This window comes from Triticum urartu, chromosome 6 (assembly GCF_003073215.2).
Source record: "Triticum urartu cultivar G1812 chromosome 6, Tu2.1, whole genome shotgun sequence".
Lineage (NCBI taxonomy): Eukaryota > Viridiplantae > Streptophyta > Magnoliopsida > Poales > Poaceae > Triticum > Triticum urartu.
The window spans coordinates 244,624,478-244,696,566 of record NC_053027.1 but is presented as its reverse complement, the minus strand read 5'-3'; positions in this window follow the sequence as shown (position 1 = coordinate 244,696,566).

The window sequence follows — 72,089 nt, the reverse complement described above, 5'->3', positions numbered from 1 at the left end:
GATCCATGAAGAAGCAACCACCCACAAAGTGTCCACGAAGAAGCAACCTTGTCTATCCCACCATGGCCATCGCCCACACAGGACTTGCCTCACTAGCGGTAGATCTTCACGAAGTAGGCGATCTACTTGCCCTTACAAACTCCTTGGTTCAACTCCACAATCTTGTCGGAGGCTCCCAAGTGACACCTAGCCAATCTAGGAGACACCACTCTCCAAGAAGTAACAAATGGTGTGTAGGTAATGAACTCCTTGCTCTTGTGCTTCAAATGGTAGTCTCCCCAACACTCAACTCTCTCTCATAGGATTTGGATTTGGTGGAAAGAAGATTTGAGTGGAAAGCAACTTGGGAAGGCTAGAGATCAAGATTCATATGGTAGGAATGGAATGTCTTGGTCTCAACACATGAGTAGGTGGTTCTCTCTCAGAACATATGAGTTAGAATGGTGTATGTGTTCTGATGGCTCTCTCTCTTCGAATGAAGAGGGGGTGGAGGGGTATATATGGCCTCCACACAAAATCCAACCGTTACACAGTTTTCCAATCTCGGTGGGACCGATTCAACAAACTCGGTCGGACCGAAAATGTAAACCTAGTGGCCGTTAGAGATTTTCGGTGGGACTGACATGCGACTCGGTAGGACCGATATGGTTAGGGTTTGGGCATAACGTAATCTCGGTGAGACCGATTATACAAACTCGGTGAGACCGAATTTGGTATTTAGCTAACCAGAGAGTTGGTCAGGCAAACTCGGTGGGACCGATTTTCTCTTTCGGTGAGACCAAAAAGTTACAAAGGTGAAACACTGAATTTACATTGCAATCTCGGTGGGACCGATTCGCTCTTTCGGTGAGACCGAAAAGTTACGAAAGGGAAACAGAGAGTTTGCAATCCCATCTCGGTGAGACCGAGATCCCTATCGGTAGAACTGAATTGCTAGGGTTTGGCAGTGGCTAATGACAAGTGAAACTCGGTGGCGCCGGATAGGAAGAATCGGTAGGACCGAGTTTGGCTTAGGGTTTAGGTCAAATGTGGATATGGGAAAGTAGTTGAGGGTTTTTGGAGCATATCACTAAGCACATGAAGCAAGAGGCTCATTAAGCAACACCTCATCCCTCCTTGATAGTATTGGCTTTTCCTAAAGACTCAATGTGATCTTGGATCACTAAAATATAAAATGAAGAGTCTTGAGCTTTTGAGCTTGAGCCAATCCTTTTTCCTTAGCATTTTGAGGGTTCCACTTTCACATCCATGCCATGCCAATCATTGAGCTTTCCTGAAATAATCATCTTGCAATAGCATTAGCTCAATGAGCTATATGTTGTTATGAATTACCAAAACCACCTAGGGATAGTTGCACTTTCAAATGCTGCGATACCTACCACTTGCTATATTATGCCTCCCATATTGCCATGTCAAGCCTCTAACCCACCTTGTCCTAGCAAACCATTGTTTGGCTATGTTACCGCTTTGCTCAGCCCCTCTTATAGCGTTGCTAGTTGTAGGTGAAGATGAAGTTTGTTCCTTGTTGGAACATGTTTATTGTTGGGATATCACAATATCTCTTACTTAATTAATGCATCAATATACTTGGTAAAGGATGGAAGGCTCGGCCTTATGCCTGGTGTTTTGTTCCACTCTTGCCGCCCTAGTTTCAGTCATACCGGTGTTATGTTCCTTGATTTTGCGTTCCTTACGCGGTTGGGTGTTATGGGAACCCCTTAACAGTTCGCTTTGAATAAAACTCCTCCAGCAAGGCCCAACCATGGTTTTACCATTTCCCACCTAAGCCTTTTTCCCTTTGGTTCTGCAGACTCAAGGGTCATCTTTATTTTAAACCCCCCCAGGCCAGTGCTCCTCTGGGTGTTGGTCCAAACTAGAGCACCGTGCAGGGCCATCCCTTGGCAACTTGGGTTACGTCGGCTCCTCTATGCTTAGCTTATCCAGTGTGCCCTGAGAATGAGATATGTGCAGCTCCTATCAGGATTTGTCAGCACAACGGGTGGTCTTGCTGGTGTTGTTTTACCATTCTCGAGATGTCTTGTAACCGGGATTCCGAGTCTAATCGGGTCTTCCTCGAAGAAGGAATATCCTTCGTTGACCGTGAGAGCTTGTGATGGGCTAAGTTGGGACACCCCTGCAGGGTTTTGAACTTTCGAAAGTCGTGTTAGCGGTTATGGGCATATGGGAATTTGTTAATATCCGGTTGTAGAGAACTTGACACTTAGCTTAATTAAAATGCATCAACCGCGTGTGTAGCCATGATGGTCTCTTCTCGGCGGGGTCCGGGAAGTAAACACGGCTTTGGAGTTATGCTTGAACATAAGTAGTTTCAGGATCACTTCTTGATCACCTCTAGTTCACGACCTTGCTTTGCTTCTCTTCTCGCTCTTATTTGCGTATGTTAGCCACCATATATGCTTAGTGCTTGCTGCAGCTCCACTTCACTACCCTTTTCCTACCCATAAGCTTAAATAGTCTTGATCTCGTGGATGTGAGATTGCTGAGTCCTCGTGGCTCACAGATACTTCCAAACAGTTGCAGGTGCCGATGATGCACCTGATCTCAAGTGGGAGCCCGATGAAGATCGTGTTCGTTTTGTTGTTTCGTTTCTAGTTGATCAGTAGTGGAGCCCAGTCGGGGCGATCGGGGATCTATTGCATTAGGGGTTGTCTTTATTTTGGTTCCGTAGTCGGACCTTGATTGTATTCTGGATGATGTAATGCTATATTTATGTATTGTGTGAAATGGCGATTGTAAGCCAACTCTTTATCCCTTTCTTATTCAGTACATGGGATGTGTAAAGATTACCCCTCTTGCGACATGCCTACAATGCGGTTATGCCTCTAAGTCGTGCTCCGACACGTGGGAGATATAGCCGCATCATGGGTGTTACAAGTTGGTAATCAGAGCCTTCCCCGACTTAGGAGCCCCCTGCTTGATCGAATCGCTGATGTTGTTGAGTCTATAACAAAATGGTTTGAGTCTTATACGATTATATATATATATATATCGGAGAGTAGGATTCTTTTTACTCCTCTGTCCCTTCGTCTCTCTGATGAGGCCTCCTGACGTAGAGTTTTGACTCTTCTCTTTTTTTATGATCACGCGGGTATCTTGGAATCGTTCTGATGGTTTTGTGATGAGAACATTGTTCTTGGTGCCTCCTGACATTTAGGGGTTGTGGCAGTGTCCCGGGGAGTTGAGCTCCAAGGTGTTGTCGTCACAATTTTATCGTTGCAGTTCTGGAATACCTGAGTTTCGCCGACATAAAAAATCTCTTTTATGCAGTTGTTGGTGAGATAACCTCGACGCCACCCAGTACTAGGGCGGGAGTTCGGGAGTATTGCCATAACTCGTATAACAGATGCTTTTCGAAGGTTGAGGTAAATGATTTCCAAAGATTTGTTGGTCATGTGTTGAAGGATGGATACAGCTGGATGTAGGATTTGCTAGTTTTGGGTGAGATATTATGCTTCCCCTGTATCCCCAACACCTGATTGCATAACCAGAAAGTTTCGAGAGTTTATAAGTGGCAATTCAAGTATATCGTAGGATATCTTTCCAACAGACACATGATATGATATGGGATCTATCATATGTTTGTTTCCGGCTTATTTTGCAAGACAATCCTTTTTTTTGTTTTCAGTTGTGGTATTCGAGTTGCTTCGAAGTCAAATGTTGATTCCATAACTTTCCTAAGCGGTGTTCTCATACTTCTATGTGAATACTAATCCTTCATGATAATCGAGATTGTCATGTCAATCCTTTTTCAACTGGTGTGTTTCTCTTCAAGCGAATCCGATCATTTCAACATCCGCAAAGATCAACTCAAAGTTTTCTCAATGTTATTTGTTTCATCCGTCCCCAAGTTGTATTTGTTTTTCCCACCCTCCGACCCTTTTTCTTCAAGGACTCAGATTTCTTATTAAATTATCCTTTTATTGATGGGAAGTCACTCCATTCTTTTCTGTCAATGTTCTTACCTGGTGGATCTCATGAAGATGCTCTACTAGTTCATCATTCTTCGTTCTCTTTCTTCTCCGGTGGTTTCAATTCAAGCTTTCGGTGTTTGATCACATTCTTTTCCTTGTTTCAAATGTTTTCTTGTGCTGGTGCACCTCTTAATCATCCACTTCTCGCTAGTCAATTGTTCCGGAGTGCTCAAGATATCTCGAAGATTCGTGTTTCCACTCTGCTTTCATTCAAGCTATTTTGAGGTCTTATCTTATTCAAGCCTTTTAATTCAACAGGTGCATTATCTCTTTTAAATCGTCAATGTTGTTTCTTCTGAGCGGGCCCTAACCCACATGTCTTTTTCCAGGATCTTACCTGACTCTTCTAATCTTCCCGGAGTTACTCTCAAATTCATTTCAAGGTTTGACGTAAGGATGAATTTTCATCAGTCAATTGCCGTCTCCAACATCGCTTTCAAATTCTTTTCATCGTTGGCTCAACCTTTCTATTCATCATCCCGGAGTATCTCAATAATTCATGGTGGTGTTTCTCATCGTCATTCTCAGATTTCGAAGACCAAAGAAGAGTTTTCCTCTAAAATCTTATCCGTTCTCTCAATGATTCATGATTCTAGCTTGTTGCCATCCTTTCATAATTTTTTTCGATTGTGAGAATTCTTTTCACCCATCCGGAGCAATTCAGGAGTCTTTTCAGTTTGATTCTCTAGAGCCCATCATTTCAGAAGACTTTTCATTCTCAGCTTTCAGCTATCATTCTCCAAATCTAACCGGTGCATCGCTCAAGTATTCTCTAGTTAGTTCATGATCTCTTTGTTTCACTTGTATCAAATTCCCTCAAGTATCTTCATTCGTTCTCTAATTTTTACCGGTGATTTATCCCTTTACTTTGTTCATTTCCAATTCTTACAGTGGTTCGTTTAAGTTTTCTCTTCCTTCGTTATCGTATCAATTCATTCGTTCTTTCTAATCCTACCGGTGGTTCGTTGAAGACCTTTCTCAAGTTTGTGCTATATCTATCTTAATCCTTTCTACGAGAATAAGTAGTATGCCAAATCCGTTGCTTGTCATCAATCTAAATTGGTGAAGGATATGCATAACTTAATTCTTAGTCTTGTTTCATCCAAGTGATTAATTCCTGCTTTCCAGAGTGGTTCATCATATCACATTCTCAGTTCAAGATGCTTTATCTTTTCTGTTCCAAGAGTTCCAAGCTCTTGCAATTATATCACCACGGAGATAAATCTAAATCATTACAAGGCTTCACCTTGTGTTTTCAACTTCTGTTTCCTTCGTTTGATCATTCTTTTATTACCGGAGTTCTTCATGGAGGCTCTACATGATGGTTCATAAAAGATTTAATTCCTTCTCGAAGTGTTCATCGAGATTCTTTTCAGAGGAGCTCAAGCATTCTTCATCTTGCATTCCGAAGTACAATTCTTTCTAACTTATCTTTTGAGATGGTGTTATGTCTTTCTTGAAAATTTTCCCTTCATGTTTCATGATTCAAAAGTTGTCAGGAATGAGGTATTTAAACCCATATTTTTCTTCCATGGAGTTATCTTGGTATAAATTTCACCTAAAGCATTCCATTGGTAATGTTGCTCTTTCTGGTGATTATCTATGATCCAAGTTTTATCCTTATCACCTTGGCGGAAGAAGATTTCTATCTTTTATAGCTCCCAATCAAATCTTTTTCGTGAGTGGCAAGTTGTCACCTCATAATTTTGAGATGTCTTCTATAAGTCCATATCAAGCTTATCCTTTTCGTTGTTGGTTTTCCAACAACACCGTTATAACCTTCTTGGAAGGGTGCTTTCCAAACTCATTTGTGGCTGAAGTTGGGATTTTCTTCTCCATTCTTTCCTTCCAATGATCTATCTTCTATTCTTTCTTCCGGAGGCTTCGTGATGTTGCTCTCCTCACTCATTATCTCGAGGACCATGTTCTTTTCGTGCTTTTCCATTTTACCGGAGTGTCGTGCCCTCTTTTCAAGTTCTCTCATCTTATCAAGTTTTGCCTGCCTTCACAACCGGAGTGCTGTCTGAAATATTTCTTAAACCTTGTGCCATTCTTCCAATAGTTCCGGAGGCAGTGTGTTTTGATCTCATCAAGTATCCTCTCATCTTTTTTTAAGTTCTTGTTCTATTCCTTCCATTTTTAACCGAAGTGCTGCCCGAATTCTTCCTTTCTCATCTCGTTTTAATCGGAGTGGCTTCAAAATCTATCTTGTCTTTCAACCTACAAGGCTCTAGTAAGGCTCATTGTTTCTATTTTTCTAACGGAGTGTTTTCAACTTCGTTCATCTTCATTGTATTCTTTCATCCAATTTGTTCAACATCTCAAGGTTCTTTGGTTTCACTCGTTTGTACAAAGAAGCAACTTAGTTTTACCTCTTCTCTTCCTCTTCTTTTCCCTCCGGTGCCATCCTTGATCTCGGGACGAGATCCTCTTGTAGTGGTGGAGTGTTGTAACACCCCATATGTAACTCTTCCCAATTTGGCAATATATCCATCTTGTTCGTCATCAATTCCTAGTGGTTTCATCTTTTCGGTTTCCTATTTGGGTTTTGTTTTGTTTCTCATTGCATTGTTTTATCTTGTCTTGTCATTAATTGTTGCATCATGGCCTCCTCACATGTTGCATTATGCTTGGTGTGATTTCATACATGTTGTGTTGTTGCATGCTTCATGCCTTTGATCTTGCATCATCACCTCCATCTTCTATCCATTCCTTGCTTTCATTTTTGAAAGATCATATATCCTCACCCCATTAATGCCCATCTATTCCTCATAAATCTTTCTACCTGTCCTAAACCCCCACTGCCAATTCCATCAAATTTTAAGTTGTTTTGGTTAGGTTTTAAAATAGCTCAAGTTTGATCTTTATTCACACTTGACTTATTTTCTTACCTCTAAAAATATCCAAGACAATTTATTCAAATAGATGACTATCTAAGGTTCATGAGAATATTTTTATTTTTATTGTTCCCCTTTACTTTGACCCTGGCCTTTTTAGTTTATTTTCCATTTGAAGAAAATATCAAAGAAAAGAAAAGGGCTCACCTCTGCTTACCTAGGCCGGCCTCCCAGCGCGCAAGCCACCGCAGCCCAGCAGCAGCATACCGCACCCCCAGCCACATGGGCCTCCTTCCTCATGGACCGGCCCAGCTGCGTTCCAGCAGGCCCAGCCAGCGCGCCCCTAACCCTCGATCCGCATCTCTCCTTCCTCTTCCTCTCATCCTCCCTCCAGCGCCGCCAGTGAGAAGCAGAGCGCACGCGCTGCCCGATCCAGTTCTCTCCCTCTCCATCGATCATGCCGCCACCCGAAGGAAGGACAGGAGTGAGACCCCTCAAGACAGCCACCCCGTGACCCCGTGAGTTTGCCTTCCCACACGGCCATGGCATTACCGCCCTCTACCCGTTCCCTTCACCGGAGCCCTTCCTCCGCCTCTCCTCCGGCCTCCTACGACAGCCGTGCCAGGACCTCCTCGCCGCCTCCTCGTCTACCCGGATCCACCGCCTCGTCAGCTCCGTCGCCAGGGGAGGAGCCCCTCGACCCGTCCCCTTCGGCCTCGACTCCCGCAAGCGCCGCACTGCCAACTATCCTCCGCATGAAGCCTCCCCTCTGCTTCCTCGTTCCTTTGCCTGCGCACCGTGCATCTTTGGTTCAGCCATGGATGGCCAGCTCTGCCAAGCTCCCCGCTGCCACATCGTGGCCTTGCCCTCCTCCTGTGCTCGACGCCGCGGGCGCACACGACGGCACCTCCCATGCTGCTTCATCCGCCGTGCCCACTGCTGCTTCATCCGCCGTGCCCTGCCAACGATGCATCGCCATGGACGCTTTCTGCTGCGCCTTCTTACCTCCTCGTGCGCGAGCTACTTCACACCGCACCACCAAGACCGCCACTCACCGCCATGACGAGGCCTCCTGTGGTCTTCTCTGTTGGGGTTTTGCTCTCGAGCTCCACCTTCAAACCCTGTTGTTTGCCTCTGTCGAAGGCTGCCAAGGCCCTTTGTTTGGCCCCGATGACCTTTGACTCCGATGCTTCCTCCATGAATGGTTTCGCCAAGTGCCTTTCGGCGTGGCCAAGACCGCGAGCACCACGGATCCTCCAAGTACCTCGACGCCCGATGCCTAAAACGACCACCGAACAGGGAATAACGCCAAGTACTAGATCAACGAGGACCGCCAAGTTCGTCGTCCGCCGTCTCCGAAATCGCCAAGTACCACGACTGAGGGAGTCCTGGATTAGGGGGTGTTCGGATAGCCGGACTATACCTTCAGCCGGACTCCTGGACTATGAAGATACAAGATTGAAGACTCCGTCCCGTGTCCGGAAGGGACTTTCCTTGGCGTGGAAGGCAAGCTTGGCGATACGGATATGAAGATCTCCTACCATTGTAACCGACTTTGTGTAACCCTAACCCTCTCTGGTGTCTATATAAACCTGAGGGTTTTAGTCCGTAGGACAACGTACACATCAACGATCATACCATAGGCTAGCTTCTAGGGTTTAGCCTCTTCGATCTCGTGGTAGATCTACTCTTGTACTACCCATAACATCAATATTAATCAAGCAGGATGTAGAGTTTTACCTCCATCGAGAGGGCCCAAACCTGGGTAAAACTTCATGTCCCTTGCCTCCTGTTACCATCCGGCCTAGACGCACAGTTCGGGACCCCCTACCCGAGATCCCCCGGTTTTGACACCAACAACGACGATACGAGAACAACTACCGTCGACGTGCATTCTGCCAAGTACCACTACCGTCGACCCTTGAAGACTCCGTGGACGCCAAGTTTCTCGCCGTGCCCCTGAACATCTACGTAAACTTGTGAGACTAAGAACGTGAACGACTACCGTCGCCACGAGAACGACTACTTCCCACAACGAACCGTGAACATCTACTTCATCTACATTGCACCGAACCCGAACCATCCCGATTACACGCTTCGAAGGTATAACCGCCGAGACGATGACCCGTGGAACGAATGCATGTTGTGTGATGTATGAGTTGCACCCTATGTTTTCACCGTGTCCAAGTTGTCACTTGCTCGGTCCTCCTCGTTTGCCGCTAACCCGTGGGAACCCGGTTACCGGGATCACCCCACCATCTTTTGCACGCTCCCACCACACTTTCTTTTGCATCGACGTCTCAATGAGTTGTCAGAACCGGAACGTTGCCGTGGCACCATTTCGTTATCGTCATCGTGGCACCCCTTTTGTTTCTGCCACGATGACAAATGCCTCATATCTTATCATGTCAACATTTTCATGAAATTCCTTAAAACTTGCACATGTCATCCGCATCATGATAACAACATCAAGAATGTTTAAATTAATGTTTGCTTTAAACTTCTAAATGCATATGGTGATTTACCGGAATTGTGTTTGATGTTTCCGTCCCCATTTAAATTGTTTAGATAGTATAGTTTTGTTATGCCTCACCTCTTGCCATGTTAATCAACATTTAATATTGTTGGGTACATAAACGAGAGAAAACTAAATAATTGATGTGGCGTTTTGTCAACAAGCAACTCGTTGCATATTGAGCTCCACTTAATTTGTAGTATTGTTTGTTGCACTTTGCCATGCCATGCATAATTAAACCGGACATGCATCATACTTGGTTGTGCATCATGCCATGTTTATGTGATGGTTGTTTATTATGTTGCTTGCTTCTTTCCGGTTTGCCTATCTCGTTAGCTTCGGTTTTGTTCTGGAGTTGTGAGGATTCGTTCGACTATGTTGGTTTGTCTTCTTCATGTACTCTTTCTTCTTCCTTGCGGGATTTCAGGCAAGATGACCATACCCTCGAAATCACTTCTATCTTTGCTTGCTAGTTGCTCGCTCTATTGCTATGCTGCGAAACCTACCACTTGCTATATCATGCCTCACATATTGCCATGTCAAGCCTCTAACCCACCTTGTCCTAGCAAACCGTTGTTTGGCTATGTTACCGCTTTGCTCAGCCCCTCTTATAGCGTCGCTAGTTGCAGGTGAAGATGAAGTTTGTTCCTTGTTGGAACATGTTTATTGTTGGGATATCACAATATCTCTTACTTAATTAATGCATCTATATAGTTGGTAAAGGGTGGAAGGCTCGGCCTTATGCCTGGTGTTTTGTTCCACTCTTGCCGCCCTGGTTTCTGTCATACCGGTGTTATGTTCCTTGATTTTGTGTTCCTTACGCGGTTGGGTGTTATGGGAAACCCTTGACAGTTCGCTTTGAATAAAACTCCTCCAGCAAGGCCCAACGTTGGTTTTACCATTTGCCACCTAAGCCTTTTTCCCTTGGGTTCTGCAGACTCAAGGGTCATGTTTATTTTAAACCCCCCCCGAGCCAGTGCTCCTCTGAGTGTTGGTCCAAACTAGAGCACCGTGCAGGGCCATCCCTTAGCAAGTTGGGTTACGTCGGCTCCTGTACGCTTAGCTTTTCCGTTGTGCCGTGAGAACGAGATATCTGCAGCTCCTATCGGGATTTGTCGGCACAGCGGGTGGTCTTGCTGGTCTTGTTTTAACATTGTCGAGATGTCTTGTAACCGGGATTCCAAGTCTGATCGGTTCTTCCTGGGAGAAGGAATATCCTTCGTTGACCGTGAGAGCATGAGATGGGCTAAGTTGGGACACACCTGCAGGGTTTTGAACTTTCGAAAGCCGTGCCCGCGGTTATGGGCAGATGGGAATTTGTTAGTTGTAGAGAACTTGACACTTAACTTAATTAAAATGCATCAACCGCGTGTGTAGCCGTGATGGTCTCTTCTCGGCGGGGTCCGGGAAGTGAACACGGCTTTGGAGTTATGGTTGAATGTAAGTAGTTTCAGGATCACTTCTTGATCACCTCTAGTTCACGACCGTGCTTTGCTTCTCTTCTCGCTCTTATTTGCGTATGTTAGCCACCATATATGCTTAGTGCTTGCTGCAGCTCCACTTCACTACCCTTTTCCTACTCATAAGCTTAAATAGTCTTGATCTCGCGGGTGTGAGATTGCTGAGTCCTCGTGGCTCACAGATACTTCCAAACAGTTGCAGGTGCCGATGATACCAGTGCCGATGATGCACCCGAGCTCAAGTGGGAGCCCGATGAAGATCGTGTTCGTTGTGTTGTTTCGTTTCCAGTTGATCAGTAGTGTAGCCCAGTCGGGGCGATCGGGGATCTATTGCATTATGGGTTGTCTTTATTTTGGTTCCGTAGTCGGACCTTAATTGTATTCTGGATGATGTAATGCTATATTTATGTATTGTGTGAAGTGCTGATTGTAATCCAACTCTTTATCCCTTTCTTATTCAGTACATGGGATGTGTAAAGATTACCCATCTTGTGACATGCCTACAATGCGGTTATGCCTCTTAGTCGTGCTCCGACACGTGGGAGATATAGCAGCATCATGGGTGTTACACAGAGCCTCTCGAGGCTCAGGGTCTCGGCGGCTCATGATAAGCGACTTCTTCGCTACGTGACTTCAGCTACCCCAACACTCCTTTGGTAACCAAACCAGGTGACATTTTTCCAAGTTCATTCAGCTGGGAGCGCCCCTGGGCTGCATCATCCCCAGGCCGCGTGGGTCCGTCCCTGTGGCATGTATCCGCTTGCATATTTAGTTCACTCTACTGGGAGCGCCCCTCGGGCTGCATTAACCCCAGGCCGCTCGGGTCCAACCCAGTGGCACGTATCATTCTTGCATTTACCTAAGCTAATTGCTTTTCATGCGTAATCTATCTATGGATATCACTTTCCTGATTGTCACCCACCATGGGAGTCGCGCGCCGATTGTCTTTCTTCAGGATCCTTCACATAAGAAGGCTACGCACGGCGTCTGTGCTTGGGCGCGTCCCTGCAGCGTCGATAAATCCAATGGATGAGCTTTGTCTGGCGGGCCAGCCCTGTTCACGTCACCTCCTGGGGTCGTTGGTGCTTCTCCTTCCCATGCAATAGCCTCAGGAAATCCATTCGGCACAGGTTGTCTAACCATCTCGCAGGAATGCCACAGCAATCAAGAACCAAGACCAGGTGCAACCTGCCTTGAGGTAGGGCCTCGTGAGTCCCGTGCTGGCTCACGAGTGCCCAGATACACCTCGTCTAGCCCTGCCGTGCAAGCCACGTGTCAGGGCGGGGCTGTACACGCCCCGGGGGCTCTCTGCAGTAGGAAGTCCCCTCCCACGTGCTAGTGGAAGCACCATGCTCCGCGCTGGCAGTCGACACTGTCGAGGAGCGGCTATGCCCGTGCAAGTACGGAAGCACTATGCTCCTCGCTAGTGATAAACAACTGAGGGCGGCCTCACGGCCATACCAACCTCAGGTAGCCTCCAGGCTCGGTGCCTGCCCTCATCGCAACACCTCCCCTCGGGAGAGTCGCACAAGGGGGCTGGGCACGGGGGCTGCGCTTCGGTCACGCCCAAGCATACGCCACCCTTCCAGGTCCCTCGGACCTGGTCGTCGTGCGCCCTCCCAAGCAGAGCTAAGGCAGGAAGGTGGTTTGAACGTCAAGGGGGACTCCTGAGCATCGCGACTCAGGAGCCTAACTAACCACGTAGCCCCTCACTCCTTGGTCTGTCCTGGTGATCCGGTCGGCCCAATGGCGGCTGAGGTATGCGCGGGGTCGGGCCCTGCCGACGTAGAACACTAGACCTACTCCGCGATCTCCTTTCTATATGTTGTTTGCGCGTCAAGGGGGACTCCTAAGCATCGCGACTCAGGAGCCTAACTGGTCACGTAGCCCCTCACTCCTTAGTTCGTCCTGGTGATCTGGTCGGCCCAACGGCGGCTAAGGTATGCGCGGGGTCGGACCCTGCCGACGTAGAACGTAAATCAAATAGAAAGGAAATCACAGAATTTCAAAGCAAATATTACAGGACATATTGTTCCCTTGAAATCAAATGCGAGTTTAACGCCTCCACGAGGCATGGTGCATATTGCAGAAGCTAAAACAGGAAAGGATCCACCAACAGGTTGCCTCGTCATCCCTGGACGTCGCTGTCACCTGCAAGGGACGCTTCTTCTCCAACGACATCGCCTTCACCTGCACCAATAGCCGGAGTTGCAGGATCGGTAGCACCGCCGGTCGGCGGCGCGGGACTGAAGGCGCGGAACCTCTTTAGTAGACCCTCCACCTGACCCTTCACAGCGACAGCAGCGGCCTTGTAATGCTCGTCTTTCACAGGTTCCAGCAGCTCGTCAAGGCGGGCGGCGGGATCGCGAAGGTGGAGGTGGCTAAAGACGCGCGTCAGTGCAGCTGAGGAGAGAACGCGGGCTTCTTCCTCCGCCATGGGGCTGATGCCGCTCACCACGTCCTCCAGCGCACCAACTAGATAAGGAACCAGTTGGTTGGGGCCCTCGTCATCGACAACCAACGGGTCCTCCAGGACCTTCTCATAGAGCGACTTCAGCGACATCCGAACCTTCTCTTCAAGGAGCTTAAAGGCCACATGGTCCTTAGTCAGGACCTTCGCCTTTGCGTCAAGCTCGGCCTTCTCTGCCTTCAGCTTCTGCTCCAACTCCTCCAGCCGACAGCACTCCATGGCCTGCGCCTTTGCCAACTACTTCAGTTCGGCGTCGCGATCCTTGACGGCGTCCTCTCGGGCTTTCATCTTCTCCTCCTCCGCCTTGCGCCCTCGGGCTTTGAGGGAGTCCTGGATTAGGGGGTCTCCGGACAGCCAGACTATATCCATTGGTCGGACTGTTAGACTATGAAGATACAAGATTGAAGACTTCGTCTCGTGTCCGGATGGGGCTCTACATGGCGTGGAAGGCAAGCTAGGCAATACGGATATGGATATCTCCTCCTTTGTAACCGACCTTGTGTAACCCTAACCCTCTCCGGTGTCTATATAAACCGAAGGGTTTTAGTCCGTAGGACAACAATCACAACATACAATCATACCATAGGCTAGCTTCTAGGGTTTAGCCTCTCTGATCTCGTGGTAGATCTACTCTTGTACTACCCATATCATCAATATTAATCAAGCAGGATGTAGGGTTTTACCTCCATCAAGAGGGCCCGAACCTGGGTAAAACATCGTGTCCCCTGCCTCCTGTTACCATCCAGCCTAGACGCATAGTTCGGGAGCCCCTACCCGAGATCCATCAGTTTTGACACCGGCATTGGTGCTTTCATTGAGAGTTCCTCTGTGTCATCGCTGTTAGGCTTGATGGCTCCCACTATCATCGATAGCTGCGGTCCAGGGTGAGACTTTTCTCCCCGGACAGATCTTCGTATTCGGCGACTTTGCACTGTGGGCTAATTCGCTTGGCCATCTGGAGCAGATTGAAAGCTACGCCCCTGCCATCAGGTCAGATTTGGAAGTTTGAACTACACGGCCGACATCCGCGGAGACTCGATCTTCGACGGATTCGAGCCACAGCCGGGCGCGCCGCACTGTCGCGATGGGTATGACCTAGCTCTGCCACCGAACAGTACCCCATAGGCCGCGCCCGCATTAGCTCCAACCCTTAGCTCGGAGCCAACTCCGCCAATCGAGGACGGGTGGTTAGACATCGCCTCAGGGGCTGCAGTCCCAACGGCGATCGAGCCAAACACCGGCATAATCCTCTGCGCAGCCCGTGACTCCAAGGTGCCGGACTCTTTTTCTGACTCCGAACCGCCCGCACCCCTGGCAATCGAATCCGATTGGGCGCCGCTCATGGAATTCACCTCCGCGGATATCTCTCAGCACTCGCCCTTCAACGACATTCTGAATTCACTAAGGTCTCTCTCTTTGTTAGGAGAGCACTGGCCGGATTATGGCCAACAGGATTGGGATGAGGATGACGAAGAAATTTGATGCCCACCCACCACCCACTTAATAGCCACTGTCGATGACTCAACCGACTTGCTCGACTTCGACTCCGAAGACATCGATTGTATGGACGACGATGCGGGAGGTGAAGAGGAACCACCGCCCACAGGGCGCTGGACGTCCACCTCATCATATGACGTATACATGGTGGACACACCAAAAGAAGATGACGACGAGGAATGGAAGGACACACCGAAGGCTTGTTCCCTCGAGAAGCAGTCAAAGCGGCGGCGCAAACGCCGCCCCAAATCCCACCTCGGCAGAAATAACGATCATACAGACCCAGAGTTAGAGCAGGGCGAACCACTGCCGGACCACGGCAATACGGAGAATCAAACCGAACAAACCAATTCTGTCAAAGATAATAGTCCGGACAACATAATGCCGGACAGGCACCTGGAGCAGTAGAATGCCCGTCAAAGGCTTGTTGCCACCGCGAGGAGTCTGAAAAAGCAGAAGCAAAGGCTCAAGGCTACGCACGACACACTCCAAATCAGATGGAGCAAAGTACTCAACACAACAGCGAAGTACGGCGGCAATCGCCCCACCAAGAGCTACCCAAAGTGGAAGTTGCTACCTGAATTCGATGAGGAGGCCTCAGACCCCCCACAACCAAAAATAAAAACAGCCACCTAGCCGGATAGACGACCTCACGGCCAACATAGAGCGGCAAACAACGCCACTCACAAGCCAATACGCGATCCACACGAGGGCTCGCACCAAAAGGACGGCGCAACCAGATCCATCTATGGACCACGCAAGCGCGCCCAGCATACGATGTAACACAACAAACATCCAAACAACGCGGTACACCCAGATACAGGGGTGCCGCACACCCCCTATGTTTCACCGATGAGGTGCTGGACCATGAATTTCCAGAGGGATTCAAACCCGTAAACATAGAGGCATACGACGGAACAACAGACCCTGCGGTCTGGATTGAGAACTATATCCTCCATAAACATATGGCTCGAGGAGATGATCTCCATGACATCAAGTACTTACCCCTCAAGCTCAAAGGGCCAACTCGTCACTGGCTTAAAAGCATCCCCGAAAACTCCATTGGAAGCTGGGAAGAGCTCGAAGACGCTTTTCGGGCAAATTTTCACGGGACTTATGTCCGACCTCCGGACGCGGATGATTTGAGTCATATAACTCAACATCCCGGAGAGTCAGCCCGAAAGCTTTGGAACAGGTTTCTTACTAAAAAGAACCCAATTGTCGAATATCCGGACGCCGAAGCCTTGGCAGCTTTTAAGCATAGCGTCCGTGACGAATGGCTTGCCAGACACCTCGGCGAAGAAAAGCCAAGAACAGTGGCAGCATTAACAAGCCTCATGACCCGCTTTTGCGTGGGTGAGGACAGCTGGCTAGCCAGATGCAGCACCAACGACCCCAGTACATCTGAAGTTAGAGATGGAAACGGGAAATCACGATGCAACAGCAATAACAAACGTCGGAACAAAGAAGACAACGCGAAGAGCACGATAGTAAACGCCGGATTCAAAAGCTCTCGGCCAGGTCAGCAAAAGCCGCCCTCTAAAGGTGCCAGAGATGAACTGTCCAGCCTAAACAAAATTCTGGACCAAATATGTCAGATCCATGGCACCCCTGGTAAACCAGCTAATCATACCCAGAGAGAATGTTGGGTTTTCAAGAAGTCCGGCAAGCTCAATGCCGTACACAAGGGGGAGGATACACCAAGCGAAGATGAGGATGAGCCTCTCAAGCAAGACACTGGGGAACAAAAGAAATTTCCACCAGAAGTCAAAACGGTAAACGTGTTACACGTGATCAAGGGGAGAAACAAAATGGCACTCCCAGAAAAATATGCCCAAAGGCATACCACCGTGGAGTCCTGCCACTGGTCGTCTCAACCGATCACTTTCGACCATCGTGATTACTCAGCAAGTATCCAGCGTGCAGGATGGGCTGCCCTGGTATTAGACCCAATAATTGACGGATACCACTTCACACGAGTCCTGATGGACGGTGGCAGCTGTCTCAACCTGATATACCAGGATACAATCCGCGAAATGGGGATAGACCCAACGAAAATTTGCCATAGCAATACTACCTTTAAAGGAGTAACGCCAGGCCCAGGGGCTCATTGCATGGGCTCCCCTCTACTAAAGGTTATATTCGGCTTCCCCGATAACTTCCGTAGCGAACATTTAACCTTCCACATCGCTCCGTTCCAAAGCGGCTATCAAGCACTACTTGGACGTGAAGCTTTTGCTCGCTTTAATGCAATACCGCATTACGCTTCCCTGACGCTCAAGATGCCCGGTTCACGCGGCATCATTACAGTGAACGGAAGTATCAACCGATCTTTGCGTGCCGAAGAGAATGCGACTGCCTTGGCAGCCGCACACCAAAAACGGCCTCACCAACTAAAGCATTTGATAGGTCATCAAGACCACTAACGCGGTTAGACGAGTCCGGCGCTGCTATATGTAATTTGTACCGGATGGATGGCCACACCCCTATTGCAAATACAAGGGGCTCAACGCACACAGACAAGTGGCAATTTCTACTCATTTTTAGTTATACGTGGTTTCTTTAAAAACTATCTTTTTGCACGACAACTTTTTACAGATGATCATCGTGCTACACCCATCCAGGATACGGCACAATGGAGACACAGGCGCAGACGTGCAGCAGGGACCCGTTCCAAGGATTCTTTTTAGATTAAGACCTTGCGTAAACCTTTTTTACTGTCTCTTGTTGATACACATCCATCGAATTCTCAGCACAATTGGGAAGGATGCTGACGTCTTGGCATGTGGCCACGTCAGAATAATGCATGTACCTGGACACAAGGGGCTTCTTACAAAGGGCACTATTTAGGCCCGGTTTATACCATAAAGACCGAATACCTTAGGGAGTGTTCGGCGTCGCGAGTTTGGCCTTATACGCATTAGCTCCGAATCATTGTCTTTGGTCAAATGTTGGGTTTGCCCGGCTCCTGTGTTTTGGTGCCTTACGTTCCGCTTTATCGGCTAAGGCAGCACCAGGAGAACTACTGCGAGTGTGCCCTGGTTCACCCGGACGAGCACCTCAGTAGAGAAAGCCGAAAACTGACTGTCATGATATAGCGTGAGACTGGTCAACCACTCGATGACCTATCGGAATGTTAGAATTCCTCCGCCTTAACGAAGGGTCGTTTTCCGGCCGAGCATGTACGCACCCCGAGATTGGGAGAGTACGGAGCCACCAGGGGCTATCTAGTAGCCCCAGTGTCAAACTCCTATGGCTAAGTGAAAGTGTTAAAGCATTATAGTCCGGTTGCCTCGTTCGCTGCGCTATCACCTCCTTAATAGGACCAAGACATTGGGTTAAGTGTGAACATGCGTTTTTTGCGAGCACCTCCGCATTATATGCGTGGGGGCTGAAGCCGACGACTGCAATCTTTCAGGTTATATACATATATACACAAACGGCCGCACAGGAGGCATCACATTACTTTCCATCAAAATTATAAATACAGCCTCACTATATTTCATAAAAACATTGTGTTTACAATGGGAATACATGTCATTCAAACATAATATTTTTCGAGCACTGGAACTCTATCAAACGAGCACCCTCAAGAACCTCTTCGAAATAGTGCTCGGCAGCCACTTGGCCTATGGCCGAACCCTGCGCCGCAACAATGGTAGCATCCATCTCCGCCCAGTATGCTTTAACATGGGCAAGGGCCATCCACGAGCCTTCTATGCACACTGACCTCTTCATCACGTTGATGCGCGACACCGCACTAAGGAACTGTTGCACTAAGCTAAAATAGCTGTTCGGCTTCGGCTTCTCCGGCCACAAATGATCTACAACAGACCTCATGGCGAGTCCGGACAACCTATTAAGTTCGGCCCATTCGGCTAGCTGATCAGTCAAGGGAAGCAGACGCTCTGGAATGTTGAATTGCGGCCAGAATAGCTTGTCGACTTCACAATCTGATTGATCTTGGAAGTATTCGACCGCATCGACAGCGCTCGCCGCCAAGTCCATATATGCGTCTGCCGAACCCCACAGCCGATCCAGAGAGGCATACCGCAGATCTCCGAACTTCCTCCGCAACAGAAAGGGCTTCCCAGCCGCAATATCCCCGGCTTTGCACAGCTCCTCCTATAGTGGCCTTCTCAAGGTCCACTACCTTCACTCGGTTCTCTTCTTCAAGGAACTGGCAACGGTCGGCAGTACCTTTTAATTCCACAGCCATCTTGGCCATCTTTTCTTTGCTTTCGCAATGGGCAGCCTTCTCGGCTCTTAACTCTTCGGCCGCCTTCAAAGGAGCTGCATTACTAACCCTCGCTTGTTCCTTGGCTCCGGCGAGTTCCGCCCGAAGGGTCTCTACGGTGGCAGCTCCGTCTGCAGTCCCAACATATTAAAGATACTGGCATCATGCTGCTTATTGTGTGACATTCACCAAAAATCATTACTTACCCTGTGATTCGTCAAGCCACTTATTAACAAGCTCGATGTCGGCGTCTGCCACATCCAGTTGCCGTTTTAATTTGGCAAACTCACTAGTCCGGCTAGCCACCGGAGTTTCCACCACCTGCACATAAAGGCAGTATGGTTATTGCCTGGGACTATGATCCTCTGTTCGCCGCCGTTCTCGACGACAACCAGAGTCTCAGGGGCTACTATCTACACAGGGCACACCTAACTTGTGCGGTACTATCACATATTATTTTCACGTACCTCAAAGCCTGTCAGTAGACTCATAAAGGCTTCATGTAATCCGCTTTCGGTGGACGGAATTCTCTCCATCACCGTACCCATCAGCGTACGGTGCTCTTCTGAGATGGCCGCTCGCCCTAACTGCTCCCTCAGAACGTCCGACCGCATACCAGACGGTGCCGGACTCTTTTGTTTGCCCTCCTCGGGAGCCGGACGCTGGGGACTTCGGGGATCTATGGGATTATCTTCTGGCCTCACTGGATCCGAAGAGGCCCTCCGTGATGACACTTCGGGGTCGCCCGCTTCTTGAGCGGAGGAGTCCGGGGGAGGCGTTTCGCTCTCCATCATCTCTGGAAGAAGATCCCCCGAAGACGAGCTCAGCTGAGAAGGGCTAAGACCCGAACTGCAAGATATATGCGGCGGTTATTTTCTCAGAAGAAAGATAGTATGCCTTCACTATTGAAGTATTTTTTGGATCACTTACGACTCGTTGGAGGGCTGATCCCCCCGCGGACTTTGTGCGGCAAGAGCACCCCTCGAGGCAGGACCCTCTGTTGGAGACTTCTTCTCTCGCTTGGAGGCCTCGGCTTCTGGATCCTCGGAAGCAGTCCTCTTCCTCCCCCGATTATCCTCCTTTAAGGAGGCATTCATTCCCTCGGTTGAAACTGGCAGCGATGGGAGCCCGCTTCCGCCCATACTATTCCCCCCTGTATCTTCCTTCGAGGGCTCCGGGCAAGGTGCGAGCTCGAGCATCTTTTCCAATACTGGATTTTCCAAACCCTCAGGGAGGGGGCTGAACACCGAATCATCTTCACCTTTGTTAGCCAGTCCTGGTCAAAGAGCGATCTCTCAGAAATAACTTCATAATGAATAAAAGGCGGTGTGTTCGGCTAGAGGATTTCTTACTTGTTCGGCAGTGCGGTTACTGCTCAGGCCCACGTCCTTAGTAGCCTCCGAACACTCTATTTGAGGTCCGAAGAATGACTTGTACATCTCCTCGTGCGTCAGGCCGAGGAAACTTTGAATGGCACGCGGTCCTTCTAGGTTGAACTCCCGCAAGCGAAGGGGCCGGCGTTTGCAAGGCTGGACTTAACGAACCACCATAACTTGTATTACCACTACCAAATCAAAATCTTCCTCGAAGAGATCTCGAATGCGGCTTTGCAGTATCGGCATGTCCTTGGTTGGACCCCAGCTCAGACCTCTGCTAATCCATGACATTAGTCGTGGTGGGGGGCCCGAGCAGAAATCGGGGTCAGCCGCCCACTTGGCACTTCTGGGAGCTGTGACGTAAAACCACTCCCGCTGCCATAATTCGGACACCTCTGGAAAGGAACCTTTCGGCCATGGAGCTCCTGCCATATTGCCTATTGATGCACCTCTGCACGCTGCATGTTGCCCCTCAATCATCTTCGGCTTCACTTCAAAGGTCTTGAGCCACAGGCCAAAGTGAGGGGTAATGCGGAGGAAGGCCTCACACACGACAATAAATGTCGACATGTGGAGAAAGGAGTCCGGAGCTTGATCATGGAAATCTAGCCCATAATAGAACATCAAACCCCTGACGAAGGGATCCAGAGTGAGGCCTAGGCCTCGGAGGAAGTGGGAGACGAACACGACGTTCTTGTTGGGTTCGGGAGTAGGGACGACCTGCCCTCGAGCAGGAAGCCGATGCAAAACCTCGGCGGTCAGGTATCTGGCCTCCCTCAACTTCTTGATGTCCTCTTCCGTCATGGAGGATGGCATCCATCGGCCTTGAAGGCTGGATCCGTACATGATTGAAGATCCGGAGCAGCTAACCTGGGCTTTGGGTGTTGGAACTCGAGGCTGGGGAAGGGTTCGATTGAGCACGAGAGGAAAAAAGCGAAAACCTTGTCCCTTTATAAGGAGGGTGAATATCAAGCGTCCTCTCCATAGCCGTTTAGGACTTGCCTATAATCTAGGAGTCCTAGACACGGTTGGGTTACCCACGACCGCATTAATGAGAATCCCGTAATTAGGGGGACACGATCTCTGCTTTGACAAGATGTGTCGAAAAACTGCCTCGCGTTATGTGCGGGGCTGCTTAAAGGAAACGGTTCGAATAATCACCGGGCCATGACATAACGTCGTGCTGCCAAAACAAGCCAGCAGATTAGATCTACGAAAATATTATTCTCTCTACGGTGGAATGTGGAACTTATTTTGCAGGGTCGGACACTATCCTCGTATTCAAATTCTTCTGTGATGTATTCAGAGAAGGAACCCGCCTTGCAATGCCGAAGACAATACTGCGCACCGGACTCATCGTCATTGAAGCCTGGTTGAGGGGCTACTGAGGGAGTCCTAGATTAGGGGATCTCCGGACAGCCGGACTATATCCATTGGCCGGACTGTTAGACTATGAAGATACAAGATTGAAGACTTCATCTCGTGTCCGGATGGGACTCTACTTGGCGTGGAAGGCAAGCTAGGCAATACGGATATGGATATCTCCTCCTTTGTAACCGACCTTGTATAACCCTAACCCTCTCCGGTGTCTATATAAACCGAAGGGTTTTAGTCCGTAGGACAACAATCACAACATACAATCATACCATAGGCTAGCTTCTAGGGTTTAGCCTCTCTGATCTCGTGGTAGATCTACTCTTGTACTACCCATATCATCAATATTAATCATGCAAGATGTAGGGTTTTACCTCCATCAAGAGGGCCCAAACCTAGGTAAAACATCGTGTCCCCTGCCTCCTGCTACCATCCAGCCTAGACGCACAGTTCGGGACCCCCTACCCGAGATCCGCCGGTTTTGACACCGACAGGCTTCCTCCGCGTGCTCCCTCTGCACGGTCTCCAGCTCGCCAGCCAGCGACCGGTAGCGGTCCTGGGTGGCCTCGGCGTCCTTCAGCGCCACCTCGCGGGCGGCCACAGCATGGGCGATGGCCTCCTTGTCTTTCTCAGAGTCAGCAGCAGCTTGGCTTAGTGCCACCCGTATGGATGCGTCGGAGTGCAACCAGCCAGAGACCAGTTCCAGGCGCCCGGCCACCAGGCGATGGTCGGTGCCCTGAAGGTCTTCTTGCAGAAGGGCTATCGCAAAAAAAGCCCGCTCTAGGACTTCAGGAGAGGCGGAGGGGGGAGGAAGAGGCGTCGTCATCACCATGGCCTGAGAGGCAAGAGGCTCCTGAGCCTCGGGGACCCCTGCGCCCGGGCCGGGCATTGGCACCTCCGGAGCCGGCGGGGCCTCAGGGGCTGACTCCTCCCGAGGATGCTCCGCCCAGCCTCGTGAGGATGATCGGGCTGGATAGGCACGAGCGTCGTCACCCCCTTTACTCATGGAGAGGTGTACGACCGTAGGAGGCGATCTGGGCTCAAGAAGTAACACCTCGCCCTCCCTTCTCCTCTTCGCCGCAGGCATCGGCCTAGTTGCACAACGAAAAAGAAGAGTCAGAAATGAGCAGCGGAAGCGAGAACAAGGCAAGATGAGAACACTTAGTGCTCCACCACGGCATAGTCTCTCCGCTTCATAAGCTTGAAGCCGGAGAGCTTCACAGCCTGAGGCGCAGGCGCGCAAGCTTTGGGAGCAGAAGCAGGGGTAGCAAATGGACCAGAAGTAGCTCCAGGCGGCGGTGAGGCTGGAGCGTCGTCCCGGGAGAGCAACGCCGACCTGCCCTTCGTCGAAACCACGGGCAGTCCCCCTTCTCCGGGAGAATGTCAGCCTCACCATCATCGTCGGGCAGGAGGCGGAGGATGTCATCCTTGCGCAAGGGGGAGGTCTCCCCCATCCCCTCGGGGGCTGCCTCTGAGTCGCACTCCTCGTCGTCCTCCCCGTCCCTGCGGGAATCGCCAGAAGACACGTCCACCATCGCTGTCGCCACAGGGACTTCGGAGGGCGCCGGCAGCACCAGGTCGTGCCCGTCAAAGGTGGGCATGGCGGCCGTGATCACCGCCCCGTCCTTCTGAAGGAACGAAGGAGCGCGGGCACTCGGCGGATACTCTTGGTCGTCCCCGACCAAGAGGCGGAGAGCCACGGCCAACCCCCCTTCAGTAAAAGCCTCCAGACTCAGGCGAAGCTTGTCCTCTCCATCCCGGAGTGTCCACAAGGGGCGCGAGTGCGCCTGGAGAGGAGCCACCCGCAGTGTCAGGAACTGCCTCAGAAGCATGGCCCCCGTCAGCTTCGCCGCCTTCGTGTTGCCTGGCCTCAGGTCGACGGGCATCTTCTCCACCACCGCCTTCGCCCGGTCATCGGTAAGCTTCGCACGAGACCACCCCTCGTCAGACTGAGGCATCTCCGTCGGCAGTTTCAGCCGTTGGTGGACACACTTGGCATCCCTCATGACCCACTTGCTCCGAAACCCATCAACCTTCTTGCCGGCCTTCGAGATTGCTTTGTCCTTGCCAGCTACGATGAAGTTGGCACACCCCGTGGTGTGGCCGTCGTTGATTCAGAGGAGGAAGAAGTGGCGCAGCAGTGCCACAGACGGCATCACCCCGACATACGCCTCGCAGTAGAAGGCAAAGATCGACAAGAGAAGAATGGAGTTGGGATGGAGGTGGAGAGCCTGTAACCCGTAGTGTTGGAGGACTGCGTAGAAGAAGTCGGAGAAGGGGAAGAGGCCGGCGACAACGTTGCTCATGAAGAAGGGGTGGAAGGAGCTCTTCGGAGCTTCGGGCATGGCGGAGCCAGCCCGGAGCTCGGTCTTCCCCTTCTCGTTGTTCTCCCCCGCCGTCAGCAGGCGCGTGGTGGAGAGGTTCTTCGCCAAGACATTAGGCGCCTCCAAAGCCGGCTCATACCAGGCAGGCGGCGAATCAACCTTGGGCTTTCGGGGCGCCATTGGTCGGAAGCTCGGAAGGAGATCGGAGCAGATCTGGAGATTTCGGAAGTGAGGAGCGAGAGAGGGGATCTGGAGCAAGGCAAAGGACAGCAATGAAGGCAAGCGTTCCCCGCACCGGCCTTTTTGTTAGTCGGGCAGTTGCCAAGGCAGCGTGGGGAAGCGGAGACGCCCACGTCCAATCAGTCGCCACGCGCCAACCATGGCCGCAGGCTGATGGGGCCCACGGCGCTCCACCATTGCCCTTTGGATTTGCCTCGAAGTCAAGCCCCAGCGCGCCTTAGGCCCGGGGGCTATAGTCGGCATTCTGGGAATGGGGGTCCCCAGACTTGCCTGCCTGCGGCCCGCAGCGTGGCTCCACCAGCGGGCCTGTACGGCCCATCTTCACCAGCAAACATTCTAGACCCTCGCGAGGGGCCAAGCCTCGCGAGGCGATGACATAATACCTCCTCAGGGGCGGCCTCACCGGGCTGGCTCGCGAGGGGCGGAGAGATCAAGGCAAGGGGCACCTCACGAGGTTTCTGTGATGCAAGCCATGACGACTGGAGCCAGACGGGCACTAGCGCGTGCAGTGTCCTCATTTCCTCTTTGGTGCTAAAGGGGCAAGCACAGACGGGGAGTCCCGAGGCATCAGACAAAGCTTTCCATATCGGTGCAACAAGACCAAGACCAGCAGGGCGGAGGTCACCGCGGAGCCCAAGACGGCGCCGCCACCAGAGCCTTTGGCAGGCGAAGACTACTTTTTTCAAGATAGCTTGTACTAGTTGTCTCCCTTCGAATTGGGTCATTGTGGGATCCCTTCCCGCTCAATATTTGGGAAGAGGACCAGGGCCTCTATAAATAGGACTAGCCACCACCATAGGGAGGCAGCTGATTCAGACCTGGATCGAATCGATATCACCCCAACCACTCAAGTTCACCAAGCACAAGAACACCTCTCCTCGCGAGGCTGTTCTTCCCTTGTAACTATTCATCCTCAGCCCAAGAGGCAATCCACCACACCACACTGGAGTAGGGTATTACACCACAACGGTGGCCCGAACCAGTATAAATCTTGTGTCTCATGTTCTTTGGGTTCGTCGAGCTAGGTCGTGAGATCGTAGAGTGGACGAGCTAGAGAGGGGGAGAGATCTTTGTGCGCACCCCAGTGTTCAAACCTCAAGGGTTTTGCCGGAACCAGAAATACGACAACTAATACAACTGTCATGTGAAAATTGGTAAATTTTAGCGGTCATTTGACCTTTTAAAGACATTTAAGTGATTATCTAACCATTTAATAATCATAATTCAAATTTGAACTACATCTACATGAAACGCCTACCCATAAGGGTTTGAAAAATCATTTTTTGTGTACTTGTGTGCGAGTTAATTCCATGTGCAGTAAATTCGAAGGAATTTTCAAACATATTGGTGTCAAGGCATGGGCACATGCATGGAGTGCATGCCATGGAATTTTAATTCCAAAGAAATAAAAAATGATCAGAAAAACATGAAACCTTGCTTGATTTAATGCTATGCCACCAAGATGATGTGGTAAAGAAATTGGCATGTTTGACAAAAGTTTGGACACACACCCCTCACAAACCGGAGCAACTCGCTAGAAGGTTCCTGGTTTTGAGAGGGAACAATGCATGTTTGATGACGAACGGGAGATAGCTTCCTCTTATCGCCTTGAAATTTTTTCAACGTCTAACATGCACTAGTACAACTGTAATGTGAAATTTTGGAAAATTCTAGGGGTCATTTGACCTTTCAAAGACATTTAAGTGAATTTCTAACAATTTAATGACCGTAATTTCTAACAATTCAAAGACATTTGAACTACATCTACATGCAACGCTTAACCAAAACGGTTTGAAAAATCATATCTGTGTACTTCTGTGCAAGTTAATTCCATGTGCAGTAAATTAGAAGGAATTTTCAAACATATTGGTCTCACGACATGGACACATGCATATGTATGCAAGGAGTGACATGGCATTTTAATTCAAAAAAATAGAAAAATGATCAGAAACACATGAAACCTTGGTTGATGTAATGTTATGCCACCAAGATGATGTGGTAAAGAAATTGGCATGTTTGACGAACGTTTGGACACACGCTCCTCACAAACCGGAGCAACTCGCTAGAAGGTTCGTGGTTCCAAGGGGAACAATGCAGGTTTGATGACGAATGGGAGATAGGTTCCTCTTACGGCCTTCAAATTTTTTCCTACGTTTAACATGCACTAATACAACTGTCATGTGAAAGTTTGGTAAATTTCTGGGGTCATTTGATCTTCTAAAGACATTTAAGTGATTTTCTAACCATTTAATGACCGTAATTCAAATTTGAACTACATCTACATGCAACGCATAACCAAAACGGTTTGAAAAGTCATATTTTTGTGTACTTGTGTGCGAGTGAATTCCATGTGCGGTAAACTTGAATGAATTTTCAAACATAATGGTGTCAGGGCATGGGCACATTCATGGAGTGCATGCCATGGCATATTAATTCGAAAAAATTTAAAAAATGATCAGAAAAACATGAAACCTTGCTTGATTTATTGTCATGCCACCAAGATGATGTTTGACGAAAGTTTGGACACACACCCCTCACAAACCGGAGCAACTCACTAGAAGGTCCGTGGTTCCGAGTGGGAACAATGCATGTTTCCTGACGGACAGGAGATAGCTTCCTCTTATGGCCTTCAAATTTTTTCCAACTTTTAACATGCACTAATACAACTGTCATGTGAAAATTTGGAAATTTTGAGGGATCATTTGACCTTTTAAAGACATATAAATGATTCTTCTAACCATTTAATGACTGTAATTGAAATTTGAACTACATCTACATGCAATGCCTAACCTAAACGGTTTGAAAAATCATATTTTTGTGTACTTGTGTGCAAGTTAAAAAATCATCAGACGATGAAGATATCTGGTGTTCAAAATAGAAAATGTAAAGATCTGGCAAGACAACTGGCCCCCACGCGATTGGCACACTATCTCGTGGCTCAAGGTTTGGTAGGTGATTGGCGGGGATCATTAATTAGAAACGGTTCTGTATTGGAAACCGTCAGCTATTATGTTCACACACAGATTTGCTGCGAGAATTGTGTGTAATTCAAACTACAGTACTCGTAAATTTCGGCGACCGGCATGTGTACTGTCCCCGTCGATCTAGATTCCGGCCACCAATAAATACTACCTTGCCCATGTCGTCCCGCCTGCATTCTCATCTACATCCTCCCCTCACTCGCTCTCTCTCTCTCTCAAATCTCTGCATGGCGCTGCCGGTCTGCCCACGTGCCGACGAGGAGTTGCCGCCCCCCGAGGACGCTCACTTGATTGGCAGCGATGAGGACCCCTACGCGCCACCTGACGAGGTTTTTCCGGACCCCCCAACTTTGGATTGTTTTTGGGGCCAGTACAATATTTGTCTGTGGAAGTCGCTACTGCCAGCTGAGAAAGCCAGGCAAGTGGCGTTCAAGAAGGAGATGGCGGAGGAGGAGGCCAGGTACTAGGCGGCCTATGAAGCCCGTGATGCCGCCTGGAAAAAGGAGGCGGCGGAGCTTTGGGGGCGGGCGCGTCGTCGTGTCGAGGAGGTGTACGAAGACAGGTACTTTGCGAGGAAGGTCATAGGCGTTGGGCGCCTCGTCGCTGCATGGAGGTGGGCCGATAAGCTCCAGCATGACACCGATGAGGAGCTCCGGTGGGTGCCCAACAAAATGGCAAGATCGGTCGTGCGCGTCCGCCAGGAAAAGCCAGATCAGTACGTTAAGCGCTACGAGGCGGAGGAGTTGGAGTACTACCTCTGCACTAGGAAGACGCCGCGCACTAGGGAGCTGCTGGCGAGGGGCTGCCGGAATACTGGCCCCAGGAGGGATTATTAGTTTTAGTATTGTTCATTTTCAATTTTATGCATTGTACCTAGTAGTTAAGTATCATCACGTATATGTGATGATATTATATATATATATATATATTCTATGATGATCTAATGAACAATTAATATATATATATTATGAATTCCATTTTCTATTTTTTTTTGTATACTAATTTGAATCTAGCTGTTATCATCCACATATACAGAATGGAAACGTATATACACACATTGAAACAGAACATACTAGAATGGAAAACAGAGTACACACATTGAAATAGAGCAATAAACAGAGCAATACTATGATTGCTGTGAATACAAAGCTATCCACACCGAAACAAATTCTCAAAATAGAATGCGTCCATGAGACCATGACCAACAGCCCTTGCCTAGGGTAGCTCTTGGCTCTGCTTGAACTCATGCAGGCGTTCGTCCAAGCGGTCGACACACTCGCGGTACATCTAGAGCATGATCTCGAGCTCCAAGTTGGCTATTTCATCGGAGATCACCAGCTCGAGGATGCGACGGCCATGTGCCTCTACTACGCCCAGGTGGACACCTGGGCCAAGGAGGCGGTCCAGCCTACGGACCAGCGCGTTGGCATCCAGCAAGCCGTAGACAAGGCGAACGGTGCCACCCATGCGAACGGCGTGGCGGGCGTCCGGTGCAAGTACGGCGCTGAGGGCCTCTGCCCACTCCTGGCAATGAATGGGGGTACTGACGGGACGTGTACCCAGCTGCGACGCTGTGTCAACAGCAGGCAAGCACCGATGGATCCGCTCTTGCTGTGCGGCGCGCCGTGCCTCTCGCTCTGCGGCGCTCCAACGGTCTCGCCATGCGGCGAGCCGCAGCCTATCGGCACGGATGCGCCTAGCTTGCTCTGCGGCGCGCCGTCGATCATGTTGTGCAGCGAGCTACAGCCTGTCGGCACTGACATGCCTATCTTGATCTGCGACGCTCAAGCGCCATGCGCCAAAGGTCTGCTCAACCCTGGTGATGATGCGCATCACAGCGTCGTCCATCGCGTTGCCGGGGAGCGCGTCGGCCTCGACGAGCCATGGCGCATGCTCGTTTTCCTCAACGACGAGGTTGATGGCACAGGCGGCGCTTTGGTGGTTTGGCATGCTTGGAAAAGGTGGATGTGCTACAGGTTGCGCTTGTTGCCTCCATGCGTCGCGCGCCCCCTATGTGCAATATAGCAGGGTAGCAGGAAACAGGAGAGTAAATGGCAGGAAACGGTGGCATGTTCATAAAACGACATCAATTAATGGAAACTTAGCATCGAGCTAGCATAAGAAGTAGATGATGATCATATGAACACGGAACACACTAGGGATCCCGTCGGTTATGAATTCATCAATCCCAAATGGTTGAATACTAGAAAGCGTTTGCCCACAACACACATGGCCTATTACATCACAAATAGGTCGGATGGATCAACTGTATGCCACGTATCGCACATTGTCAAAAAGTAATGCGGTAGACCTTCTTTAACTTGTGTTAAAAAAACAAGGACCTCGAGGTTAAATTAGCTGAGGGAATGGGGCATTTTGGTCATTTGACTGAAATGACCCATCCCATCACCAAATTTAACATTGACACAACTTCCCATCTAGTCACCCATCCGATGGCTGCTCCAGCCTGAGCACACTTAACTTGATAGTTTTCTTACATGAGCTACTGGTGGAACAGCTAGTCCTTGCTAATAGGAATGCCTCTTCGCATCCTTATGGCGTATCCGGATGACCGCCCATCCCACAATGGCCAATAGATGTTGTGTAGACAGAGCATATCACATACGTCTTATTAGAAGCAGTCGTCTGCATTATTATCGGTCTTCGCACATGTTTCTGATTACAGACATGTTTGCCGCGTATCACACACATCTTGTTATATTGAACCGTTTCTGTTCTCTTGCCTAATCACAAAGAGTTATTCCGAGTGAACCGTATGCTGTACATCGCACACACCTTGATCGGGCTATCCGTTTCTTTTGTGTTTCCTAATCACAAATAGTTCATCCGAGTGAACCGTATGTTGTATATCGCACACACTTCATCTGGCTGCCCGTTTCTTTTGTTCCTCCTCCATGCAAATAGTTAATTGAACTGAACCATATGCCCTTCATCGCACACGCAACTAAAACCTGAAACGTGTTTGATGCATTCGTCATCGCAAACATTTTATACATTTCTGACGGTTTTCCTACACCACCGTCTGCGATCATTGCATCACACACAGTTTCTCGAAGGGTCTCTGATCGTAGTGTCGCGTTAGCAGCATCATGCAATAGTGTCAATGGTGATATGCAAGTTGCTATTTAACCTTCTATAAGGACCGCATTTGTTGAATCCGATTCAACTAAGGTGGGAGAGACAGACACCCACCAGCCATGTTTCTGCAACAAAGTCACATGTCTGTCGATCGAACCGGTCTCATGTACATGGACATGTAAAGTTGGCTTGGGCCGCTTCATCCCACAATACCGCCCAATCAAGAAAAGACCAAGGAAGCAATCTGAATATCATCGCCCACAAACTCCTTTGTGTTCCACTCATGATGCCATCTACGCATAGACCTAGCTCTGATGCCACTGTTGGGGGACATTGCATGGGAAACAAAAAAAATTCTACACTCACCAAGATCCAATCTAGGAGATGACTATCTACGAGAGGAGAGATTCGATCTGCATAACCTTGTAGATCGCTAAGCGGAAGCGTTAAGAAACGTGGTTGATGTAGTCGAACGTCTTTGCGATCCAATCACGATCCGTCCTGCGAACTCCTGATGCAAGTGCTGAACGGACGACAGCTCCGCGTTCAACAGATGTACTGCTTGATGACGCCTTCACCTCCTTGATCCAGCGAGCGATGGTGAAGTAGTAGCTCGAGTCCTCCGGCAGCACGACGACGTCGTTGAGGTGGTGGTGGCGGAATCTCAGCAGAGCTATGCTAATCACTACGGAGAGGAAGAGGGATGCGAGGGAGAGGAGTGGCAGCGTCGTGGCGTAGATATGTGCTCAAGGGTGTGGCTACCCTCTCTCTACTTCTCTCTATATATAGGGGAAGGGAGGAGGGGTGGCACCCCAAGGGTTTCCCCTAGGGGGGCGGCAGCCAGGGCAGATGGGATCTCCCCTAGGGTGACTTGCCCCTAAGCTGGGTGGAGGTAACCCTAGAGGGGCGCCCCCAACTCTCCTAGTTATGTGAGATGGGGTGCAGGTGGCACTCAGCCCCTTAGTGGGCTGGTTTGCCCCCTCCCCTTGGCCGATGGGCCCCCCCACACCTGCTGCCCCCCCCCCCCCACCCCCCCCCCTTCCGGTGATGCTGGTCATCACCCGGTACCCCCGGAAAAATTCCGGACTCCAATACCCTTCGTCCAATATATCTATCTTCACCTCCGGACCATTCCGGAGTTCGTTTTCATGTCCGAGATCTCATCCGGGACTCTGAACAACTTTCAATAACCACCATAATGACTCAACTATACTTATATCATCACCAAACGTTAAGTGTGTAGACCCTACAGGTTTGAGAACTATGCAGACATGGCCAAGACACCTCTACGGTCAAAAACCAATAGCGGGATCTGGATGCCCATATTGGTTCCCACATATTCTACGAAGATCTTATTGGTCGGACCTCGATGTCAAGAATTCAGCTAATCCCATATGTAGTTCCCTTTGTCTATCGGTATGTTACTTGCCCGAGATTCGATCGTCGGTATCTCCATACCTAGTTCAATCTCATTACCGGCAATTACTCATTCCTTAATACAAGATCCGTGGCTAACTCATTAGTCACATTGCTTGCAAGCTCATTGTGATATTGTATTACCGAATGGGCCATGAGATACCTCTCCGTCATATGGAGTGACAAATCCCAGTCTTGATCCATGCCAACTCAACACACACCCTCGGAGATAACTGTAGAGCACCTTTATAGTCACCCAATTACATTGCGACGTTTGGTACACACAAGGTACTCCTCCGGTGTTAGTGAGTTGCATGATCTCATGGTCATAGGAATATATACTTGATATGCGTAAGACGATAGCAATAAACTTGATACGATCATATGTTACGTTTATAGTTTGGGTCTTGTCCATCACATCATTCTCCTAATAAAGTGACATTGTTATCGAATGACAACTCATGTCCATGGCTAGGAATCCATAGCCATCTTTGATCAACGAGCTAGTCCGGTAGAGGCTGACTAGGGACATCATGTTGTTTATGTATCCACACATGTATTTGATTTTCCGATCAATACAATTCTAGCATGGATAATAAATGATTGTCATGAACAAGGAAATATGATAATAACCAATTTATTATTGCCTCTAGGGCATATTTCCAACATCTTCACCAGCACCATCTCCTCTCAAATCCTAGCATCTCTTGTATTCAATCTTTGTCCCAAAACCTCAGATTGGTACCTGTGGGTCGCTATACTGTTGATTACATCTTGTAGTTTATGCTAGTTGGTTTATTTGGTGGAAGATTAAATTTTCAAATCCTTCAGCATATTCAATACACCTCTGATCTTGAACATGATTATGATTTGTGAGTAGTTACTTCTGTTCTTGAGGACATGGGAAAGTCTTGTTATAAGTAATCATGTGAAATTGGTATTCGTTCAACATTTTAATTATATGTATGTTGTTCTTCCTTTAGTGGTGTCATGTGAACGCCGACTACATAACACTTCACCACACTTGGGCCTAAGGGAAGGCATTGGGGAGTAATAAGTAGATGATGGGTTGCGAGAGTGATAGTAGCTTAAACCCTAGTGAGGGAGTCCTGGATTAGGGGGTCTCCGGACAGCCGGACTGTATTCTTTGGTCGGACTGTTAGACTAGGACAAGATTGAAGACTTTGTCTCGTGTCCGGATGGGACTCTACTTGGCGTGGAAGGCAAGCTAGGCAAAATGGTATGTGTATCTCCTCCTTTTTAACAAGCCTTGTGTAACCCTAACCTCTCCGGTGTCTATATAAACAGGAGGATTTTAGTCCGTAGGACAACATACAATCATACCATAGGCTAGCTTCTAGGGTTTAGCCTCTCTGATCTCGTGGTAGATCTACTCTTGTACTACCCATATCATCAATATTAATCAAGCAGGACGTAGGGTTTTACCTCCATCAAGAGGGCCCGAACCTGGGTAAAACATTGTGTCCCCTGCCTCCTATTACCATCCTCCTTAGACGCACAGTTCGGTTCCCCCTACCCGAGATCCGCCGGTTTTGACACCGACATTGGTGCTTTCATTGAGAGTTCCTCTGTGTCATCGCCGTCAGGCTTGATGGCTCCTACTATCATTGATAGCGATGCAGTCCAGGGAGAGACTTTTCTCCCCGGACAGATCTTCGTGTTCGGCGGCTTTGCACTGCGGGCCAATTCGCTTGGCCATCTGGAGCAGATTGAAAGTTACGCCCCTGGCCACCAGGTCAGGTTTGGAAGCTTAAAGTACACGGCCGATATCCGTGGAGACTTGATCTTCGACGGATTCGAGCCTCTGCCTTGTGCGTCACGCGATCACGATGAGTATGATTTAGCTCTACCATCGGATAGTGTTCAAGAGATCGCACAGGCAGCCGCTCCGAGCCTCAATTCGGAGCCAGTTGCCGGACCATTACCGGACCACGGCAACATGGAGAATCAAGCCGAACAACCTGACTATGTCAAAGATAATAGTCCGGACGACCTCACACCGGACAGACACCCGGAGCAATAGAATGCCCGTCAAAGCTTGTTGCCACCGCGAGGAGTCTAAAAAAGCAGAAGCAAAAACTCAAGGCTGCACAAGACACACTCGGAATCAAATGGAGCAAAGTACTCAACGCAGCAGCGAAGTACGGCGGTAATCGCCCCACCAAGACCTACCCGAAGCGGAAGTTGCTAACCGAATTCGATGAGGAGGCCTTGGATCCCCCGCAACCAAAAATCAAAACGGCCACCTGGACGGATAGACGTCCTCATGACCAACATAAAGCGGCAAACAACGCGACACATAAGCCAATACGCGATCCACACGAGGGCCTGCATCAAGGGGACGGCACAACCAGATCCATCTATGGACCACGCAAACGCGCTCCAGCATACGATGCAACACAACAAACATCTGAACAACGCGGTACACCCAGATACAGGGGTGCCTCACACCCCCTATGTTTCATCGATGAGGTGCTGGACCATGAATTTCCAGAGGGATTCAAACCCATAAACATAGAGGCATACGACGGAACAACAGACCGTGGGGTCTGGATCGAGGACTATATCCTCCATATCCATATGGCTCGAGGAGATGATCTCCACGCCATCAAGTACTTACCCCTTCAGCTCAAAGGGCCAGCTCGGCACTGGCTTAAAAGCCTCCCCGAAAACTCCATTGGAAGCTAGGAAGAGCCTAAAGATGCTTTTCGGGCAAATTTTCAAGGGACTTATGTCCGACCTCCGGAAGCGGACGATTTGAATCATATAACTCAACAGCCCGGAGAGTCAGCCCGAAAGCTTTGGAACATGTTTCTTACTAAAAAGAACCAAATAGTCGACTGTTCGGACGCCGAAGCCTTGGCAGCTTTTAAGCATAGCGTCCGCGACGAATGGCTTGCCAGACACCTCGACCAAGAAAAGCCGAGAACAATGGCAGCATTAACATGCCTCATGACCCGCTTTTGCGTGGGTGAGGACAGTTGGCTAGCCAGATGCAGCACCAGCGACCCAAGTACATCCGAAGTTAGAGATGAAAACGGGAAATCACGACGCGGCAAAAATAATAAGCGTCGGAATAAAGAAGACAACACGAAGAGCAAGGCAGTAAACACCGGATTCAAAAGCTCTCAGCCAAGTCAGCAAAAGCCGCCCTCTAAAGGTGCCAGAGACGAACTGTCCAGCCTAAATAAAATTCTGGACCAAGTATGTCAGATCCATAGCACCCCTGGTAAACCCGCTAATCATACCCACAGAGAATGTTGGGTCTTCAAGTAGTCCAGCAAGCTCAACGCCGTACACAAGTGGGAGGATACACCAAGCGAAGACAAGGATGAGCCTCCCAAGAAAGACACTCGGGAACAAAAGAAGTTTCCACCAGAAGTCAAAACAGTCAACGTGTTACACGTGATCAAGGGGAGAAACAAAACGACACTCCCAGAAAAATATGCCCAAGAGCCTATCATCGCGGAGTCCTGCCACTAGTCGTCTCAACCGATCACTTTTGACCATCGTGATTACTCAGCAAGTATCCGGCGTGCAGGATGGGCTCCCCTGGTATTAGACCCAATAATTGACGGATACCACTTTACACGAGTCCTGATGGACGGTGGCAGCAGTTTAAACCTGATATACCAGGATACAATACGCAAAATGGGGATAGACCCAGCAAAAATTTGCCACAGCAACACTACCCTTAAAGGAGTAACGCCAGGCCTAGGGGCTCATTGCATAGGCTCCCTGCTACTAGAGGTTATATTCGTCTTCCCCGATAACTTCCGTAGCGAAAATTTAACATTCCACATTGCTCCGTTCCAAAGTGGCTTTCAAGCACTACTTGGACGCAAAGCTTTCGCTCGCTTTAATGCAATACCGCATTACGCTTCCCTTACGCTTAAGATGCCCGGTCCACGTGGCATCATTACAGTGAATGGAAATATTAAGCGATCGCTGCGCGCCGAAGAGAGTGCGACTGCATTGGCAGCCGCACACTAAAAAGGGCCTCACCAGCTAAAGCATTTGATAGGTCGTCAAGACCACGGACACGGTTAGACGAGTCCGGAGCAGCTATATGTAACTCACACAGGTTTGATAAGCCACACCCTATTACAAATACAAGGGGCTCAACGCGCATAGACAAGTGGCAATTTTTACTCATCTTGAATTATACATGGTTTATTCAAACCTACCTTTTTGCATGACAACTTTTCACCTAAGTTTCTCTCTTTTACAAGTGACCATCGTGCTACACCTGTCCAGGACACGGCACAACGGAGACACAGGCGCAGACGTGCAACAGGGACCGTCCGAAGGATTCTTTTTAGATTAAGACCCTGCGTCAACCTTTTTTACTGTCTCTTGTTGATACACATCCCTCGGATTCTCAGTACAATTGAGAAGGATGCTGGCGTCTTGGCATGTGGCCACGTCAGAATAATACACGTACTGGACACCAGGGACTTCTTACAAAGGGCACTATTTAGGCCCGGTTTATACCATCAAGACCGAATACCTTAGGGAGTGTTCGGCGTCGCGAGTTTGGCCTTATATGCATCAGCTCCGAATCATGTCTTTGGTCAAATGTTGGGTTTGCCCGGCTCCTATGTTTTGGTACCTTACGTTCTGCTCTATCGGCTAAGGTAGCACTAAGAGAACTACTGCGATTGTGCCCCGGGTCATCCGGACGAGCACCTCAGTAGGGAAAGCTGAAAACTGACTGTCATGATATAGCGTGAGACAGGTCAACCACTTGATGACCTATTGGAATGTTAGAATTCCTCTTCCTTAACTAAAGGCCGTTTCCCGGCCAGGCATGTACGCACCCCAAATTTGGGAGAATGCGGAGCCAACAGGGGCTATATAGTAGCCCCACCGTCAAACTCCTATGGCTAAGTGAAAGTGTTAAAGCATTATAGTCCGGTTGCCTCGTTCACTGCGCTATCACCTCCATAATAGGACCAAGACGTTGGGTTAAGTGTGAACACGCGTCTTCTGCGAACACCTCCGCATTATATGTGTGGGGGCTGAAGCCGACGACTGCAATCTTTCGGGTTATACACATGTATACATAAACGGCCGCACATGAGGCATCATATTACTTTCAGGCAAAAGTATAAACACAGCCTTAATAAATCTCATAAAAACATTGTGTTTACAATGGGAATACATGTCACTCAAACATAATATTCTTCGAGCACCGGGCCTCTATCAAACGAGCACCCTCGAGAACCTCTTCGAAATAGTGCTCGGCAGCCACTCGGCCTATGGCCGAACCCTGCGCCGCAACAGTGGTAGCATCCATCTCCGCTCAGTATGCTTTAACACGGGCAAGGGACATCCGCGAGCCTTCTATGCATGCCGACCTCTTCATCGCATTGATGCACGGCACCGCACTAAGGAACTGCTGCACTAAGTTGAAATAGCTGTTCGGCTTCGGCTTTTCCGGCCACAGCTGATCCACGACAGACCTCATGGTGAGTCCGGACAACCTATTTAGTTCGGCCCATTCGGCTAGCTGATCAGTCAATGGAAGCGGACGCTCTGGAACGTTGAATTGCGACCAGAACAGTTTGTCCACTTCACGATCTGTTTGACCTTGGAAGTATTTGGGCGCATCGGCAGTGCTCGCCGTCAAGTCCATATATGCGTCTGCCGAACTCCACAGCCGATCCAGAGGGGCATACCATGGATCTCCGAACTTTCTTCGTAGCATGAAGGGCTTCCCAGCCGCAATATCCCCGGCTTCACGTAGCTCCTCCTTCTTCGCTCTCATAGCAGAGCGGGTGTCTTTGTTAGCCATCGTGGCCTTTTCAAGGTCCGTTGCCTTCGCTCGGTTTTCTTTTTCAAGGAACTGGCAATGGTCGGCAATGTCTTTTAACTTTACGGCCATGTTGGCCATCTTCTCTTTGCTCTCGCAATGCGCAGTCTTCTCGGCTTTCAACTCTTCGGCCGCCTTCAAAATAGCTGCATTACTAATCCTTGCTTGTTCTTTGGCTCGGGCAAGTTCCGCCCGCAGGGTTTCCACGGTGGCAGCTCCATCTGCAGTCACAACATATTAAAGATACTGGCATCATGCTGCTCTTACTATGTGGCACTCACCAGAAAATAACACTTACCCTGTGCCTCGTCAAGCCTCTTGTTAACAAGCTCGATGTCGGCATCCGCCGCATCCAGTTGCTGCTTCAGTTCGGCAAACTCATGAGTCCGGCTAGCCAACGGAGCTTCCACTACCTGCACATTAAAGCGGTATGGTTATTGCCTGGGACTACGATCCTCTGTATGCCGCCATTCTCGGCAACAACCAGAGTCTCAGGGGCTACTATCTACACAGGGCACACCTAAAAATGTGCGGTACCATCACAAATGTACATCATTTTACGTACCTCAAAGCCCGTCAGTAGACTCATAAAGGCATCATGCAACCCGCTTTCAGCGGATGAGATCCTTTCCATCACTATACCCATCAATGTATGGTGTTCTTCTGAGATGGCCGCTCGCTCCAACAGCTCTCTCAGTATGTCCGACCGCATACCAGTCGGTGCTGGACTCTTCTCTTTGCTCTCTTCGAGAGCCGGACGCTGGGGACTTTGGGTGACTGTAGGATTATCTTCTGGCCTCACCGGATCCGGAGAGGCCCTCCGTGAAGACACTTCAAGGTCACCCGCTTCTTGAGCGGAGGAGTCCGAGGGAGGTGTTTCGGTCTCCATCATCTCTGGAAGAAGATCCCCCGAAGACGAGCTCTGCTGAGAAGGGCAAAGATCCGAACTGCAAGATAAATAATTCGGTTATTTTCCTCAAAGGTAAGGTAATATATCTTCACTATTAAAGTACTTTTTAATTACTTACAGCTCGTTAGAGGGCTGATCCCCGCGCGGACTTAGTGCGGCAAGAGCACCCTCCAAAGCAGGACCCTGTGGTGGAGATTTCTTCTCCTGCTTGGAAACCTTGGTTTCCGGATCTTCAGAGGTAGTCCTCTTCCTCCCCCGGGGTGAGAGAATGTCCGATTCCTCCCCTCGGTTATCCTCCCTCACGGAGGCGCTCGTTCCCTCGGTCGGAATAGGTAGCGACGGAGGCCCGCTTTCACCCTCATTATCCCCCCCCTTTTCTTCCTTTGAGGGCTCCGGGTAAGGTGCTAGCTCGAGCATCTTTTCGAGTACCGGATTTTCCAAACCCTCAGGAAGGGGGGCCGAACACCGAATCATCTTCGCCTTTGTTATCCAGTCCTGGTCAAAGAGCGATTTCTCAGAATAACGTCATGATAAATGAAAGATGGTGTGTTCGGCTAGAGCATAACTTACTTGGTCGGCGGTGCGGTTGCTACTCAGGCCCACATCCTCGGTAGTATCCGGACACTCTATCTGGGGTCCGAAGAATGATCTATACATCTCCTTGTGCGTCAGGCCGAGGAAATCCTGAATAGCGCGTTGTCCTTCTGGGTTGAACTCCCACATATGAAGAGGCCGGCATTTGCATGGCTGGATTCGTCGAACCAGCATGACTTGCATTACCATAATCAAACTGAAATCTCCTTCGAAGAGATTTTGAATGCGGCTTTGCAGTACAGGCACGTCCTTGGCGGGACCCCAGCTCAGCCCTCTGCTAATCCATGACATCAGTTGTGGGGGAGGGCCTGAGCGGAAAGCAGGGGCAGCCACCCACTTGGCCATTCTGGGAGCTGTGATGTAAAACCACTCCCGTTGCCATAATCCGGACACCTCTGGAATAGAACCCTTTGGCCATGGAGCTCCGGCAATCCTGCTTACTGATGCGCCTCCGCATGCTACATGCTGCCCCTCGACCATCTTTGGCTTCACGTCAAAGGTCTAGAGCCATAGGCCCAAGTGAGGGGTAATGCGGAGGAAGGCCTCACATACGACAATAAATGATGAGATGTGGAGAAAGGAGTCCGGGCCAAATCGTGGAAATCTAGCCCGTAATAAAACATCAGCCCCCTAACGAAGGGATCCAGAGTGAGGCCTATACCTCAGAGGAAGTGGGAGATGAACACGACGTCTTCGTTGGGTTCAGGAGTAGGGACGACCTGCCCTCGAGCAGGCAGCCGATGCGAATCCTCGGCGGTCAGATATCTGGCCTCCCTCAACTTCTTGATGTCTTCTTCCGCAATGGAGGAGCGCATCCACCGACCTTGAAGGCTAGATCCGGACATGATTGAAGATCCGGAGCACTTGACCTGGGCTTTGGGTGATAGAACTCGAGGCGGGGGAAGGATTCGATTGAGCACGGGAGGGAAAAATGTAAAAGCCTTGTCCCTTTATAAGGAGGGTGAATATCAAGCGTCCTCTCCGTAGCCGTTTCGGACTTGCCTATAATCTAGGAGTCCTAGATACGGTTGGGTTACCCACGACCGTATTGATGAGAATCCTGTAATTAGGGGAGCACGATCTCTGCTTTGACAAGACGTGTCAAGAAACCGCCTTGCGTTATGTGTGAGGCTGGTTGAAGAAAAACGGTTTGAATAATTACCGGGACGTGGCATAATGTCGTGTTGCCGAAACGTGTCAGCAGATTAGATTTGTGGAAATATTATTCTCTCTGCGATGGTATGTGGAACTTGTTTTGCAGGGTCGGACACTATCCTTGTATTCAAATCCTTCCGTGATGTATTCGGAGGAGGAACCCGCCTTGCAATGTCGAAGACAATACTGCGCGCCGGACTCATCATCATTGAAGCCTGGTTCAGGGGCTACTGAGGGAGTCCTGGATTAGGTGGTCTCTGGACAGCCGGACTATATTCTTTGGCCGGTCTGTTAGACTATGAAGATACAAGATTGAAGACTTTGTCTCGTGTCCGGATGGGACTCTACTTGGCGTGGAAGGCAAGCTAGGTAATACGGATATGTGTATCTCCTCCTTTGTAACCGATCTTGTGTAACCCTAACCTCTCCGGTGTCTATATAAACCGAAGGATTTTAGTCCGTAGGACAACATACAATCATACCATAGGCTAGCTTCTAGGGTTTAGCCTCTCTGATCTCGTGGTAGATCTACTCTTGTACTACCCATATCATCAATATTAATCAAGCAGGACGTAGGGTTTTACCTCCATCAAGAGGGCCCGAACCTGGGTAAAACATTGTGTCCCCTGCCTCCTGTTACCATCCGCCTTAGACGCACAGTTCGGGACCCCCTACCCGAGATCCGCCGGTTTTGACACTGACACCTAGTGTATGCGTTATTCTGTAAGGAGCTTATTTGGATCCCTATATTTCATGCTATGGTTAGATTTATCTTAATTCTTCTTTTGAAGTTGCGGATGCTTGCGAGAGGGGGTAATCCTAAGAGGGTTTCTTGTTCAAGTAAGAACAACATCCCCGCACCGGTCCACTCACATACCAAATTATCAAAGTGACGAACGTGAATCAACTAATCATGATGAATGTGACTTGACGACAATTCCCATGTGTGCTCGAGAACGTTTTGCTTACTATGTGAGAAGTTATAGGCTTATACTTTGCTATAAAAATGATTGGGACACCTTGTTGAACCTTGTTTTACTATTGTTACTTGTTACTTGTTATGAATTACCTTCCTACAAAACTATCTGTTACCAATACTTTCAGTACTTGTAGAGAATACCTTGCTGAAAACTGCTTATCATTTCCTTCCGCTCCTTGTTAGGTTTGACACTCTTACTTATCAAAAGGACTACGGTTGATCCCCTACACTTGTGGGTCATCACGGACCTCCACTTTGCGGACCTCCTCCATGGACCTCCTTCGCCGTGGACCTCCTCGTGCTGCCCTCACCGCTCGACGGACCTTCTCCGCCGCAGGCCCTCATCGTGGGCCTCCTCGCAACGGCCTCATCGCCTAGCGGACCTTGACTGTTGTAGGTTGATACGTCCATTTTGCATCATACTCTTATATTGATATTTAACTCAAAAAATAAGAAGAAGAAAATTGCAATGGATTTAAAACGATAGTTTATTCTCAAGGGAGATGCTTCTCTAGAGTGTCCCATATATGTTTTCTATCTTCCATACGAAAACTGTCAATTCTCAGAAGATCTTCTTAAGTTTACTCAAAAGATCCAATAGTGTATGTATATTGTCCCACATTATGGGCTATCATTACACATTATATCACAATACTTATGCCTTTTCTCTCTTATTTTATAAGTTTTACATGAAGAGGGAGAATGCGGCATCTGGTATTCTGGATTGGAAAAGGAGCAAATATTAGAGACCTATTCTGCACAACTCCAAAAGTCCTGAAACTTCACGGAGCATTTTTTGGAATATATAAAAAATATTGGGTGAGGAAAGTACCAAAGGTGGGCCACTGATGTCGCTTGAAGCTACGTCGGTATTTCCCGAAAGAGGAAGGGATTATGCAACACAGCGGCGGTAGGTATTTCCCTCAGATATGAAACCAAGGTTATCGAACTAGTAGGAGAACCAAGCAACACAACGTAAACAACACCTGCACACAAATAACAACCTCTCGCAACCCGACGTGTTAAAGGGGTTGTCAATCCCTTCTGGGGTACGGCGTCAAGATAGGCAAACAGATTGTAACATCCCAAATTTTCAATTTGGAATGTTATACATTAGGTCATCATGCATATCATATTTTATTCTGCTTTTGGTTTTGATCCTAGAAAATCCTAAGCAACTCAAGGACCCACGGAGAGAGTTGGGGATTTCGTTATTTACGTATTTGAGTTTCTCAAATTATGTAAACAGGATCATTTGATTTTATTTATTTTATCATCAATTATTTCTATTACAAAAATATGAGAGAGGGAATAAAATGACTTTCCCAAAATATAGAAATATTGAGGATTTAATAAAAAAATCAAATAAGTTTTATTTCGGAGTTTTTTCGGTATTTTTATTTGAATTTAGGAAAAATGCACGTTTTTCAAACTTGTAGTTTGGGCCCAGATAAATGTTCACTTTATCGGGCTTGATTTTAGGAACCCGGCAAAATTTATTTCGTGATTTTTGGAGTCCGTTTAGTATTTCTTTTTATTTTTCTTCCGAGCGGATTTAAAAAAAACGCGAACCAACTACGGGCCGTATTCAGCCTGGACTCCGCCGGCCTAGGCTATATAAGCCGCCACCCCGGCCCGAGGAGAGCCCAGCCGCCAGCGCCCGACCTAACCCTTGCCGCCCGTCGCTGCCGCAGCCGCCGCCCGCCGCCGCCGACTCGCCGGAGCGCGCGCCTTTCGAGGTTCGCCGCCGCCTCGTTTTCCGTGCAGTTTTTTTTTAAAAAAATTCTGTTCGTCGTTTTTCTTTTTCGTCGGATTTTCCGCGGTTATTTTCTGATCGCGATTTCTGATCCGATTTTCGTTTTAGTATAACTTTTCGCTCGTTTATCGGAATCAGGCGATTCAAGCGCCTGGAGTTTCGTCTCGAAACCCTCTTTCCGAATAATCAACTTAAACAAGTTTTTGCTACTGTAAAATTTGCCCTAGATCCAGATTACTAGAACGAAGTTCTTTTCTTTCGCCGTTTGATTTCTTTTGCTTCGTTCGATTTGATTCTTTTTGCCAACCAGGGTTCTTAAGTTGAACTTTCTGGTTAGATCTTCTATTTGAGTTTTACCTGTGCATTAGATGAGTACTTATTGTATGCTTGATGTTTGTCTGCGATAGAATACCCGGAGTGCGCCGCCTGTTACTTCAAATCTCTAGGTTTCGCGGATCATCAGCAAGGCAAGTAACACTTTGATCATACCTTTTCTACAACCAAGTTTTATTGCATTAGATCAATCCTCACACATTGCATGATTAGGATCTAATTAAATTGTGGGATGGGAAGTAGATGAGGTAGTACCTATTACCTGTTTATTATCAAACCTTTGGGAGTTACTTCTACGTTTGCTTATTACGCCATGCTATGCCAGTAGACGTGGATTGGGTGAGTGATATCCATGACAGATGTGAGATTTATAATTAAGGGTTTATCTAAGGTGGCAACCTAACACACATCTGGTTGGATTGAGGCACCTGGGGTTACCAGGACTTGCCTGTTTTCTTTTGGACCGCCACCCAGGCTCAAAGGGATCATGAGATTATTCATACTAGAAACTTCCGTGTGCAGCCACAAGCCAATATGGGCTCTGGCATAGTTGACTAAGTTGTGCGAACTCTTATAGTGGTAGACTAGCAGATGTAGGGGAAAGTAGGTGTACCGGTCTACCCGTCGTAAGGTGCTAGCGCTTCTGAAAGACTGTGTCTCGGTCATCCATCTTCTCAAACACCCTGCAGTGCGAGAAACCAAACGGAGGCGATCGAGTCTTGTGGGGAAAAGTGCGCAAACCTCTGCAGAGTGTAATAAACTAATCATGATTAGCCGTGTCCCCGGTTATGGACATCTTGAGTGTCTAGTACTTGGATTATCATGTGAATCTCAACATGTTACTCTAAAATTAATTTTGTGGGATTTTAATGATGTTACTTAATTGGGATTGAGGATGCTATCAACCATTCTCAATGTTTAACAACCACCATGATAGTAATTAATTTTATTCCGTTGAAGTAGGGAAAAATTGGCTTTACGCAAAAAAAACTGTAACCATAGAGCTTTCCACCAGCCATATATGCATATAGTATAGCTATTGCATTCCATTACTCTCTATGTGTTACCTTGCCAGCATATTCCATGTGCTGACCCGTTTCGAGCTGCAACGTTAATGTTGCAGACTTTTCAGACGACGATTAAGGAGTTTTAGGTCGTGGTTCTATACTCAGTGATGCCGTTGGAGTTGATGGACTCACTTATCTTCCAAGCCTTCCGCTGTTATCGTTATTAGATGGCCTTAAGCCATATTTATTGTAATAACTTCTCCTTTGAGACACTCGATGTAATAAGTGTGTGATTGCTACTCTGCTATAAATCCTCTGAGTACTGTGTGGTGTCAGCATTACTGATCCAGGGATGACACCGGAGCACAAAGATCAGACTGTTTGAGGTCTGGTCGCTACACAAATGTGAGGTAAATTTGTAGTAGATTGAAAGATCGAACGCCAAATAACTAAATAAGAATAAATTGCAGCAAATTATTTTTGTATTTTTAGTTTAATAGATATGAAAGGAAATGCAAGAGAAAAGTAGATCACAAAGGCAAATATATGAGAAAGAAGAGCTGGGGGCCGTAGGTTTCACTAGTGGCTTCTCTCGAGAAAAATAGCAAACGGTGGGTAAACAAATTACTGTTGGGAAATTTATAGAACTTCAAATAATTATGACGATATCCAAGCAATGATCATTATATAGGCATCACGTCCAAGATTAGTAGTGCGACTCATGCCTGGATCTACTAATATTACTCCACACATCGACCGCTATCCAACATGCATCTAGTGTATTAAGTTCATGGAGAAACGAAGTAATGCAATAAGAACGATGACATGATGTAGAGAACATCTATCTATGTAGAGATAGACCCCATCGTTTTATCCTTAGTAGCAACGATACATACGTGTCGTTTCCCTTTCTGTCACTGGAATTTAGCACCGTAAGATCGAACCCACTACAAAGCACCCCTTCCCATTGCAAGATAAATAGATCAAGTTGGCCAAACAAAATCCAAATATCGGAGAAGAAATATGAGGCTATAAGCAATCATGCATATAAGATATCAAAGAAACTCAAATAACTTTCATGGATATAAAAGGATATGACTGATCATAAACTCAAAGTTCATCAGATCCCAACAACACACCGCAAAAGAGTTACATCATATGGATCTCCAAGAGACCATTGTATTGAGAATCAAGGGAGAAAGAGAGATGAAGCCATCTAGCTACTAACTACGGACCCGAAGGTCTACGAAGAACTACTCATGCATCATCGAAGAAGCACCAATGGAGGTGGTGAACCTCATCCGAGATGGTGTCTAGATTGGATCTGGTGGTTCTGGACTCTGCGGCAGCTGGATGAATATTTCGCCGATGCTTCTAGGTTTTCTAGAATATTGGGGTATTTATGGAGCAAAGAGGCGGTTCCGGGGGCACCCGAGGTGGGCACAACCCACGAGGGTGCGCCTAGGTCTCCTGGCGCGCCCTGGTGGGTTGTGCCCCCCTCGGGGCACCCCCAGGCGTAGCCAGGGGCCGTTCTGTTCCTTCCGGCCCATAAAAATTCTCCGTAAAGTTTCAGGGCATTTGGACTCCGTCTGATATTGATTTTCTGCGATGTAAAAACAGCAGCTGGCACATGGCACTATGTCAATAGGTTAGTACCAAAAATGATATAAAATGACTATAAATGATTGTAAAACATCCAAGATTGATAATATAACAGCATGGAACAATCAAAAATTATAGATACGTTGGAGACGTATCAACATCCCCAAGCTTAACTCCTACTCGTCCTCGAGTAGGTAAGTGATAAAAACAGAACTTTTAATGCGGAATGCTACCTATCTTGTCATGTCATATTATTTTCTTTATAGCATGGACATTTGGACTTTTAGTTGTTCAAAGCAATAGTCTAGTTTTGACATGATAATTTAGATACTCAAGCATATCAATAAGCAACCATGTCTTTCAAAATATCAACACTAAAATAAGTTATCCCTAGCCCGTCATGCTCAAACATTGATCCATTCATGAAACACACTCGAATATTAGCTACACCCAATACTTAAGTACGATCATATTTCCTCCTAGTTTGTGCTTTTATAAGAGAAGATGGAGACTCAAAATAAAAATTACATAAAGTGAAAGAAAGGCCCTTCGCAGAGGGAAGTAGGGATTTCTAGAGGTGCTAGAGCTCAAAGCGAAAAACTTAGAGATAAAAACATTTTGGGAGGTGTATACATCCCACCAACGAAAACGACTTAGAGTTCCCAATACTTTCCATGCATAGATATGTCACAGGCGGTTTCCAAACAGAAAATAAAGTTTATTCCTTTTTCCACCATACTTTCACTTTCCATGGCTAACCATATCCATGGGCGCCCTCCATACCAACACTTTCCAAGGAATTTATTTTTTGACAACATAAAGTAAATTCAATTTTTTTGCATTTCGGGACTGGGCATCCCTAATACCCTTTGCCTTACTCTTGTGCAATGAAAAGTGAATAAACACTCATCTTGAGAATAACACATCTAGCATGGAAAATATTAGCCCCCCCCTCACCGCTCCGCGAGCGAAACAAACACACAAAAGAGAAGTTTATTTTGAAAATCAGAGATGGCAGATGCAAATTTGCTTAGAACGGCAAAAGAATACCGCATATAGGTAGATATAGTGGACTCATGTGGCAAAACTGGTTTAAGGATTTTTGATGCACAAGTAGAGATCATACTTAGTGCAAAATGAAGGCTAGCAAAAGATTGAGAAGTGACCAACCAAGAAACAGATAATCTCATAAGCAAGCATTAAGCATAAATAACACCGAATAATGTACCACAAGTAGGATGTAATTTCATTGCATGACTATTGAATTTCATAATTGCATAGGGAATCACAAACCTTAACACCAATATTCTTACTAAAGCATAATTACTCATCAACATAACTCACATATCACATCATCATATCTCAAAACTATTACTAAGAATCAAGTTTATTTTGTCCAACGATCTTCATGAAAGTTTTTATTATATTTTTCTTGGATATCTATCACTTTGGGATTAATTTTCATGTGTTGCTTTTGACAAGCTCCAACAAATATAAGTGAAGATCATGAGCATAATAAATTTTTCTTTCTCTCAAATTAATTTAAGTGAAGCAAGAGAGAATTTCTTCAAAAGTACTAAAGCACACCATGCTCAAAAAGATATAAGTGAAGCACTAGAGCGAGTCCATTGCTCATAAAAATTTAAGTGAAGCATAGAGAGCAATTCTAACTAGTCATGACATAATTTTGGCTTTCTCAAATAGGTGTGTCCAGCAAGGATTGATGACTTAAAACACAAAATAAAAAAAGCAAAGACTCATATCATACAAGACGCTCCAAGCAAAACACATATCATGTGACGAATAAAAATATAGTTTCGAGTAAAATACCGATGGTCGTTGGCAGAAAGCGGGGATGCCACTCGGGGGCATCCCCAAGCTTAGTTGGTTGCTCATTTTTGGATAATATCTTGGGATGTCGGGGCATCCCCAAGCTTAGGATCTTCCATCCTTCCTTCATTCATCGTAAGATAACCCAAAACTTGAAAACTTTAATCACACAAAACTCAACAAAACCTTCATGGGATCCGTTAGTGTAAGAAAGCAAACCACTACTATAAGTATTGTATCAAACCAATTCATATTTTGTGTTTGTATTACATCTACTGTATTCCAACTTTTCTATGGCAAAAACTCATCAAAGAAAACCATGGAGCCATCAAAATAAGCGCACAACACAAAGAAAACAGAATCTGTCAAAACAGAATAGTCAACAACAATCTGACTATTTCGAATACTTCTGTAATTCCAAATTTTTTGACAAATTAGGAAGGCCTGAGAAATTTGTATATTAATCTACTTCAAGTGGAATGGGTATTTTATCGCTCTCTGGTAAAAAAATGAAAATTAATTTCGTGAGCGTAAAAGTTTCTGTTTTTTCAGCAAGATCAAACAACTATCACCTAAGAAGATCCTAAAGGCTTCACTTGGCACAAACACTAATTAAAACATAAAAAACATGATCATAACTATAGCATAATTGTGTTAACACACAAAAACAGGAAGCAAAAAGCAAAAATAAAATTTATTCATTGGGTTGCCTCCCAACAAGTGTTATAGTTTTACTCCCTTAGCAAGGTATAAAGCAAGGATCTATGTTTTGTCATCTTTCTTCTTAACTTTCTTATAGATTTCCATCATGGGGTTTTGTGAACACAACATAAAACATATTATCCATGGAAACTTTAGCATTCCTAAGTTGGCGTTCATTATAACCTTTTTGATTCCCCGCAACAATCCAAGAATAATGTTGATTAACATTATTGAAAACCTATTGGATTATATCTAAAACAGGGACTTCCTTTTAAGATTCTCATCAAAGATTTTATTATCCCCAAGGAAATGTCTTAAAGCATAGTCACTATTGTAAATAATTTCATCTATCACAGGCTTTCCATGATTCATACCATAAAAGTCAAAGATTTCCCTAGCTTCCCGTATTATGTAGTCAAACTCATTCATAAGAACGAGAGTGGCCAACTTTTTAGCCTTAGGATTCTTTATATCGGGGAGCTCAAAAAACAATCTTTGCAAGGTAGTATGGGTACGAATAAGTTTACTTTCAAGTTTCAGAACTAGTGTTGAAATAGCGTCTGCATAAGATCTAGTACTTTTAAGTATAGAAGCATCATCAAGACTCAAATTTCCCACACAGTTGAAAAATTCTTTGATATGTTCCTTTCCCATAACGTTGCCTTTCCCCAAGATAAAAGTTTTAGCATCCATATTGCTCGTACATCTTATCTTAGGAGTTAGGCCATCATTTGTTGGTGCCATACCGAAATCACTCATGATTGAATAGAATAGATCTGATGAGAAAAAGGCGATCGGAAAAGAGAGGCGAATAAAACAACACATTTTTGTGAAGTGGGGGAGAGGAAAACGAGAGGCAAATGGAAAATAATGTAAATTTCAAGGAGATGAGATTTGTGATTAGGAACCTCGTATATGTTGAAGATGCTCCCTTGCAATGGCGCCAGAAATTTCTTTTGATGTCGCTTGAAGCTACGTCGGTACTCCCCCAAAGAGGAAGGGATGATGCAACACAACGGCGGTAGGTATTTGCCTCAGATACGAAACCAAAGGTTATCGAATCAGTAGAAGAACCAAGCAACACAACATAAAAAACACCTGCACACAAAAAACAACTTCTTGCAACCCGACGTGTTAAAGGGGTTGTCAATCCCTTCCGGGGTACGGCGCCTCAAGATAGGCAAACGGACGTGAGCTAAATTTGTAGTAGATTGAAAGATCGAATGCCAAATAACTAAATAATAATAAATTGCAGCAAAGTATTTTTATATTTTTGGTTTAATAGATCTGAAAATAAATGCAAGAGAAAAGTAGATCGCAAAGGCAAATATATGATAAAGAAGACCTGGGGGCCGTATGTTTCACTAGTGGCTTCTCTCGAGAAAAATAGCAAATGGTGGGTAAACAAATTACTGTTCGGAAATTGATAGAATTTCAAATAATTATGATGATATCCGGGCAATGATCATTATATAGGCATCATGTCCAAGATTAGTAGACCGACTCCTGCCTGCATTTACTATTATTACTCCACACATCGACCGCTATCCAGCATGCATCTAGAATATTAAGTTCATGGAGAAACGGAGTAATGCAATAAGAACGATGAGATGATGTAGACAAGATCTATCTATGTAGAGATAGACCCCATTGTTTTATCCTTAGTAGCAACGATACATACGTGTCGTTTCCCTTTCTATCACTGGGGTCAAGCACCGTAAGATCGAACCCACTACAAAGCACCTCTTCCCATTGCAAGATAAATAGATCAAGTTGGCCAAACAAAACCCAAATATCGGAGAAGAAATACGAGGCTACAAGCAATCATGCATATAAGAGATCAAAGAAACACAAATAACTTTCATGGATATAAAAAGATATGACTGATCATAAACTCAAAGTTCATCATATCCCAACAAACACACCACAAAAGAGTTACATCATATGGATCTCCAAGAGACCATTGTATTGAGAATCAAGAGAGAGATAGATGAAGCCATCTAGCTACTAACTACGAACTCGAAGGTCTACAAAGAACTACTCACGCATCATCGGAGAGGCGCCAATGGAGGTGGTGAACCCCATCCAAGATGGTCTCTAGATTGGATCTGGTGGTTCTGGACTCTGCGGTGGCTGAATGAATATTTCATCGATGCTTCTAGGGTTTCTGGAATGTTGGGGTATTTATAGAGCAAAGAGGCGGTCTGGGGGGCACGCGAGGTGGGCACAACCCACCAGGGCGCGCCTGGGCCTCCTGGCGCACCCTGGTGGGTTGAGCCAAACTCGGGGCACCCCCAGGCGCATCCAGGCCACGTTGTGTTCCTTCTGGCCCATAAAAATTCTCCGTAAAGTTTCGGGGCATTTGGACTCTGTTTGATATTGATTTTCTGTGATGTAAAAAACATGGAAAATGCAGCAATTGGCACTTGGCACTATGTCAATAGGTTAGCACCAAAAAATGATATAAGATGACTATAAATGATTGTAAAACATCCAAGATTGATAATATAACAGCATGAAACAATCAAAATTTATATATATGTTGGAGACGTATCAGCCACCAGCCAGCCACAAGGGTTGAGGGCACGCCCTACCCCCCTTGGCGCGCCCCCCATCCTTGTGGGCCCCGTGGCAGGCCTCCGGTGCCCATCTTTGGCTATATGGTGTGTTTTGACCTGGAAAAAATCAGAACAAAGCTTTTGGGATGAAGCGCCATCGTCTCAAGGCGGAACCTGGGGCAGAACCAGTCTAGGGCTTCGGCGGAGCTATTCTGCCGGGGAAACATCCCTACCAGAGGGGGAAACCGAAGCCATCGTCATCATCAATGATCCTCTCATCAAGAGGGGGTCAATCTCCATCAACATCTTCACAAGAACCATCTCCTCTCAAACCCTAGTTCATCTCTTGTATTCGATCTTGGTCCCAAAACCTCACATTGGTACATGTGGTTTGCTAGTAGTGTTGATTACTCCTTGTAGTTGATGCTAGTTGGTTTATCCGGTGGAAGATTATATTTTTCAGATCCTTAATGATAATTAATACTCCTCCAATCTTGATCATAAATATGTTTTGTGACTAGTTATGTTTGTTCATGAGGACATGGGAGAAGTCTTGTTATAAGTAATCATGTGAATTTGGTATTCGTTCGATATTTTGATGAGATGTATGTTTTCTTTCCTCTAGTGGTGTTATGTGAACGTCTGTAGCAACCCGACCTCAGATCGTCAAGTCTTTGTGCTTAAGTGTCATCCCTGGATCGGTATGCTGACACACACAGTACTCGAGGATTTATAACAGAGGTAAATCACATGTATAAAGTAACATAAATACTATAACCTCAATCCATATAGCGTAAGTAACAACAAGGTTGTGGATTCCCATCAACACCAATGGCAAAGTTGAGTGTAGAAATCGTAACCCTAAGTATCACTTACTCGTCGTCAGATTTTCCTGCAACATGAGACGTTGCAGCCACAAAGGGTCAGTACATTGAATGTACTGGCAAATTCACACCATAGGATAATGATGAATAATAACTATCACTACATGCATATTTGGCTGGTGGAGGCTCTATGGTTATAATGTTTTTGCGAAAAAGGCAATATTTCCCTACATCAAAGGGATCTATTTTATTTAACTATCATGGTAGTTGAACAACATTGAGAAGGTTCCTCCAACTCAATCCCAATTAAAAGTTAACAACCCAAAAAATTAATTAAGTAAAGTGACGATATCAATATGATAATCCAAGAACTAGATACTCAAGATGTCCGTAACTGGGGACATGGCTAATCATGATTAGTTTGTACACTCTGCAGAGGTTTGCGCACTTTTCCCCACAAGACTCGATCTCCTCCGTTGGATTTCTCGCACTACATGGTGTTTGAGAAACGGATGACCGTGGCACAGTCTTTCGGAAACATTAACTCTTTACTCTGGGTGGACAGTTACACCTACTTTCCCCTATATCTGCTAGCCCACCACTGAAAGAGGTCATGCAACATACTCAACTATGCTGGAGCCCATAATAGCTTGTGGCTGCACATGGAAGTTTCTAGCATGAATAATCTTATGATACCTTTGAGCCTGGGTGGCATTCCATAGGGTGATCACATGGGTCCGCCAGGGTCCCCTTGGGCAAGCACTGGGTTCTCCAGGTGCCCGGGCAGACCACTCGGTGCTCCAAGGTGCCCCTACCAATCCACCCAAATGTGTATTAAAGTATCCACCTTAAGTTAACCATTAAATAATAACTCTCACATCTATCATGAATCACTCAACCAATCCACGTCTACGAGCTTAGCAGAGCAGTATGAGCATAACGTAGAAGTAACTCCCAAAGTAAAAAAAACATGTTTGAGTTGGATTAATGGATAGAGGGGATCATAACGAAGAAGTGGGCATTGGTTTCGTTGGATTTGGACAAACGGGTAAAAAGTAGTGACCGTTTAAAGTACAGGTACTAATTTGTGAAGAAAATTTATCATGAATAGGTCCCTGACCGAAAATAAAAAGAAAAAGAAAAAAACATCCTATCGAATGCATGTTCACTGCAGAACGCTAACGAATGAATCCATTCACAGTGAAGACCTAACCAGCGCACGTTCTCTTAATAAATAAACATAAACAAAACCGGTTTTATAAAAAAAACTGATCTAGGGTTTTTTTGAAAAGAAAATATAACTAAAAGGTGGTTACCGGCAGCGAGACGAACGGCGGCGGCGGCTTCGTCCTCGGCGGTGGGGCAAGGCGCGGGTGGCTCCGGCGGCGGCACGGCTACGCGGGGCGGAGGCGAGTGCGGCGGGGCGAGCAGCGGCGAGCGGCAGCGTGGGGCAGGTCGATGCGACGCGGGCGGCGGCAGGAGAGCTCCGGCGGCGGCGCGGCAAGGCGAGAGGCGGCGGTGGCTCGGCCGCGAGTTTGGGAGGAGGAGAGACGGGGCTTTGGCTCCGTATTTAAAGGAGGGGCCAACGAGGCTTGCGGGAGGGGCAAGGCGAGGCGGTCGAGGAGTCCACGGCGGCTACGGCGGCGTCCGGCGACGTGCGGGAGTCAAACTCCGGCTCGGGGAGGGAGACTACCGCGAGGTGGGCTGGGCCGCGACCTGCTGTGGGCGCGCGCGGGGATGTGGGTTGCGGGGAGGCGCGGCTGGCTGGGCTTCGGCCGAGTTGGCCCGGTCCGAAGAAGAATTCTTTCTTAAAAAACAATTTTGGAAAAAATAAAAATAAAACCAAATAAACTAAAAATATACTATAGGCATATTATATATCAAAATTTTCAGAAAAAAGATTTTCTATAATGTGAACATTTTTCTAACATCAAATAAAATTTGCAAAAATTTAAATAAAGCAAAGAGTGCTACTGGTGCAATAGAACCCAGTAAAAAATCTTTTTAAAAAAAATACCAAAATGGTTTCAAATTTATTTCTCTCCGATTTTCTACTGTAGGGAATCATGTTACCCTATTTTCCGTATATTTTATTTTTGTACAAAATAATTTGAATAAAAGTCAAATAACTCCAAATTGAAAATAATTTCAATAGGATTTTAAATTTGATCCTTTTAAACTTCCAACTCATATTTCATATGTTTTGAAGAAGTCATTTTATCTTCTCTCATGAAAATCATTGAGTTGCTTAAAGTTTATGAATTGGAAAAAAATATTTCCAAATGGAATTCAAATCTTTTCAAAACCCTTTTCATTTATTTAAATGGAAGAGTCATGTCATCTTCTCTCTAAGGTGTTGTATTTGAAAAGAATTTGAATTCACGGAGATCATAAATGCAAAATGAAAGTTTGGGAAAGTCCTTTTATTCCCTCTCATTTAACTTTCATAAAGAAAGTTTCAAATTTCACTCAATTTCACACGAGCAATCAAGAAAACAATCAAAACTATCTGTTTAATATAACATTCCAAAATTTAGAATATTGGGATGTTACAAACCTACCACCCTTAAATGAATCTCGTCCTCAAGATTCGGAGAGGCTAGCAAGAAATAGTTTAGGGTTTGGGGGTCTCCTCAAAAATCCATCGATCATCACAGGGGGCCTGGGGTGCTACCACCCTTAGAATCATGTTTACGGTTCCATCAAAACTCATATACTCCATCCTTATTGCTGACAGTGTCGGTCTTCTCAAATTCCCGGGAAAATTCCTTTTCTGGGCTCTTCCGGTAGCGGCATAACCTTTTCCTCAATTCTTCTATCCTTTCATCTTGGTAAGGTTACTCCAAGACTTGGTCTTCTTAGCTGATAGGTCTGGCGCCAATACTAAACAACTATCGATATCACATGGTGGTCAACAATTTATGGTTTCTCCAGCAGGAAATGGGTCTGGGTTGAACCTCACCGTATATCCTACGATTGGCAGCAGCTACCTTGTACAAGGGAAAATACTTATACCATTCTAAGGTTCAAACAGGATTTAATATTGTCGTCTCTCTACTATAGGTAAGTCACTCAGATTTACCATCCCATATAGCAAGGCGAATAATAAGAGTAAGTCGGTATAGTGATCAATCCATCCCACACCCAAATCATTATCTTGTATATGGTTTAGCGAATCTCACATTCTAACACTCAGTCATCCTCACAAGCCTTGCAGAATTTCTCTTGTCGATGAACCAAGTTCGGTTAATCCATTGATTCTGCAAGCCAAAAGACCATCTATCGTTTCCTTCACAACTCTCAGGTTTTGCGTTACTCCTATAAGATCATCTGTTGATAAAGTCGTATCTTCTTCCAAGGTTTTTCCTTCAGCAAGAGTGTGCTTGCTTCTTGGCAGGTCCTGGGGCCTGTGGGTTATGGCCCATCTCATCACTTGCAAACCTTGAAATCATCATCGGGCAACTGATCATTATTCCAACATCCAGCATCCTAGAATTTTTTAAATCCATCCAATTGTAGTGTCTCCCTTCCTTCTATTGGTACCAAACTAAGATGTGATTACTCAGACTCATCACGGGGTTACTATTGCTCCATATTACCAACATTCAACCTCCTTTATATCCAATAGTACATCATCCCTTCATACTCTTGGGGTTTCCCACATATCGAGACAAAACTCATACTTATTTTGTCTGAAGTACACTTCGTGGAATATCATTATCTTTTCCAGGGGTCAAGGGTCCTCACAGTTACTACCACCCTAGAAATGCACAAACTCATCCATAGACCATATTTGTCATATCCTTGAATGTGGTTAAAATCTTTCTTCATAGAGTAACTACTCATAAAATCCAAATAGTACCCACGATGATAACTTTATTGATTCTCAAATTATTACAATCTCCAACTTCTCCCAAAAATAAGGGTGCTTACTACTCTATTTATTACATTCCTTACTCCAGTATCAAAATTCTGAAGTACTCTGCTCATGCTTCCTTGCATTCTGGACATTCCCTAGCATCATGTCCTACTTCTTTGCAACGTAAACAAATGACTTTCCACAAATCTCGGGGCTTATTTGTGGTTGTGCCTACTCCTTGGTTTCTTGGCTCCTTTCCTGGGCACATATTGGCATAGTGACCCATGGTTTTACACTTGAAATAGGTGATGTAACTCAGGTCCTTCTCTGCAGAGATTTGGTTCTTCCTGGCAAACTTTCTCTTCTTCCTCCTGGATTTCTTTGTTCCGATCAGTACTTCCATTTCCTGTGGATCAAACTCCACTTCTTCCATCGGAAAGTCCTCCAGGTACTCTTGGCTTTCCTTTGTGCAATACCGTGATAAATGTCCTCCTCCACATGAATAACAAGCATGGGAGTAAAATCTGTTTAGGCCTTCTCCATCGGGGTCTTCAACAAGTTCCTTCTTCACAGGTTCCTCAAAACTTTCCCCGTGGGCTTCTTTCATTGCTTCATTCTTCTGCTGGATGGTTCGTTGTACCATAGGGTAAATGTGACACTGAGCAGGGTAGTGGGTAGTCCCTTCACATAGGAAACAAGTCACGTGTATAGTGGGGCATTCTTCAGCTGGGTGACTTTCTTCACAATGAGGGCATTCACCCTTGTGTTCTTTATGGGTGTATCCTATTTCCCCACAGAGCTTGCATGCACAAGGTTTCTTCATATCACTTCCATAAGGCTTCAATTTCTGGGACACAAACCGAGACTCTGGCAAAGTCGACTTAAATTCTTTCCAAGTGGTTACTCATTGCCATCCCTTGATGGTTTGGTACATCCTCCACCAAGTAGCAGCACCTCTTTCAAAGCACTAAAGAGCATGTTGGGTCATATCCTTTCCGTCTATAGGGTTATTCTCCATGTGATCCGCCATGTTCTGAATCCATCGGTCCGTCTCCAATTGACTCATCGATCCAGAAAATATAAGCTCATCTCCATTCATCCTCTATTGGGTCCATGGGTTTTGGGGTGAGATGAGAGAGATTGAGAGGGATGCACACAATACAATCAATAGTTTTGGAAAGACAGATTTTATTTTATGGTTGTCGGGAAAACATCAAACAAAATGACAACTCACAATCGTCGCATCTAACATAGGTATATAACAGGGGTTTGGTCTTCTAAAGGTCAATAAATCTTCAAAGTTGCCAAACTCTTCAAGCCTTGTTCATGTCTCCGATGGCTTCTCCCGATTGTGTTTGTCCTTCTCAAGTTCTTTTGTCAGATCTTCTCTGTTGACGCAAAGTCTCTTGATACGTCTCCAACGTATCTATAATTTTTGATTGTTCCATGCTATTATATTATCAACCTTGGATGTTTTATATGCATTTATATGCTATTTTATATGATTTTTGGGACTAACCTATTAACCTAGAGCCTAGTGCCAGTTTCTGTTTTTTCCTTGTTTTAGAGTATCACAGAAAAGGAAAATCAAACGGAGTCCAATTGACTTGAAACTTCACGGAACTTATTTCTAGAAGGAAAGCAACCAGGGAGACTTGGAGTCCACATAAGGGAGTCAAAATATGGCTTCCTGCAGGTCCATCTTAACACTCCTGATGTGATTCTGCAGATCCTGGTGATACACTAGCTAAGGTTTAAAACGGCATCCTTTGCTAACAGATGCTCCATCAGCCTTCTACCATCTAATCCTTCCATGCATATGCCTGCTTTACTCAGCATGGTGACAATAGCATGAGTGGGCAATAACATCATGATAGCCGTGTTTATGCCCATGTTACTGCCATGAGCTTTCATTCCATAGTTGATGTAGCGACCAGACCTCAAACAGACTGATCTCTGTGCGTTAGTGTCATCCCTGGATCAATAATGCTGACACGCATAGTACTTGAAGGATTTATAACAGAGTAGCAATCATACACTTATTACACCGAATGTCTCAAAAGAGAACTTATTACAATAAATATGGCTTAAGGCCATCTAATAACGATAACAGTGGAAGGCTTGGAAGATAAGTGAGTCCATCAACTCCAACGACATCACTGAGTATAGAACCACGACCTAAAGGCACCTTACTCGTCGTCTGAAAAGTCTGCAACATGAACGTTGCAGCCCGAAAACGGGTCAGTACATGGAATATGCTGGCAAAGTAACACATGGAGAACAATGAAAGAATAAAGCTATACTACATGCATATATGGTTGGTGGAAAGCTCTATGGTTACAATTTTTGCATAAAGCCAATTTTTCCCTACTGCAAAGGAATAAATTTTTACTTAACTATCATGGTGGTTGTTGAATATTGAACATAGACATCCTCTCAATCCCAATTAAGCATTAACATTAAAACCCAACAATATTAATTAAAGTAACATGATGTGATTCACATGATAATCCAAGTACTAGATAATCAAGGCATCCATAACCGGGGACACGGCTAACCATGATTAGATTATACACTCTGCAGAGGTTTGCGCACTTTTCCCCACAAGACTCGATCTCCTCCGTTGGGATTCTCGCACTACATGATGTTTGAGAAACGGATGACTGAGACATAGTCTTTCAGAAGCGCTAGCACCTTACGATCGGGTAGACAGTACCAACCTACATCCCCTACATCTGCTAGTCTACCACTGTAAGATTTCGCATGACTTAGCCAACTATGCTAGAGCCCATAGTAGCTTGTGGCTGCACACGGAAGTTTCTAGTATGAAAAATCTCATGATCCCTTTAAGCCTGGGTGGCGGTCCATAAAGAAAAACAGGCAATCGCTAGAATACCCAAGTGCCTCAATCCACCCAGATGTGTGTTTAAGTTGCCACCTTAAATAAACCACTAATTTAGCAATCTCACATCTGTCATGGATACACTCACCCAATCCACGTCTACTAGCATAGCATGGCATAACAAGCAAACGTAGAAGTAAATCCCAAGGGTTTGATAATGAAACAGGTAATAGGTACTACCTCATCTACTTCCCAAAACCCACATATTAATCAGATCCTAATCATGCAATTGTTTAAGGATTGATCTAATGCAATAAAAACTAGGTAGTGAAGAGGTATGATCAAAGTGTTACTTGCCTTGCGGATGATCCGCGAAACCTAGAGATTCAAAGTAGCAAGCGACGCACTACGGGTACTCTATCGCAAACAAACAAGCATACAATAAGTACTCATCTAATGCACATGTAAAACTCAAATAAGAGATCTAACCAGAAAGTTCAACTTAAGATCTCCGATTTGCAAAAAGAATCAAATCGAATGAAGCAACAAAAGTCAAACGGAGAAAGAAACAAGCTTCGTTTACTAATCTGGATCTAAGTCAAATTTTACAGAAGCAAAAACTTGTTAGAGTTGGTTAAATGGAAAGAGGGTTTCGAGACGAAACTCCAGGCACTTGAATCGCCTGATTCCGATAAACGAGTGAAAAGATAAACTAAAACGAAAATTGTGATCAGAAATAATCGCAGAAAAATCCGAGAAAAGGAAAAACTGATGAACAGATTAACGAACGAACATTCGTTAACTGTAACTAAAGGGTGAACGCGTTCATTAGAACGAACGAATGAGCGAACGCTCGCTAAAAAAAGAACCGATAAAACCGATCTAATAAGAATAAAAAACCTAGGGTTTTCAAAAAATGAATCGGTTTTTCTTAGAAAACCGGGGCGGCGGCAGGCGGCTACCTCGTCGGGGATCCGGCGAAGTCTGGCGGCTCCGGCGGGGCTTCGGGCGGTGGCGGGGTGAGGCGGCGTCGGCGGTGACGGCGCGGCAGGTGTGGCAGGCGGCGGCGTGTGGCGGCTACGGCGGCGGGGCGGCTGCGGCGGGGCGAGGCAAGGCGAGGCGGCAGGGTGGGGTGGCGGCGGCTATTTAAGGAGGGGGAGCGTCCTGGCTTGGTGGAGGGGCGCCTCGGGAGGTGTGCTCCTCCCGGACTCGGCGGCGGAGGCGATCGGGACTCTGGTCCCGATCCGGTGCGGGAGACGGTTGCGCGGGCAGGCCGGCCTGGTTCGGCTGGGCTTCGGCCCAGTCGGGCACGCGGGAGCTTTTTTCTTTAAAATAGTTCCGCCGAAACCAAGAAATTTTTTAGAAAATAAAATAAAAATCTAAAAATGCCAAAACAAATTTTCGCTGTCTAAATAAAATATTTAGAACAAGATGAACATTTTCTTGGCCCTAAAATGCAGTTTTGAAAAACGTGCAATTTTCCCTAAATTCAAATAAAATAGCGAGAAGACTCCGAAATAAAATCTTACTTTATTTTTTTCATTAAAACTTCAATATTTCTTTATTTTGGGAAAGTCATTTTATTCCCTCTCTCATATTTTATTATAGAAATAGCTGAAGATAAAATAAATAAAATCAATGATCCTATTTTCAAAATTTGAGAGAAACCCAAATATGAAAATAACGAAATCCCCAACTCTCTCCGTGGGTCCTTGAGTTGCGTAGAATTTCTGGATCAGGCCAAAAGCAAATAAAATATGATATGCAGTGATGACCTAATGTATAACATTCCAAATTGAAAATGTGGGATGTTACAAACCTACCCCCTTAAGATGAATCTCGCCCTCGAGATTCGGGTTGGCTAGAAAATAGGTGAGGGTGGTCCTTCAGCAGTTCTTCCTCTCGCTCCCAGGTGTCTTCATCCTCGGTGTGGTGGCTCCACTGAAATTTGCAAAACTTGATAACCTTGCTGCAGGTGACTCGGCTGGCATACTCAAGAATCTTGACTGGTTTCTCCTCATAGGTCAAATCACTATCCAACCGAATTGCTTCCAGCGGCACTGTTTCTCTTAGCGGTATGTCCACCATCTCTGCGTGGCACTTCTTCAACTGGGAGACGTGGAACACGTCGTGAGCTCCCGACAATCCATCAGGCAATTCCAACTTATAAGCAACTTCTTCCATGCGTCCCAAAACTTTGTAGGGTCCCACAAAGCATGGTGCTAGCTTTCCCTTAACTCCTCGAAGTGGAGATACTCAAAGATACACTCGGTCTCCGACTTCGTAAACTGTCTCCTTGCGTTTAGAATCTGTGTAGCTCTTCTGCCTGGACTGGGCTACCTTGAGCCTGTCGCGAATCAATTTCACCTTCTATTCATACTCCTTAATCAAATCCGGTCCAAACAACTGGCGGTCTCCAACTTCATCCCACGACAATGGGGTCCTGCACCTCCTTCCGTACAAGGCTTCGAAAGGGGCCATCTTCAAACTGGATTGATAACTATTGTTGTAAGAGAACTCTGCATATGGCAAATTGTCATCCCAGCTAGATCCATAATCTAGCGCACAAGCTCTCAGCATATCCTCCAAAATCTGATTGACTCTCTCGGTCTGTCCATCTGTCTGCGGATGAAAAGTTGTACTGAACTCTAGCCTGGTACCCAAAGTTTCGTGCAACTGATTCCAGAACTTTGAGGTAAACTGGGTTCCTCTATCTGATACAATGCTCCTCGGAACTCCATGCAGACATACGATCCTGGTCATGTATATCTTTGCCAACTTAGCACTGGTGTAAGTGGTCTTTACTGGGATGAAATGAGCTACCTTCGTTAAGCGATCGACAACAACCCATATCAAGTCATAGCCTAAACGGGTCCTAGGTAATCCCGTGATAAAATCCATGCCTAGCTTATCCCACTTCCATTCGGGTATCGGCAATGGTTGTAGCAATCCTGCTGGCTTCTGATGCTCTGCCTTTACTTTCTGACATACATCACAAACTGCTACATACTCTGCAATATCCTTCTTCATTCCTGTCCACCAGAAAGTATCCTTCAAATCCAAATACATCTTGGTATTTCCTGGGTGAATCGAATATGGTGAATCATGGGCCTCCTGCAGAATCAACTTCCTGATCCCCGGGTCATTAGGCACATAAACACGGTCTTCAAACATAGGGTATCGTGCTCATCCTCACGAAATTCTTTAACTTTTCCTTTGCTCATCTTCTCCTTTATAGAGGCAACCTCCTTGTCAGTCTTCTGAGCTTCTCTGAGCTTATCCATCAAAGTAGACTGAATCTCCAATGCTGCTACATAGCCTCTCGGAACTATCTCCAAACATAGATCACGAAGGTTTTCGGCTAACTCCTTCGGTAAATCTCCCGTCATTAGTGTGTTGACATGGCTCTTACGGCTCAGCGCATCGGCTACTACGTTAGCCTTTCCGGGATGATAATGCAATCTCATATCATAATCCTTGATGAGCTCCAACCATCTCCTTTGCCTGAGATTTAGCTCCTTCTGCGTGAAAAATATACTTCAAACTCTTGTGATCCGTGTATACTTCATAATGGTTTCCAACGAGAAAATGTCTCCAAGTCTTCAATGCGTGCACTATGGCTGCTAAGTCCAAATCATGTGTGGCATAATTCAACTCATGAGGTTTCAGCTGTCGTGAAGCATACGAAACAACTCTTCCCTCCTACATAAGCACTGCTCCAAGTCCTCGACATGAAGCGTCGCAATACACCTCATAATCCTTGCTCTGATCTGGCAGAATCAACACTGGTGATGTAACCAAACGTTTCTTCAACTCCTGGAAACCGGCCTCACATTCCTCAGTCCATTTGAACTTGGTATCCTTCTTCAACAACTCCGTCATAGGCTTCGCAATTTTTGAGAAATTCTCTATAAATCTCCGGTAGTATCCTGCAAGTCCAAGAAAACTCCGGATCTCTCCAACTGTTGTTGGTGCTTCCCAAGTTGTCACAGCGACAACCTTCTCCAGATATAACGTGTCCGAGGAATCCAACTTCCTTCAACCAAAACTCACATTAGCTGAACTTGGCATATAACTGATGTTCTCTGAGCTTCTCAAGTACCAAACGCAAATGCTCCTTATGCTCCTCTTCATTCTTTGAGTAGACCAAAATATCATCAATGAACACCACGATGAACTTATCCAAAAACTCCATAAACACCTTGTTCATCATGTTCATGAAATATGCAGGTGCGTTAGTCAGACCAAATGGCATAACGGTATACTCGTACAGCCCATACCTGGTGGTAAAAGCCGTCTTAGGTATATCCTGCTCTCGAATTTTCAACTGATGGTATCCTGATCGCAGATTGATCTTGGAAAATACCTTAGCTCCTTGCAATCGATCAAACAGATCATTGATCATCGGCAGTGGGTACTTGTTCTTGATTGTTACTTCATTCAATCCTCGATAATCAACAACCATCCTTAACAATACATCCTTCTTCTCCACTAGAAGTACTGGCGATCCCCAGGGCGAAGAACTTGGGTGAATATATCCTTTATCCAGTAATTCTTTAATCTGTTTATTAATCTCCTCCAAATCTTTTGCGGGCATCCTGTATGGTCTCTTAGATATGGGCCCTGTGCCTGGCAAAAGCTCAATCAAAAACTCAATATCTCTATCCAGTGGAATGCATGGCAACTCCTCTGGAAATATGTCAGGGAAATCCTTCACCACTAGTACTTCCTCCTGCACAACTCCTGATAAGGAATTTACTTGAGTCCTCTTCGGCACATGCTAGGATACATACTTGATCCTTCTTCCTTCTGGCGTGGTAAGCAAAATTGACTTACTGGCGCATTCAATGTTCCCTCCATACTTTGATAACCAATCCATGCCTAATATCACATCCAATCCTTGAGATTCCAATACTATTAGGTCCGAGGGAAATACATAGTTACCAATCCTTAATGGTAACCGATCACACCAGAGACTAGCCATATACTCTGCTCCAGGCGAGGTTACTAACATGGGTGACCTAAGGGCTTGGGTTGGCAGTTTATATTTATCCACAAATCCCGTTGAGATGTATGAATGCGATGCACCAGTATCAAAAAGGACGAGTGCAGTAAATGACTTAACCAAAAACTTGCCTATTACTGCATCTAGCTGAGCTTCAACCTCCTCCACGTTAACGTGGTTCACCTGTCCCCTATTGAAAGGGTTCGGCTTCTTCCCAGAGCTTACATTGCCATTTCCATTTTGGGCTTTAGGACATTCATTGGCATAATGTCCAGTCTTCTGGCACTTATAGCAAGTGACTTGGCTCAGGTCTCTCTTGGCTGGTGTTGATGGGTTGGTACGGTTCTGGCCGTGCTTCCTCCATTCCCATTACCATTCTTGGGGCCATTATGATTGTGCGAGCTACCTCCTCCATGGGTATGCTAAAAATGTCCTCCCGGTTTAGGGGTAAAACGTGGCTTCTGCTGAGCTCCAGAATTGTACTTCCCTTGCTCATACTTCCTCTTGCGGTTTTCAATCTGCTGTTGCTTCCCTTCAATCATAAGAGCATGATCTACCAACTCCTGGTGGTTGTTGAAGCTTGCTACCATCAACTGCATGCTCAACTCATCATTCAGTCCTTCCAGAAACTTCTCCTGCTTAGCTGCACCCGTAGCAACGTCATCTGGGGCATAACGTGCTAGCTTACTAAAGTCATCCACATACTGGCCAACTGTCCGTCTTCCTTGGCGCAAGTTGCGAAACTCACGCTTCTTCATGGCCATAGCTCCTGCTGAAACATGGGCTGTACGGAAAGCGTGGTGAAATTGGTCCCATGTCATCGTGGCTATAGGGTAGGTGACAGTGTAATTCTCCCACCATGATGCTGCTGGTCCATCCAACTGATGTGCGACAAAGTGCACCTTCTCAGCATCAGCACATGTAGTGGTTAACTCCCTTCCAATCTGGCAGAGCCAATCATCTGCTACTATAGGCTCGGTGCTATTGGAGAACACCGATGGATTCAGCCTAAGAAAATGGGTTAAGTGATCAACATGTGGTGGCGGTGGTGGGTTGTTGTTGTTGTTGTTGTTGTTGTTGTTCCCTTGATTCTAATTCTGGACTAGCAACTGCATCAAGGTATTCTGCTGCTAGATTAACTGAGTGAGCTCAGGTGGGAAAGCAAATCCATTGTCACATCTCGGAGGCATCTGGGGGTTTAGAAAGGATGAGAATATAGAATAGAATGAGGTCTATAGAGAAAACACTACCCATATGCACATGAGGTATATGCAAACAAAATCACTTTACTCAAATCAAACAAGGCATACAACGGTCTATCTATCATTACAAAAGTGCTCGGGCTATACTAGATACATGGGGGAATACTACTACTGCTATGGTGGTCGACTAGAAAAATTGCTCCGATGAAGACTCCATGATATCTGCTCCAGCTTCATCAACATAGTCATCATCGCTATCGTCTGGGTCTGAGTCGGTGTCCTGGAGGATGATGTAGTTCTCTGGACAAGTGCAATCTTCGTCTTCTCCTCCAGTCGCGGGAAATCCCATGAATACTTTTAGCTTCTTCTTCAGATCTTCATTCTTCTCCACGAGTGTTGCTATTTCCTCCTCATATCCATCACGTATAGACTTGAGTTCTTCTTCCAGCTCCGCGATCTTGGTCATGGCCTTCTTCAGGTTTATCATGCCTGCACACATCTGGTTCTCCTGGCGTCGAATGTGCTGGTTTAACTCTTGGATGAAAGCTGCAATTGATCTATCCTTCCTAGTGTTGATCATCTCCCATTGCTCATCTCGGCGCCCACAAATCTGGTAGATAGTATCCTTGAGATCCTTGTGGTAGACTTCTCCAATACGTCCCATAGTGATGTGGGCTGCCATGCTCTTTCCTAGACTCCAGGTTGGTGAGTCAAAGGAAAACTCTATGGGCTCAGTGACGGGCATGAACGTCCTTTTTGGAACTTGAACTTGAATCATCCAGCGCTCCTCTTCAGGTAGAGTGGCGTTGTAGGTTCCGTTGAAGCTTGGTACTCCGATGTTCAGGTACCTAGTGACTTCCTTCAAGTGACATCCAAAGGATGTATCTTCATCCGGTTGCGTGAACTTGTTCCTTGCATCCGCCATCCTAAAAAGAGCAGAAAAGATGAGGAGTTAGAAATGAGAAGAGGGAGTAGTGATCTAGGGCTTTAGCTTACTGGTCGTGTCCTACAGTCAGCGTGTGCTCTGCTACCATCTTGTAGTGACCAGACCTCAAACAGACTGATCTCTGTGCTTTAGTGTCATCCCTGGATCAGTAATGCTGACACGCACAGTACTTGAAGGATTTACAACAGAGTAGCAATCACACACTTATTACATCGAATGTCTCAAAAGAGAACTTATTACAATAAATATTGCTTAAGGCCATCTAATAACGATAACACCGGAAGGGTTGGAAGATAAGTGAGTCCATCAACTCCAACGGCATCGCTGAGTATAGAACCACGACCTAAAGGCACCTTACTCGTCGTCTGAAAAGTCTGCAACATGAACGTTGCAGCCCGAAAACGGGTCAGCACATGGAATATGCTGGCAAAGTCACACATGGAGAACAATGAAAGAATAAAGCTATACTACATGCATATATGGTTGGTGGAAAGCTCTATGGTTACAATTTTTGCATAAAGCCAATTTTACCCTACTGCAAAGGAATAAATTTTTACTTAACTATCATGGTGGTTGTTGAACATTGAGAAGATAGACATCCTCTCAATCCCAATTAAGCATTAACATTAAAACCCAACAATATTAATTAAAGTAACATGATGAGATTCACATGATAATCCAAGTACTAGATACTCAAGACGTCCATAACCATGGACACGGCTAACCATGATTAGATTATACACTCTGCAGAGGTTTGCGCACTTTTCCCCACAAGACTCGATCTCCTCCGTTGGGATTCTCGCACTACATGATGTTTGAGAAACGGATGACCGAGACATAGTCTTTCAGAAGCGCTAGCACCTTACGATCGGGTAGACAGTACCAACCTACATCCCCTACATCTGCTAGTCTACCACTGTAAGAGTTCGCATGACTTAGTCAACTATGCTAGAGCCCATAGTAGCTTGTGCACACGGAAGTTTCTAGTATGAAAAATCTCATGATCCCTTTGAGCCTGGGTGGCGGTCCATAAAGAAAAACAGGCAATTGCTGGAATACCCAGGTGCCTCAATCCACCCAGATGTGTGTTTAAGTTGCCACCTTAAATAAACCATTAATTTAACAATCTCACATCTGCCATGGACACACTCACCCAATCCAGGTCTACTAGCATAGCATGGCATAACAAGCAAACGTAGAAGTAAATCCCAAGGGTTTGATAATAAAATAGGTAATAGGTACTACCTCATCTACTTCCCAAAACCCACATATTAATCAGATCCTAATCATGCAATTGTTTGAGGATTGATCTAATGCAATAAAAACTGGGTAGTGAAGAGGTATGATCAAAGTGTTACTTGCCTTGCTGATGATCCGCGAAACCTAGAGATTCAAAGTAGCAAGCGGCGCACTCCGGGTACTCTATCGCAAACAAACAAGCATACAATAAGTACTCATCTAATGCACGGGTAAAACTCAAATAAGAGATATAACCAGAAAGTTCAACTTAAGAACTCCGGTTTGCAAAAGGAATCAAATCGAACGAAGCAAGGAAAGTCAAACGGCGAAAGAAACAAGCTTCGTTTACTAATCTGGATCTAAGTCAAATTTTACAGAAGAAAAAACTTGCTTGAGTTGGTTAAACGGAAAGAGGGTTTCGAGACGAAACTCCAGACGCTTGAATCGCCTGATTCTGATAAACGTGCGAAAAGATAAACTAAAACGAAAATCGGATCAGAAATCGCAATCAGAAATAATCACGAAAAAATCCGAGAAAAAGAAAAACTGACGAACAGATTAACGTACGAACATTCGTTAACTGTAACTAAACAGTGAACGCGTTCTTTAGAACGAATGAATGAGCGAATGCTCGCTAAAAAAGAACCGATAAAATCGATCTAATAAAAATAAAAAACCTAGGGTTTTCAAAAAAACCGAATCGGTTTTTCTTAGAAAACCGGGGCGGCAGCGGGCGGCTACCTCATCGGGGCTCCGGCGAACTCCAGCAGCTCCGGCGGGGCTTCGGGCGGTGGCGGGGTGAGGCGGCGTCGGCGGCGACGGCGCAGCAGGCGGCGGCGTGCGGCGGCTGCTGCGGCGGTGTGGGGTGGCGGCGGCGGCTATTTAAGGAGGGGGGGCGTCCTGGCTTGGGGAGGGGGCGCCTTGGGAGGTGTGCTGGTCCCGGACTCGGCGGCGGAGGCGATCGGGACTCCGGTCCCGATCCGGTGCGGGAGACGGTGGCGTGGGCGGGATGGCCTGGCTCGGCTGGGCTTCGGCCCAGTCGGGCGCGCGGGAGCTTTTTTTTAAATAATTCCGCCGAAACTAAGAAAAATTCTAGAAAATAAAATAAAAATCTAAAAATGCCAAAACAAATTTTCACCGTCTAACTAAAATATTTAGAACAAGATGAACATTTTCTTGGTCCTAAAATGCAGTTTCGAAAAACGTGCAATTTTTTCCTAAATTCAAACAAAATAGCAAGAAAACTCCGAAATAAAATCTTACTTTATTTTTTTCATTAAACCTTCAATATTTCTTTATTTTGGGAAAGTCATTTTATTCCCTCTGTCATATTTTTATTATAGAAATAATTGAAGATAAAATAAATAAAATCAATGATCCTATTTCAAAATTTGAGAGAAACCCAAATATGAAAATAACGAAATCCCCAACTCTCTCCGTGGGTCCTTGAGTTGCGTAGAATTTCTGGATTAGGCGAAAAGCAAATAAAATATGATATGCAGTGATGACCTAATGTATAACATTCCAAATTGAAAATTTGGGATGTTACAGTTGATATCTCCTGCCTTAGGGTTTTCTTGATAAAAACTTTGACTTTTAATGCTCCATGTTCCGGTCTTTCTCCGACACACCTTGATCTCGTGTATTGACAACTTCAATAGTCTGATAAGTTCCATAGGGGTAGCGTTCCTATCGTCATACCAATCTGGAAATTCTTCAGAGCCTTCAAATTTTCCTAGTCTTCAGAGTCTGCAACCGTCGTAGTTTCATTATTATAATGCTCCGTAAAATCCTCTTCATTCCGAAGTGGTCTTTGTTGTTCGATATCTTGTACTCCTTAGAGTGGTCTCATCAGTTGAATCTTCGAGTGGTCAAAAGGGGAAAGGGGGATGGTCTCACTAAAAGGGAATATTTGAATAAGCTCAGAAGAGAAAAGAGGTAAAAGATCTTTTTGAAAATGAAATTTTAGAAAAATCTTCCCTATGGGCTTGCCACTTTCTAGGGGTCACATCCTACAGTCAACATGTGCTCTGATACCATCTTGTAGCGACCCGACCTCAGACGATCAAGTCTCTGTGCTTAAGTGTCATACCTGGATCGGTATGCTGACACACACAGTACTCGAGGATTTATAATAGAGGTAAATCACATGTATAAAGTAACATAAATACTATACCTCAATCTATATAGCGGAAGTAACAACAAGGTTGTGGATTCCCATCAACACCAATGGCAAAGTTGAGTGTAGAAATCGTAACCCTAACATATCACTTACTTGTCGTAAGATTTTCCTGCAACATGAGATGTTGCAGCCACAAAGGGTTAGTACATTGAATGTACTGGCAAATTCACACCATAGGATAATGATAACTATCACTACATGCATATTTGGCTAGTGGAGGCTGTATGGTTATAATGTTTTTGCGAAAAAGCCAATTTTTTCCTACAACAAAGGAATATATTTTATTTCACATCATGGTAGTTGAACAACATTGAGAAGGTTCCTCCAACTCAATCCCAATTAAAAGTTAACAACCCAACAAATTAATTCAGTAAAGTGACGAGATCAATATGATAATCCAAGAACCAGATACTCAAGATGTCCATAACCGGGGACATGGCTAATCATGATTAGTTTGTACACTCTGCAGAGGTTTGCATACTTTTCCCCACAAGACTCGATCTCTCCGTTGGATTTCTCGCACTACATGGTGTTTGAGAAACGGATGACCAAGACACAGTATTTCAGAAACATTAACTCTTTACTTTGGGTGGACAGTTACACCTACTTTCCCCTACATCTGCTATCCCACCACTGAAAGAGGTCATTCAACATACTCAACTATGCTAGAGAGCTTGTGGGTGCACACGGAAGTTTCTAGCATGAATAATCTTATGATCCCTTTGAGCCTGGGTGGCATTCCATAGGGTGATCACACGGGTCCTCCGGGATCCCCTTGGGCAAGCACTGGGTTCTCCAGGTGCCTGGGCAGACCACTGGGTGCTCCAGGGTGCCCTTACCATTCCACCAAGATGTGTATTAAAGTATACACCTTAAGTTAACCATTAAATAATTACTCTCACATCTGTCATGAATCACTCAACCAATCCACGTCTACGAGCTTATGAGAGTAGTATGAGCATAACGTAGAAGTAACTCCCAAGGTTTGAATGCAGCACAATAGGTTCCTACCTCATCAACTACTTCCCAGTACCCACATGTTATCAAGTCCTAACCATGCAGTATTCGAGGGTTGAAACTAATGCATAAAAACTGGGTATGAAAGGGATGTGATCAAAGTGTGAACTTCCCTTGTACAATTGATGAAGATGATTCGCACTCATAGCTCCTGATAGTTCTACTCGTCACACTCCGGTCAATCAATCATAAGCAATCACTCAAAAGATCAGAAAGAACGAAGAAGACAATTCAGAAAACATCAAAACCAAGCAAATAACCCTTGGAACATAAAAAAATTTCTAACAATACCAAAATTATGTGAATTTGGCCTTATCAAAAAGTTTAGGTCAAGAGCTTCGATTTGCAAAAAGAATCAACTAAATCGGAGCTACGAAACTCAAGTTACGATCAAACGAAGTTCAAATACAAATCTATTTGAATTCGAATTTTAAACTTTCAAAAATGTGCTTGAGTTGAATTACTAGATAGAAGGGATCATAACAAAGAAGTGGGTGTTGGTTTCGTTGGATTTGGACAAACGGGTAAAAAGTAGTAACCGATTGAAGTCCAGGGACTAATTTGTGAGGAAAATTTATCACGAATAGGTCCCTGACCGAAAATAAAAAGAAAAAAAATCCTATCGAACACACGTTCACTGCAGAACGCTAATGAACGAATCCGTTCGCGGTGAAGACCTAACCAGTGCACGTTCTCTAAATAAATAAACCTAAACAAAAACCGCTTTTATAAAAAAAAACCGATCTAGGTTTTTTTAAAAAGAAATCCTAAGTAAAACGAAAAAACGGCGGTTACCGGCAACGGCGACGGCGGCGAGACGAACGGCGGCGGAGGCTTCGTCCGGCGGCAGCGCGGGGCAGGTCGTTGCGGCGCGGGCGGCGGCAGGAGAGCTCCGGCGGCGGCGCGGTAAGGCGAGAGGTGGCGGTGGCTCGGGTGCGAGTTTGGGAGTAGGAGAGACGGGGCTTCGGCTCCGTATTTAAAGGAGGGGGCCAACGACGACCATGGCGGCATCCGACGACGTGCGAAAGTCGAACTCCGGCTCGGGGAGGGAGATAACCGCGAGGTGGGCTGGGCCGCGGCCTGCCTCGGGCGCGCGCGGGGGGAAGTGGGCTGCGGGGAGGCGCAGCTGGCTAGGCTGGCTGGCTGGGCTTCGGCCCAGTCTTTCTTTTTTTAAAACAATTTTGGCAAAAATAAAAATAAAACCAAATAAACTAAAAATATACTAGAGGCATATTATATATTGAAGTTTTCAGAAAAAGATTTTCAATGATGTGAACATTTTTCTAACATCAAATAAAATCCGCAAAAATTTAAATAAAGCAAAGAGTGCTACTAGTGCAATAAAACCCAGTAAAAAATCATTTTAAAAATACCAAAATGGTTTCAAATTTATTTCTCTCCAATTTTCTACTGTAGGGAATCATGTTACCCTATTTTTCGTATATTTATTTTTGGACAAAAATAATTTGAATAAAAGTCAAATTACTCCAAATTGAAAATAATTTCAAAAGGATTTTAAATTTGATCCTTTTAAACTTCCAACTCATATTTCATATGTTTTGTAGAAGTCATTTTATCTTCTCTCATGAAAATCATTGAGTTGCTTAAAGTTTCTGAATTGGAAAAAATAAATTTCCAAATGGAATTCAATACTTTTCAAAACCCTTTTCATTTATTTAAATGGAAGAAGTCATGTCATATTCTCTCTAAGGTGTTGTATTTGAAAAGAATTTGAATTCACGGAGATCACAAATGCAAAATGAAAGTTTGGGAAAGTCCTTTTATTCCCTCTCATTTAACTTTCATAAAGAAAGTTTGAAATTTCACTCAATTTCACACAAGCAATCAAGCAAACAATCAAAACTATCTATTTAATATAACATTCTAAAATTT